This window comes from Schistocerca nitens, chromosome 6, assembly GCF_023898315.1.
Source record: "Schistocerca nitens isolate TAMUIC-IGC-003100 chromosome 6, iqSchNite1.1, whole genome shotgun sequence".
Classification (NCBI taxonomy): domain Eukaryota; kingdom Metazoa; phylum Arthropoda; class Insecta; order Orthoptera; family Acrididae; genus Schistocerca; species Schistocerca nitens.
In genome coordinates this window covers 720,163,684-720,235,772 of record NC_064619.1, presented here as the reverse complement: position 1 = coordinate 720,235,772, position 72,089 = coordinate 720,163,684, and positions in this window count along the sequence as shown.

Below are 72,089 nucleotides of genomic sequence, written 5' to 3'. Positions count from 1 at the left end.
TAAGGACATCACACACATCCATGCCCGAGGCAGTATTCGAACCTGCGACCGTAGCGGTCGCGCAGTTCCGGACTGTAGCGCCTAGAGCCGCTCGGCCACTTCGGCCGGCGTGGAATAAGGCTCATCCGACCAAATGACATTCTTCCATTGCTCCATAGACCAGTTTTAATGGCTTCGGCTCTATGTTTCCTGTTAGGAGCTTTTGCATCAGTGGGATGCGCCGATTCCCAAGTACATCACAGTGGTTTGCGCATTATAGATTCTGGAATTCCATCTGACCCCCCAGTTCCTTGCTTATAGAACTCCTTTAGTGTTGTTACGGTGCTGACAAGCGAGTGCTGCATTCAGTTCTGCTGTGACTTTTGCAGCCGTCGACCTCATTATTCGTCACAATCTTCTTGAATGACCGTCCTTCACGACCATCCAACACAGACTTTCGTCAGAGTTGTGACTTAGCAGATGATGTTTCTCCGCGTTCGCTGCATGTGGTATAAATCTTCGATATGGTGCTTCTTGAAACAACCAGACACTTTGGCTACCTCAGTTACCAAGAATTTGCCCACGTTAGAATTCACTTAGGTCCGAAATAATGCACTCAAAACTGCAGTGAACACTATTCAGATCAAGACTGACTCTTGCAACAAAATGAAGACATTGTAGAGATGCCGTTAGTGATCAAATTCAACAGCGCAACCTGCAGGTTAGGCAGCATCTGCATTTATAATCAGGCACGCATTTCTCGTGTTGTTTCAATACTTTTATTCAACCCCTATATTCCCTCTCATACCGGATGTACATGGCGTTACTCCTACGTACTTTGTAAGGCTGTGATCAAATACTTATGCACTTCTAGCCATGTAGCAGATTTCATGCCAGTCTGACGTTAGGTGCAGGCCAACTTCATGGTGTTCCAAATTTTGTGGCCAGCAGTGTATACGTTCCACCGTTTCTGCGTTCCAGCTGAATCCATTACGAATTCGTTACAGTGTATGGTGGTAGTTGGCAAGGTGTCACACCGTATGTAGCGCGTGCACGGCGCGTGCGGACAGAAATAGCGGCGGCAGGTGCGCCGAGTCCGCCCACGGCCGCATTGTCTAGGCCTACCACCCTCTGGCACCTCATCGTGACCTCCGGGGCACGTGCAGATGCTCGGCGTCTCCAGCATACCCGGTTAACCGGCGAATAAGTCAGGGTTTCCGAGTAGTACCACTCACTCCGGTTATGGTCTGCACTGCCGCAGAAGTCGACGAGCAAACGGGTCTCGGCTGGATCTATCGAAGTGGAGAATCACTTGACCGGAGGACGACTAGTTAGCAGTCGTTGGGTACATCAGAGCTTCCCACTAGTGCTCTGCATCCGGTTATACAGTGTTCCGTCACTGGAGGTGATAAGGAATCTGGTGATGCGCTCATTAGTCGTAAAACAAAATATAAGGTTATAGATAGGGAGATGGTTCATGAAAGACGTTTCGTTTTCAGGACCGCAGTGCATCCAATTTTCACCGACAATTGTAGCCAAATACTGTCAAAGGATCTTTCACAAAACCAAAAGAAATTATGGCCGTATGTGGCTTTCGTACTAGTGTCCAGACGCTCCTGGCCGAGCAGCGACCGAAACTGATGATAACAAAGTAAAAGCAGAAACAATGAACTCCGTCTCCGAACGTTCCTTTACAAAGGAAAATCCAGGAGTGTTGCCCAGTTTTTGTTACCGCAGAGCTGCAAAGATAAGTGGTATAGAGGTAGCGGACAAGTATATGGGAACAACGTGACAAATACAAGCTTGGAAATAAAAGTAGATGCTTAACAAGCGTGCAGGTTGCACTGTGTACACGTATTTGACCACGAAGGGCAACTGAGCAATGACCTCAATACATTGGTGCCAGTCGTGGCCAGAACAGACTTATGTGAAGTTTCCTGTGCTTTATGTTGGATCTTACCGCATTTGAAAGTTGGCAAATTGTTGGTGCTCGTACGGAGTGTGTTTCGTGAACGACGATACCGGAGAGGTTGTCGTTTCCAGGAGCATCGTATCGAAGATTTATAGCGCGTACAGACAAAACGGAAAAACATCATCCGCTATGTAGAAAGTATGTGTGGAGTGATCGTGACGGAAGGTCACTGAAGACGACTGCGACGAAAAATAACAGGACGACAACTCCAAAAATCACTGTGCAAGTGAATGTCGTACTAGCGAACAACACGAAGCACCCTACGTAAGCAGGAAACCGCACCGCACTCAAATTTCAAAAGCCACTCATCAGTGTTGCAAATGACGGTAACAGGAAAGTGTTGCTGTTGTGGTCTTCAGTCCTGAGACTGGTTTGATGCAGCTCTCTCTCCATGCCACTCTATCCTGTGAAAGCTTCTTCATTTCCCAGTACCTACTGCAGCCTACATCCTTCTGAATCTGCTTAGTGTATTCATCTCTTGGTCTCCCTCTACGATTTTTACGCTCCATGCTGCCCTCCAATACTAAATTGGTGATCCCTCGATGTCTCAGAACATGTCCTACCAACCGATCCCTTCTTCTAGTCAAGTTGTGCCACAAGCTCCTCTTCTCCTCAATTCTATTCAGTACCTCCTCATTAGTTATGTGATCTACCCATCTAATCTTCAGCATTCTTCTGTAGCACCACATTTCGAAAGCTTCTATTCTCTTCTTGTCTAAAATATTTATCGTGCATGTTTCACTTCCATACATGGCTACACTCCATACAAATACTTTCAGAAACGACTTCCTGACATTTAAATCTATACTCGATGTTAACAAATTTTTCTTCTTCAGAAACGCTTTCCTTGCCATTGCCAGTCTACATTTTATATCCTCTCTACTTCGACCATCATCAGTTATTTTGCTCCCCAAATAGCAAAAATCCTTTACTACTTTAAGTGTCTCATTTCCTAATCTAATTCCCTCAGCATCACCCGATTTAATTCGACTACATTCCATTATCCACGTTTTGCTTTTGTTGATGTTCATCTTATATCCTCCTTACAAGACACTATCCATTCCGTTCAACTGCTCTTCCAAGTCCTTTGCTGTCTCTGACAGAATTACAATGTCATCGGTGAACGTCAAAGTTTTTATTTCTTATCCATGGATTTTAATACCTACTCCGAACTTTCCTTTTGTTTCCTTTATTGCTTGCTCAATATAGAGATTGAATAACATCGGGGATAGGCTACAACCCTGTCTCACTCCCCAACCACTGCTTCCCTTTCATACCCCTTGACTCTTATGACTGCCATCTGGTTTCTGTACAAATTATAAATAGTCTTTCGCTCCCTGTATTTTACCCCTGCCACCTACAGAATTTGAAAGAGAGTGTTCCAATCAACGTTGTCAAAAGCTTTCTCTAAGTCTACAAATGCTAGAAACGTAGGTTTGCCTTTCCTTAATCTTTCTTCTAAGATAAGTCGTAGTGTCAGTATTGCCTCACGTGTTCCAACATTTCTATGGAATCCAAACCGAACAGGAACGTAGTGCGGAAGTAATACAACCTAGATTATGGAGTAGTGCACGAATGTCATTTGGTCGGATGAGTCTTATTTCACACGGTTTCCAGCTTCTGGCGGAGTTTACGGCCCAATAGTGAAACGTGGCGAGGGTTCGGTGACGATCTGGACAACCATATCGTGGTATTTCAGGGGCCCCGTGGTTTCTCTGCAAGGTAGCATTACTACCTATGTTTATGTGACCGTTTTGGCTGATCAGGTCCATGCTATGGTACAATGTTTGCTCCCAATGGTGATGCTTTGTTCCAAGATGACAGGCATTCTGTCCACATAGCTCACATCATCCAGGATTGGTTTTTGTTAGCACGAGGATGACCAGGTCCTAGTACAGTGACCAGATCCCAATATTATTGAGCCATTATGGTGTACGGTGAGTGATCCCTATCCATGTGCATCATCGTACCCGAACTTGCCACTATTTTACAGCAAGAATGGTAGAAGACTCCCTTGAAAACCAATCATGGCGTGTATTTATCCGTTCCGAGAGTAACCGCATCTTTTTTGAATGTCAATGGTTTTCTTACACCGTATTAGACATGATTACGTGTTGTGGTTTTGGTGCTTCCATGTTTTTGTCCACCCCTGTAGTTATTATTGTTGAGGGGATTCAGAAGCAGTTCAAATCCTTAGAACTGAGCAAAGCTCCAGGGTCCGATAGGGTCCGATGAAGTCCCTATCCGAATCAATACGAATGCAGAACAGGCCACACCCTCCTACCAGAAGGATAGCTGAAATGATCCACAAAACTACCGTCAAATATTCTTGACATCCATTCGTAGCAGAATCCTAGAATATGTTCTAAGCTCAAACCTAATGAACTATCTCAAATGGAATGACCTCCTCAGTGAGAACCATCATGGATCCCGAAAACGTTGATCACATGAAACACAACTAGCACTACCTCACATGATACCCTGAAAATCATGAATCAAAGCAGTCAGGTGGAAGCAGTACCTCTGGATTTCCGAAAAGCATTTGACTCAGTACCACATCTACGCTTATTATCAAAAGTAGAAGCGTGCGGGGATATATAGCGAAATCTTCGTCTGAACTGAGGATATTTTGGTAGCAAGGACACTAAATTTTATCTTGTAGGGGCGCCACCAGTGGATGTAGAAGTAACTTCAGCTGTGTGCGAGGGAAGTGTGCTGGATGTTGTATATTAATGACCTTGCAGACAGTAGTAACAATCACCTCAGGCTTTCCACAGGTGATACAGTTATCTGTAATAAATTAATGTCTAAAAAAATATTCAGCCAGATCTTAATTAAATTTCAAAATGGTGGAGAGAGAGGTAACTTGCTTCGAAATGTCAAAAATGTAAAATCGTGCACTTCACAGTACGACTACAATAAACGTGTCACTCACGTTCTACTCAATACAGCACTGAACAATTACTAGCAGAAGTACAACAATTACACTTCCGGCAGTTACAAATTCAACACAGGTGTCTGCTGGATCCCAACCGCATTTCGCTCCAACACACCACTGGGCCGAAATTATGAATGTTCTGAAATTTTTTGAACAGGCTTCGTACATGCTCTGAAAAATACTGTGAACTGCTTGATAGAAAGTACTTAGTATTGTATCTCATGTTGGCGATTTTCACATTCCCGGAGCGCATGGAGCGCAAGAGGAATGACTGTACTTAGTGTCATCTTGTCTTCGTGATACGAGGGGACCTCAAGTATATTTCTAGAATTGTCAGTTAATACTTCTTCTTGAAAGTTCATAAATAGACATTCGCGAGGTAACTGGTGTCTGACTTCAAGCGTCTGTCATTTAAGTACTTCAGCATCGACATGACGCTGTCCCTTAGTTCAAACAAACTATTGACAATATGTAAGTCTGCAGGCTTTCGTGTCCATTGTAACTTAAGTTAAAATCTTCCGGGCTGTTAGGCCGCGTCGTATTTCCTTTTAAAATAATGGATATTTCGACTCCTCTGAGAATCAAATAGGTAAACTTTCAAATCAGATCGTACGTAAAAAGCGTACTCCTAAGATAATGAAAGATAACGATAAAGGCGATGACGACGATTTAGGGCTAAATGATTTGTTTTATGAATGTGAGACGAAAGAGTGTGTGGATGGTAATACAATGAAGGATTCTCTGTGCCAAAAGGAGGCTTAGGTGGAGCTGAATTTGATGAAGTTAGATGGTATAGAAAATTCTAAAGAGGTACTAGCCAGCGGTAACGACTGTAGTGATGCAGGTATGATGTTCCAGGTGATACTGTGGCGGCGAAAGTTGTTAAGGAGCTTAATAAGGGCTGCGTAGCAGTCTCTTCAGCTGTTTATGAATTTGTGTATCGGCGGATATTGGTGAACAAATTTTGAGGGAAGGTAATAATATGTAATATTACATACACACATAAGTAATATGTGCTGACGTTACGAAAGTTGAAGTTGCTGCTATTGATACTTCAGAGGAAGAAATCTGTGGGTATCTTTCTACTAATGGAGGTGAACGCGAAATTCTGGATAGATCTGTGGTTCTTGAATGTTTTTTTGGGAATGAATGTGGATCTGAATTTGATGTGCTATCTGAAATTAATGTGGCACAGGAGCATGTAGGAGAAGAAAAGGTATTATGCTCAAGTTTAAATCAAAACGCAGCGGAATTTAATGGTACTGTTGATTCTGAAATAGCACCATGCTGTGGCTACAATTTATGTGACGTTATGGCAGAGGATGGTGAAACTATGAACGGTTCTTATATTGGTGATTTGGCGACGGAGGTAAATGAGGTTTTACGTATCCAGTTGTATGATTTATCAGCAACTGTTGACAGTGCTGTTTGTGAAGGTGTTTGTAATGAGATGGAAGTAAAAAATAATGCTTTATTTCATGATAATGATGTTGTAGCTACTAATGTCGATAATTTTAAGGGAGGATAGAGTGAGTTTGATTCTAATAGAGAAAGTGATATTTGGACAGAATGGTATCTTAAGGAGGAATATGATTTTACTGTATCTGATTAGCAAAGGTACGCTGGAACATTACGATCGTTATTGCCTCATTTGTGGACTCGAGAGAAGTTTAAAATAGTGAGAGTTCTAGAACGGAGAAAAAATGAAATTGGGGCAAATTAAACATTTAATGAATTATTTTGGGACATGTACGAAATTTAGGTGTAGAACAGGATATGTGTGATCTAGAGATGGAAGAGAAGTGAAAAGTAGGTTAAGAAATAAGTGCATCTGTATTTAGATTATAAGATTATTTGGAGGGGTAATTTGCAAAGTTTTTTCTGTATTTATTGTAGCTCGTTTGTTGTTTCGTCACATAAGGGTTTATTGGCACAAGGTCTGTGCAATTATAAAGAGATAGTTCAGCCTAACATTTCGGTACGAGGAGGTTGGAGAACTCAGTTATTTGGTGAATGGTATCAAGTCAAACATCAGTGCACAATATGCATATAAATTAAGGTTTTGGGGCTATAGAAGGGACTTATAAATAAGTATGTGTTTAGTGTAAGTTTTTAAATGCTTTATGTTTGTTGCAATTTCCAAATTATAAGTTATGGTCACGCCAATTTGGGTGCAAGGAGGTCAGAGAAATTTGGAAAATGAAAATTAGTCTAGGAAGACAGATATATGTTTATCTACTTATCTGAGAATATTTTGGGGGAATAATTCATTGTTGTATGGAGTATCGATCTGTGTACGCAGCTTCACTGCACGGAATTAAACGAGGGGTGAGAGTTGTTCTTATTTGTCGTTAGTTTTCAATCTAAGGGAGTTATTTCAATATCATCATCATCATCATCATCATTTAAGACTGATTATGCCTTTCAGTGTTCAGTCTGGAGCATAGCCCCCTTATAAAATTTCTCCATGATCCCCTACTCAGTGCTAACATTGGTGCCTCTTCTGATGTTAAACCTACTACTTCAAAATCATTCTTAACCGAATCCAGGTACCTTCACCTTGGTCTGCCCCGACTCCTCCTACCCTCTACTGCTGAGCCCATGAGTCTCTTGGGTAACCTTGCTTCTCCCATGCGTGTAACATGACCCCACCATCTAAGCCTGTTCGCCCTGACTGCTACATCTATAGAGTTCATTCCCAGTTTTTCTTTGATTTCCTCATTTTGGACACCCTTTTGCCATTGTTCCCATCTACTAGTACCTGCAATCATCCTAGCTACTTTCATATCCGTAACCTCAACCTTGTTGATAAGGTAACCTGAATCCACCCAGCTTTCGCTCCCATACAGCAAAGTTGGTCGAAAGATTGGACGGTGCACAGATAACTTAGTCTTGGTACTGACTTCCTTCTTGCAGAAGAAAGTAGATCGTAGCTGAGCGCTCACTGCATTAGCTTTGCTACACCTCGCTTCCAGTTCTTTCTCTATGTTGCCATCCTGTGAGAATATGCATCCTAAGTACTTGAAAACGTCCACCTGTTGTAACTTTGTTCGTCCTATTTGGCACTCAATCCGTTTATATTTCTTTCCCACTGACATTACATTCGTTTTGGAGATGCTAATTTTCATACCATAGTCCTTACATTTCTGATCTAGCTCTGAAATATTACTTTGCAAACTTTCAATCGAATCTGCCATCACAACTAAGTCATCCGCATATGCAAGACTGCTTATTTTGTGTTCACATATCTTAATCTCACCCAGCCAGTCTATTGTTTTCAACATAGGATCCATAAATAATATGAACAACAGTGGAGACAGGTTGCAGCCTTGTCTTACCCCTGAAACTACTCTGAACCATGAACTCAATTTACCGTCAACTGCTGCCTGACTATCCATGTAAAGACCTTTAATTGCTTGCATAAGTTTGCCTCCTATTCCATAATCTCGTAGAACAGACAATAACTTCCTCCTAGGAATCCGGTCATATGCCTTTTCTAGATCTATAAAGCATAGATACAATTCCCTGTTCCACTCATAACACTTCTCCATTATTTGCCGCAAGATAAGATCTGGTCCTGACAACCTCTAAGAGGCCTAAACCCACACTGATTTTCATCCAATTGGTCCTCAGCTAATACTCGCACTTTACTTTCAACAATACCTGAGAAGATTTTACCCACAACGCTGATTAAAGAGATACCTCTGTAGTTGTTACAATCTTTTCTGTTTCCATGTTTAAAGATTGGTGTGATTACTGCTTTTGTCCAGTCTGATGGAACCTGTCCCGACTCCCAGGCCATTTCAATTATCCTGTGTAGCCATTTAAGACCTGCCATTCCACTGTATTTGATGAGTTCCGACTTAATTTCATCCACCCCAGCTGCTTTATTACCTGCAATCTATTGACCATTTTCTCCACTTCCTCAAACGTGATCCTATTTCCATCATCATTCCTATCCCATTCTACCTCGAAATCTGAAACATTACTGATCGTATTTTCACCTACATTGAGCAACTCTTCAAAATATTCCCTCCATCTGCCTAAGGCATCCACAGGATTCACCAGCAGTTTTCCTGACCTGTCTAAAATACTTGTCATTTCCTTCTTACCTCCCTTTCGAAGACTGCTAATTACACTCCAGAATGGTTTTCAAGCGGCTTGACCCATAGTCTCCAACCTGTTTCCAAAGTCTTCCCACGATTTCTTCTTGGATGCTGCAATTATCTGTTTGGCTTTGTTTCTTTCTTCAACATAACTTTCTCTGTCTACCTGGGTTCTAGTATGTAGCCATTTTTGATACGCCTTCTTTTTCCTTTTACAGGCTGCCCTGACTGTATCATTCCACCAAGCTGTTTGCTTCCTCCTACTTTTACACACTACTGTTCCAAGACACTCTTTAGCCACTTCTAGTACTGTGTCCCTGTACCTTGTCCATTCCTTTTCCAATGACTGTAATTGACTACATTCAACTAACTGGTACCTTTCTGAGATCGCTGTTATGTACTTGTGCCTGATTTCCTTATCCTGAAGTTTCTCCACTCTTATCCTCCTACATATGGACCTGACCTCCTGCACTTTCGGCCTCACAGTCCCAATTTCACTGCAGATTAAATAATGATCAGTGTCATCAAAGAATCCCCTGAATACACGTGTGTCCCTCACAGCTGTCCTGAGTTCCTGATCTGTTATTATATAGTCAATGACAGATCTGGTTCCCCTGCCTTCCCAAGTATACCGGTGAATATTCTTATGTTTAAAAAAGGAGTTTGTGATTACTAAGCCCATACTGGCACAGAAATCCAAGAGTTGTTTCCCGTTCCTGTTGGCCTCCATATCCTCTCCAAATTTACCCATAACCTTTTCATACCCTTCTGTTCGATTTCCAATCCTGGCATTAAAATCACCCATGAGCAGAACACTGTCCTTGTCCTTTACTCTAACAACTACATCACTGAGCGCCTCATACAAACTATCCATCTTATCTTGGTCTGTCCCTTCACAATGCGAATATACTGACACAATCCTAATTTTCTTGCTAGACACTGTCAAATCTATCCACATCAGTCGTTCGTTTACATACCTTATTGCAACTACGCTGGGTTCCATTTCTTTCCTGACGTAAAGCCCTACACCCCATTGTGCTATCCCTGCTTTGACTCCTGACAGGTAGACCTTGTATTCTCCCACTTCCTGTTCTTTCTCACCCCTTACCCGAATGTCACTAACAGCTAAAACGTTCAGCCCCATCTTACTTGCAGCCTCTGCCAGCTCTACCTTCTTCCCAGAGTAGCCCCCCTTGATATTAATAGCTCCCCATCTCATTACCATTTGTTTGCCAAGTCGTATCTTAGGAGTCCCTGGTTTGTCAGTTAGAGGTGGGACTCCGTCATCTCCAAAGGTCCGAGGCATTTTGCTCTGATTGTTGCCAGCATCATACACTCCTGGAAATGGAAAAAAGAACACATTGACACCGGTGTGTCAGACCCACCATACTTGCTCCGGACACTGCGAGAGGGCTGTACAAGCAATGATCACACGCACGGCACAGCGGACACACCAGGAACCGCGGTGTTGGCCGTCGAATGGCGCTAGCTGCGCAGCATTTGTGCACCGCCGCCGTCAGTGTCAGCGAGTTTGCCGTGGCATACGGAGCTCCATCGCAGTCTTTAACACTGGTAGCATGCCGCGACAGCGTGGACGTGAACCGTATGTGCAGTTGACGGACTTTGAGCGAGGGCGTATAGTGGGCATGCGGGAGGCCGGGTGGACGTACCGCCGAATTGCTCAACACGTGGGGCGTGAGGTCTCCACAGTACATCGATGTTGTCGCCAGTGGTCGGCGGAAGGTGCACGTGCCCGTCGACCTGGGACCGGACCGCAGCGACGCACGGATGCACGCCAAGACCGTAGGATCCTACGCAGTGCCGTAGGGGACCGCACCGCCACTTCCCAGCAAATTAGGGACACTGTTGCTCCTGGGGTATCGGCGAGGACCATTCGCAACCGTCTCCATGAAGCTGGGATACGGTCCCGCACACCGTTAGGCCGTCTTCCGCTCACGCCCCAACATCGTGCAGCCCGCCTCCAGTGGTGTCGCGACAGGCGTGAATGGAGGGACGAATGGAGACGTGTCGTCTTCAGCGATGAGAGTCGCTTCTGCCTTGGTGCCAATGATGGTCGTATGCGTGTTTGGCGCCGTGCAGGTGAGCGCCACAATCGGGACTGCATACGACCGAGGCACACAGGGCCAACAACCGGCATCATGGTGTGGGGAGCGATCTCCTACACTGGCCGTACACCACTGGTGATCGTCGAGGGGACACTGAATAGTGCACGGTACATCCAAACCGTCATCGAACCCATCGTTGTACCATTCCTAGACCGGCAAGGGAACTTGCTGTTCCAACAGGACAATGCACGTCCGCATGTATCCCGTGCCACCCAACGTGCTCTACAAGGTGTAAGTCAACTACCCTGGCCAGCAAGATCTCCGGATCTGTCCCCCATTGAGCATGTTTGGGACTGGATGAAGCGTCGTCTCACGCGGTCTGCACGTCCAGCACGAACGCTGGTCCAACTGAGGCGCCAGGTGGAAATGGCATGGCAAGCCGTTCCACAGGACTACATCCAGCATCTCTACGATCGTCTCCATGGGAGAATAGCAGCCTGCATTGCTGCGAAAGGTGGATATACACTGTACTAGTGCCGACATTGTGCATGCTCTGCTGCCTGTGTCTATGTGCCTGTGGTTCTGTCAGTGTGATCATGTGATGTATCTGACCCCAGGAATGTGTCAATAAAGTTTCCCCTTCCTGGGACAATGAATTCACGGTGTTCTTATTTCAATTTCCAGGAGTGTATTTAAAGTACCAGGGAAGCAGGTTGCTAGCCTTACTTGCCCCGAGTCCCATTGAGTTTTACCCCTAACGGTTGAGGGACTAACCGGTGGATTTGGTAGTCTTTGCCGTATGAGCACAAAGGTGACCACGACTCAGAATATGTCCGACGTGCCCAGCCTTATTCCAAAGTAACTGGCATCCTGACTGTCGGGACCACTTACTTGGCCACTCATACGTTGCCCGTGGTTCATGAACTAGGACATGACTACAGGAACCCACACCATGGACCACAGTTATTTCAATAAAAAGAAAATATTAATTTGCTGATGAAGTCGATTGGGAATCTGTCACGAGATTCATGTCTCTATTGGGACTTGAATAATGTGCCATAATAATTGAAGAATTTACAAACATCTAGCAAACACTGTCAATCAATTGTTTACTGTATAGTTTAGAACTGTTTGTATCGATTCCACTGGGGGAAGTGTTCAGTGCAGATCCTGGGTGGTTTCGGAAAGTGTTCCTTTCCTAGTATCTACACCTCATTAGAATTTCAACAGATATGTTCTTGCAAAACGATGGCGATGGATGCAGAGCCATACAGAATTTCGGCGGGGTACTTGGATCCGAATCTGTGGAGCTCCGCTGGAGACTTCGTTGTGACGAAAATGTTCTGTGAAAGTGAGCGGAGAGGCGCTGATATTTCTGCGGCATTTCAGTACACAGTCGATTTTCATAAATGTATAGTTTTATTTGGCATTTAATTAATATGCCGCAATTCATAATTTATGTTAGATATAGTTTTCTTTAAATTTAAAACATGCTGCATCAACACCACTACAAATAATTACACTATTGATCTGGCGCTTAGGATGTTATTGTATTATGAATTTGAGTCTTGTAAATTTGGGTGCTAATTGACAACATACATGGCACGCCAGCATGTTATGAAGTGGAGGTGTGTGAGTTAACGAGCATTTCGCTCTCATTTAAGTATATGGCTGAAAGAGTCAGCCTTCAGGAACTGTGAAATGAACCCTGTCGTCCAGGGCCATCTGCCACAAATAGCACAGGTTCGCCACGAGACGGGGAAATTCACATGCATCTATTGTGCTGAATGAGGCCTAAGTGCTGTAGAGTCCCAGTGAGACAGACGAGAACCTAGGTCATAGGGAAACCCCATAGAAGCAGTTTTAGGCCAGGGAGAAGTAGCAGTGTTAAATGTGGCAGACCCAAGATTGGCCATAAAGGGAAACACTTATGAAAACTACTTAATTTTGTAGTAATTCAGGAATTGAAGCCACTGTAATTTGAATCTACCATCCTCCGTAAACTTTCATGGTGATCCCAATAAAACTTGAATATTGATCATATCTATAATGATTTAGGGTATACTGTCAAAGGGAAATTAACAAGTTTTGTATCAAAGACCTGAATGCTAAAATCTGAACGCTTTGGTTGAACCTAACGATCGACATTTCATCTAAAAGCGCGTCATTAAAATGACGTATGTTGTAAATAGTTAGTTTGCTATCTGAATAAACATTATTCTAACCAAATCGCAGCTGTGTGGCCTACATCATTTACGGGTCGTACATTTAGCTCCCGATATTATTATTACTGTTGTCATATGTTATATTAACGTTGTATGTTTCATACAATTTCGTAAACTTGCAATCAGCCAGACAATTTAATCAAAGGGTCACAAGTGTTCAATTTAGGGCGTGTACTGCGACACTTGCGGTTCACTGTGACACTCAGTTCAGTAATGGAACACAGTACGTTGTCCTCGACGGCAAGTGCTCTTCACAGACTAGCGTATAGCATTGCCCCAGGAAAGTGCAATGGGGTGATTCTTAATGTCTATGTGCATAAATGATCTGACGGATAGGAATCTGCCGCTCTTTCCTGATGATGCTGTGCTGAACGTTAAGGTGTCGCCTTCGAGTGCCGGTAGGCTCCAGTTGTCGCCTATGACACGTCTCTAGGGCAACAAGTTACCTATTTAGCTTTCCACGTGTTTTCTTAGTAGTATACATCGCTTAAATTCCGTACGTATTTTTGTATTTAAGAGGTTTAATCTCGCGTTTTGTAAGTGTAAAATGAGGCATTCGGTAGCTGATTTGGCATTTCTTCTGAACAGACAGTTACAGTTTATTGAAGTTGTTGTTGTGGTCTTCAGTCCAGAGACTGGTTTGATGCAACTCTCCATGCTACTCTATCCTGTGCAATGTTCTTAATCTCCCAGTATCTTCTGCAACCTACATCCTTCTGAATCTATTTAGTGAACTCATCTCTTGGTCACCCTCTACGATTTTTACCCTTCACGTTGCCCTCCAATACTAAATTGGTGATCCCTTGATGCCTCAGAATATGCCCTACCAACCGATCCCTACTTCTAGTCAAGTTGTGCCACAAATTTCTCCTCTCTCCAATTCTATTCAATACCTCCTCATTAGTTATGTGATCTACCCATCTAATCTTTAGCATTCTTGTGTAGCACCACATTTCGAAAGCTTCTATTCTCTTCTTGTCTAAACTATTTATCGTCCATGTTTCACTTCCATACATGGCTACACTCCATACAAATACTTTCAGAAACGACTTTCTGACACTTAAATCAATACTCGATGTTAATAAATTTCTTTTCTCCAGAAACGCATTCCTTGCCATTGCCAGTCTATATTTTATATCCTCTCTACTTCGACCATCATTAGTTATTTTGCTCCCCAAATAGCAAAACTCATTTACTACTTTAAGCGTCTTATTTCCTAATCTAAATCCCGCAGCATCACCCGATTTAATTCGACTACTTCCATTATTCTCGTTTTGCTTTTGTTGAGGTTCATCTAATATCCTCCTATCAAGACACAGTCCATTCTGTTCAACTGCTCTTCCAGGTCCTTTGCTGTCTCTGACAGAATTACAATGTCATCGGTGAATCTCAAAGTTTTTATTTCTTCTCCATGGATTTTAATTCCAACTCCGAATTTTTCTTTTGTTTCCTTTAGTGCTCGCTCAATCTTTCTTCTTCTTCTGTAGTGGTCAATCCAAGAATTGGTTTGCAACAGCTACAATGGCAGCTTGTCTCCATTCTGTGCGTCTTTCAGCTTTTCTCTTCATTTCTTTATAGGTGTTACATCCCACATCTTTCACGATTTGATCCATGTACCTCAGTCGTGGTCTTCCTCTTGGTCTTTTTCCCTTGACATATCCCTCTATGATTGTGTTCAGGAGTCCTTTATGTCTTAATAGATGGCCTGTAAATTTCACTCTTCTTTTAACAATGAAACTCCAGAAGCTTCTCTTCTCACCTGCTATTTCCAGAACCACTTCGTTTATTACCTTGTCGATCCATTTTATTTTGAGCATGCGTCTATAGCACCACATTTCAAAAGGATTTAGCTTCTGGTCTTCCTCTGTCCAGAGAGTCCATGTTTCACACCCATAGCATGCCACACTCCACACATATGATTTCAAAAATCTTTTCCTGATTTCAAGGCTGATGCTCTTAGATGTTAATATGTTATTCTTCTTGTTAAAAGCAGCCTTTGCTTGAGCTATTCTACTCCTCACTTCTGCCTTGCTCCTTCCATCCCTGGTAATATTACTGCCGAGATAAGTAAATTTATCAACTTGTTCAAGCAGTTCATTGCCTACATGAACTTGGACTTTCACTTGATCTTCTTTGTCGCATGCCATTACTTTTGTTTTTGCTTTATTAATTCTCATATTATATTCTTCACCCATAACTTTATCCATTCTATTCAGTAGGACTACAAGATCTTCTTCACTTTCAGCCAGGACAGCTATATCATCGGCATATCTTATCATATCTATTCGTTGGCCATGAATTATTACACCTGCATGTGAATTTTCCCTTACTTTTTTCAGCACCTCTTCAATGTATACGTTAAAGATAACAGGGGATAGTGCGCAACCTTGTCGGACACCAATCCGTATCTGCACCTCTTCTTGTTTTGTCCGTCCACGGATAACTGCTGTCTCGTTTTTGTACATGTTCCATATCATTTTTCTATCTTTATGGTCTGTTCCTACTTTTTTGAGTACCTCAAACATCTTATCCCATTTAACATTATCAAAGGCTTTCTCTATATCTACGAAAGCTATGTATGTTTTCAGGTTCTTATCTAGTCGTTTCTATATTAATATAGAGAATATATATAGATACAGATACAATATACAGATTGAATAACGTCGGGGATCGGCTACAACCCTGTCTTACTCACTTCCCAACCACTGCTTCCCTTTCATGCCCCTCGGCTCTTATAACTGCCATCTGGTTTCTGTACAAATTGTAAATAGCCTTTCGCTCCCTGTATTTTACCCGTGCAACCTTCAGAATTTGAAAAATAGTATTCCAGTCAACATTTTCAAAAGCTTTCTCAAAGTCTACAAATGCTAGAAACGTAGGTTTGCCTTTCCTTACTCTATTTTCTAAGATTAGTCGTAGGGTCAGTATTGCCTCACGTGTTCCAACATTACTGAGGAATCCAAACTGATCTTCCCCCAGGTCAGCTTCTACCAGTTTTTCCATTCGTGTGTAAATAATTCGCGTTAGTATTCTGCAGCTGTGACTTATTAAACTGATAGTTCGGTAATTTTCACATCTGTCGACACCTGATTCTTTGGGATTGGAATTATTATATTCTTCTTGAAGTCTGAGGGTATTTTGCCTGTCTCATACATCTTGCTCACTAGATGGTAGAGTTTTGTTAGGCCTGGCTCTCCCAAGGCTGTCAGTAGTTCTAATGGAATGTTGTCTACTCCCGGGGCCTTGTTTCAACTTAGGTCTTTCAGTGCTCTGTCAAACTCTTCGCGCAAGTATCATATCTCCTATTTCATCTTCATCTACATTCTCTTCCATTTCTAAAATATTGTCATCAAGTACATCGCCCGTGTGTAGACTCTCTATATATTCTTTTATTGAAGTATCAGGGATAATTTGTGTCTAATCAGGAGGGTAACAAGTTGCATATCTACGTATCTCCCAGATTTACTTCATTAGTTACGGTTGCTAGGATGGGTAGGATGTGCTGTGCGCGGAGATCTGGCCCCAGTTCTCTAACAGTTGAATGTGGTTTTGGCTACGGTCTCCCGCATTCGGGCTGCTACCTCGGGGTGTAGCGGTGCCAGAGAGTCTGACGTGTCGCATGGGACGTGGCAGGTGCTTCCGAGGCACCTGCTAGTGTCCCCGGCTCGGTGGATCCGCCCTCACATCAGGCTGAGTGGCAGGTTACAAGGTGTTGGCGTCGCTGGAGGCAAAGGACCAGTACGGAGGATTGCGAGTGGAGAGGTTGCCGTTTCTTCAGCAGGGTCCGAGCAGTCGCACTTGGGCAGAGATTTACTAGTTACCGGGAGCTCCAGCGTTAGGCGCGTTATGGAGCTCCCTAGACGGATAGCGTTCAGGGTTGGAAAAAAAAGCTAATGTGCAGTCAGTATGTCTTCTGCTGGGCCTCGTCGGAGACGTGGAGGCGGCCTCGCCTGCTGCTATAAAGCGTGCGGGGTGCAGTCGACTACAAGGTGTAGTTCACGTCGGCACCGACGACTCCCGTCGCATGGATCGTCAGGCCATCCTCAGTTCCTACAGACGGCTGGCGGAAGTGGTGAAAACTCGCACGCAGGGTGTAAGCAGAGCTCGCAATGTGCAGCATCGTTCCGAGAGTTGATCGAGGTCCCTACGTTTGGAGCCGAGTGGAGGGTCTCAACCAAGGGCTTCGTCGACTCTGTGGCAGTCTTGGCTGCAGATTTGCAGACTTGCGTTATCGTGCAGAGTTTTGTAGGACTCCCCTTGACAGACCAGGGGTGCACTACACCAAGGAAGCAGCTAGTCGGGTAGTAGAGTACTTGTGGAGTGCACATGAGGGTTTTTCAGGCTAGTCGGTAGTTTGAGGTACTCTGATGAATGTTCGTCTGTCGATGCACAGATGGGGACATAAGACCGCGTTCAGAGTAAAGACACTTCGATTGTCAAAATTTTACCAGTAGATTGTCGAAGTATTCGCAACAAAGTTCCCCAATTTACTGCCGTCCAGGAGAGTTCTCACGATCATATTATTCTTGGGACCGAGAGCTGGCTAATATCCGAAATAGAGTGTTCTAAGGTATTTAACGAGTCAGGAATGTTTATCGGAAGAACAGATTAGACGCCATAGGACTGGGAAGTGTTCATGGCGGCTGACAAAAATATTGTCTTTATTGAGGTTGGAACTGAATGTGACAGTGAAGTTATCTGGTCGTGTATAACAGGTCTAGGTGAAACCAAGTAATTATTGGATGTTTTTACTGGCCACCGGATTCCACTGTGACAGACTCATTCAAAAGATGTCTACTGTCAGTAGCGCACAAATACCCAGATCATGCAATACCAGTCGCAGGCAGCTTCAGCCTACCCGATATATATTGGGTGATCTATGGATTCGTTACATGGGGTACAGACAGACAGTCTTGTGAAGTACTTTTCAGCACGTTTACCGAAAACTGTTTTCAGCAGATAGTTCGGCAACTCAAGCGCAATGGAAATATCTTTTACATTGTAGCTACAAACAGGTCGGGCCTTATCAATGGAGTCAGTATAGAAACGGGTATTAGTGATCATGGCGTCATTATAGCAACTGTGATTACGAAAGTTAATAAATCAGTCAAGTACCAAAGAGAGTGTTTCCAATAGAGTGAACACAAAAGCAGTTGTTAGTATCTCACTTAAACAATGAACTGCAATCATTTAGTTCTATGGACATAGAAGAATAAACGGCAGAGTTGAAACAAACTGTAAATCGAGCTCTGGACGAGTATGTTCTTAGTAAGTGTATTAAGGACAGAGAAGACTGAGAGTTGTTTAGTAACGAAGTTCGGAAAATGCTGAGGAAGCAAAGGCTGTTGCACCCTCGGTTCAAAAAAGAACTCCCAAATGACGACAGGCGAAATGTGGCAGAAATTCGTGCCTCTGTAGAAAGATCTACGTGCGAAGTATACAACTACCACCGCCATACCTTAGAGAAAGATCTGGCCAAAAACCAGAGAAAATTCTGACGCTATGTAAAACGCTAAGCGATTCTAAGGCTCCCATCCAGTCACTTTTTGACCAATCTGGTTTCGTAGTTGAAGGTAAAAAAAATGAAAATTCCGCGTTTAAGAAATAGTTCTCGCAGGAGAATCGTACAAAGATACCATCGTGTGATCATCTCACAGAGACCTGTATGAACAATGTAGTAATAAGCACCCCGGGCGTAGACAAACGACTGAAAGAGTTAAAAAAAAAGACACCAGATCAGGATGGAATCCCGATTCGATTTTACAAAGAGAGCTTTACAACACTGGCCCCTTACTTATCTCGCATTTATCGCGAATCTCTCGCCCAGGCCAGTAGCAAGTGATCGAAAAGAAGCGTAGGTGACTCCTACGAATCAGAAGGGTGAAAGAATGGATCCACAAAATTACAGACCAATATCTTTAACATCGGTTTGCTGCAGAATTCTTGAACGTATTCTGAGTTCGAATACAAAAAGTTTCCTAGAGACCGAAAAACTTACGTACACGAATCAGCGCGATTTTAGAAAGCCATCGCTCGTGCGAAACTCAGCTTGCCCTTTTCTTACTGATGTACTGCGAAATACGGATGAAAGGCAACCGGCAGCTTCCATATTTCTAGATTTCCGAAAAGCATTTGACACGGTACTGCCGACTGTTAACGAATGTTCGAGCGTACGAGGTAGGTTCCCAGACATGTGAGTAGCTCGATGACTTCTTAAGTAACAGCACCCAGTATGTTGTCCTCGATGGCGAGTTTCAAGTGTCTCTGAGCACTGTGCGACTTAACTTCTGAGGTCATCAGTCGCCTAGAACTTAGAACTAATTAAACCTAACTAACCTAAGGACATCACACACATCCATGCCCGAGGCAGGATTCGAACCTGCGACCGCAGCGGTCGCTCGGCTCCAGACTGTAGCGCCTAGAACCGCACGGCCACTCCGGCCGGCGATGGCGATTTTCCATCAGAGACACAGGTATCGTCAGGAGTGCCCCAGGGAGGCGTGAACTGTTTGCTGATGATGCTGAGGTATACGATAAAGTGTCCAAGATAAGTGACGGGTGATTCAAGATAGAAAAAAATTCTAGTGGGTGTGATGAATGGCAGCTGGCTCTAAATGTAGGTAAACGTAAGTTAATGCAGACGAGTAGGAAAAACATACCCCTTAATGTTCACATACAGCATTGCTACTGCCCTGCACGATACAATCACGTCGATCAAATGTCTGGGGGTAACGCTTCAAAGCGATATGAAACGGAAAATCACGTCAAGACAGTAGTGGGGAAGGCGAATGGTCGATGTCAGTCTATTGGGAGAATTTTAGGACATTGTGGTTTATGTGTAAAGGAGACCGTATATTGAACAATAGTGCGACACATTCGTGAATACTGTCGAGAGTTTGGGATCCCCGCCAGGTCGTACTAAAAGAACACATCGCCGTAATTCAGAGGCGGGCTACTAGATTCGTTACCGGTAGGTTCGAACAACACGCGTGTATTAAGGAGATGCTTCGTGAACTCAAATGGGAATGCCTGGAGTGAAGACGACGCTCTTTTCGCGAGGCACTATAGCTGATATTTAGAGAACCGGCATTTGAGGCCGTCTACAAAACGTTTCTACTCCGTCCGACATACTTTTCGCCTAAGTACCACGAGGATAAGATGAGAGAAATTAGGGCTCTTACGGAGACATATAGATAGTTGTTTTTCCGTCGCTCTGTTTGCTAGTGGAACAGGAAAGAAAATTACCCTACAGTCGCTTGCGAAGTGAGTGTGTAAACGTAGACACACTTGCAGTGGAGCAGCGCCGTCTCGATAAGTGCAGTGTCATTTAGTGCTGTCTAGTATTCTATTTGCAATTATTTCTTGCAACAGGGATCCATAACACTTATGAACTTTATAAATGGCGTCGTTTGTCCTTAATTGGGTTGTAAGTAGTACTCTATAGCGATCAGCTGATTTTAGCCTATATGGAAATTACAAGGTCATCCTTTTTCTTTTGTTTTCCTATTTGGCCTTCGACACTGTTGCACCAGACCGCCATCATATTGTTAAAAAATAAAAAATTAGAAAAATCGCAAAATATACTGAATACGATATGGTGGAGGGTTGTCATTTACTTTCACAATTGGTTGATAAAAATAATAAATAATTTCAAACATATCATGAATATTGTCTAAGGCATCAATAATAACCAGTCTACAAGTACTTCAAAAGACAGTTTCGTTTAACATTGAAATAAAATCAAAAGGAAGGTTTCTCAATCTTCAAGAACGTAAATTTTCAATTCAAATTTTTAACCCCTTTCTGAAATAAATATAATATCTGTAAAGTACACGTTATGTGGGATCAAGGAAGTACACAGTGACGTAAGAGGTCATGTATAGACGATACCGCTACAAACTGCTTATCACCGAAATGAAACACGGCGTTAAACAATGACGGCTGTAATGTTTGTCCTTTGGCACGAAGTATTATTTGATCGTCAAAGTTGGCAGCGAGAAAGATCTACATATTAGCAGATCGAATTCCAGTGACCTCTACCGATTTAGCGCTAGAGAGACGACAAACTGAGAAAACGTGATCGTGAGACTGAGGGTGCAAACTGCACTGGTACAAATACGATCTCACTGTCCCATGTGATTTAATTACACGAAAGGGGCAACAACAATTCCAAATCGCATTTCATGCCATTTTTAAGACACCGATTATATAAAAGGTCAATTAATTTTATTACAAGAATACAGCTTAATATCTCAAGTTCGTCTAAAGTCGTTAGACATTCTGATAAAAATTTAGTATTTCGCACGACATGGGAATGAAAAACGTGTACTTCAAGACGCTACTGTGACGCACTCGACTAGTTGAACAGTGTCTATAGAGTGAACAGAGAGACCACACGGTGCGGTACCTTCGTGGCAGAATGTATAATCTGCAGTATCCTAATTTACAACATTTACAAAATTCATGCTTCTCCGTTACGAATTGCCTGACGCAAACGTTCATAAACAGTCCGGATGCGTGGATTGCAAAATCAAATTACTATTAATATAGCTGCAGTACTAAAGCTCTCCGTATTTATAAAATGTACATGCCTGTAAGAATTTACATTACGTGTCCGCAGAAAAGTTCAGTCGATTTGACGGTTGTGTTTTGGCTGCCACGGATTGGCGGAACTCAGAGGTTTGTTGACGGCTTACCTTCTGACTGCTGCAGTTGCCCCGTGCAGTTACTGCTTTTCACGGTTTTCGTAAGATTCTGCTCACTGCGAAAGGATTCATTCCTGTTGCTCGCCAGTTGTTTCCTCTCAGACTAATGCTAAGCAACGGCATCTGGCGCTATAGAGATTGTTGAGAACGGCGTCCCGCCGCAATGTGTTGCTTGCCCCAAGAGGACTTGCGGAAAATAATAATCGCATAAATGTCGAACCCCCCATGAACCATGGACCTTGCCGTTGGTGGGGAGGCTTGCGTGCCTCAGCGATACAGATAACCGTACCGTAGGTGCAACCACAACGGAGGGGTACCTGTTGAGAGGCCAGAGAAACCTGTGGTTCATTAAGAGGGGCAGCAGCCTTTTCAGTAGTTGCAGGGGCAACAGTCTGGATCATTGACTCATCTGGCCTTATAACACTAACCAAAACGGTCTTGCTGTGCTGGTACTGCGAACGGTTGAAAGCAAGGGGAAACTACAGCCGCAATTTTTTCCCGAGGGCATGCAGCTTTACTGTATGGTTAATGATGACGGCGTACTCTTGGGTAAAACATTCCAGAGGTAAAATAGTCCCCCATTCGGATCTCCGGGCGGGGACTGCTCAAGAGGACGTCGTTATCAGGAGAAAGAAATCTGGCATTCTACGGATGGGAGCGTGGAAAGTCAGATCCCTTAATCGGGCATGTAGGCTAGAAAATTTGCAAAGGGAAATGGATAGGTTAAATTTAGATATAGTGGGAATTAGTGAAGTTCGGTGGCAGGAGGAACAACACTTTTGGTCGGGTGAATACAGGGTTATAAATACAAAATCAAATAGGGGTAATGCAGGAGTAGGTTTAATGATGAATAAAAAATAGGAATGCGGGTAAGCTACTACAAACATCATAGTGAACGCATTATTGTGGCCAAGAGAGACACGAAGCCCACGCCTACTACAGTAGCACAAGTTTATATGCCAACTAGCTCAGCAGATGACGAAGAAATTGAAGAAATGTATGATGAAATAAAAGAAATTATTCAGGCAGTGAAGGGAGACGAAAATTTAATAGTCATGGGTGACTGGAATTCGACAGTAGGAAAAGGGAGAGAAGGAAACGTAGTAGGTGAATAAGGATTGGAGGTAAGAAATGAAAGAGGTAGCCGCCTCGTAGAATTTTGCACACAGCACAACTTAATCATAGCTAACACTTGGTTCAAGAATCATAAAAGAAGGATATATATATGGAAGAAGCCTGGAGAGACTGACAGGTTTCAGATAGATTATATAATGGTAAGACAGAGATTTAGGAACCAGGTTTTAAATTGTAAGACATTTCCAGGGGCAGATGTGGACTCTGACCACAATCTATTGGTTATGAACTATGGATTAAAACTGAAGAAATTGCAAAAAGGTGGGAATTTAAGGAGATGGAACCTGGATAAACTGACTAAACCAGAGGTTGTACAGAGTTTCAGGAAGAGCATAAGGGAACAATTGACAGGAATGGGGGAAAGAAATACACTAGAAGAAGAATGGGTAGCTTTGAGGGATGAAGTAGTGAAGGCAGCAGAGGATCAAGTAGGTAAAACGACGAGGGCTAGTAGAAATCCTTGGGTAACAGAAGAAATATTGAATTTGATTGATGAAAGGAGAAAATATAAAAATGCAGTAAATGAAGCAGGCAAAAAGGAATACAAACGTCTCAAGAATGAGATCGACAGGAAGTGCAAAATGGCTAAGCAGGGATGGCTAGAGGACAAATGTAAGGATGTAGAGGCTTATCTCACTAGGGGTAAGATAGATACTGACTACAGGAAAAATAAAGAGACCTTTGGAGAAAAGAGAACCACTCGTATGAATATCAAGAGCTCAGATAGAAACCCAGTTCTAAGCAAAGAAGGGAAAGCAGAAAGCTGAAAGGAATATTTAGAGGGTCTATACAAGGGCGATGTACTTGAGGGGAATATTATGGAAATCGAAGAGGATGTAGATGAAGATGAAATGGGAGATATGATACTGCGTGAAGAGTTTGACAGAGCACTGAAACAAGGCCCCGGGAGTAGATAACATTCCACTAGAACTACTGACAGCCTTGGGAGAGCCAGTCCTGACAAAACTCTACCGTCTGATGAGCAAGATGTATGAGACAGGCGAAATAAAAAAAAATGGTTCAAATGGCTCTGAGCACTATGGGACTCAACTGCTGAGGTCATAAGTCCCATAGAACTTAGAACTTCTTAAACCTAAATAACCTAAGGACATCACACACATCCATGCCCGAGGCAGGATTCGAACCTGCGACCGTAGCAGTCGCGCGGCTCCGGACTGAGCGCCTAGAACCGCTAGACCACCGCGGCCGGCACAGGCGAAATACCCTCAGACTTCAAGAAGATTATAATAATTCCAATCCCAAACAAAGCAGGTGTTGATAGATGTGAAAATTACCGAACTATCAGTTTAATAAGTCACGGCTGCAAAATACTAACGCGAATTCTTTACAGACGAATGGAAAAACTAGTAGAAGCCGACCTCGGGGAAGATCAGTTTGGATTCCGTAGAAACACTGGAACACGTGAGGCAATACTCACCTTACGACTAATCTTAGAAGAAAGATTAAGGAAAGGCAAACCTACATTTCTAGCATTTGTAGACTTAGAGAAAGCTTTTGACAATGTTGTCTGAAACACTCTCTTTCAAATTCTAAAGGTGGCAGGGGTAAAATACAGGGAGCGAAAGGCTATTTACAATTTGTACAGAAAGCAGATGGCAGTTATAAGAGCCGTGGGACATGAAAGGGAAGTAGTGGTTGGGAAGGGAGTGAGACAGGGTTGTAGCCTCTCCCCGATGTTGTTCAATCTGTATATTGAGCAAGCAGTAAAGGAAACGAAAGAAAACTTCGGAGTAGGTATTAAAATCAATGGAGAAGAAATAAAAACCTTGAGGCTCGCCGATGACATTGTAATTCCGTCAGGAACAGCAAAGGACTTGGAAGAGCAGTTGAACGGAATGGATAGCGTCTTGAAAGGTGAATATAAGATGAACATCAACAAAAGCAAAACGAGGATAATGGAATGTAGTTGAACTAAGTCGGGAGATGCTGAGGGTATTATATTAGGAAAAGAGACACTTAAAGTAGTAAAGGAGTTTTGCTATTTGGGGAGCAAAATAACTGATGATGGGCGAAGTAGAGAGGATATAAAATGTAGACTGGCAATAGCAAGGGAAGCGTCTCTGAAGAAGAGATATTTGTTAACATCGAGTATAGATTTAAGTGTCAGGAAGTCATTTCTGAAAGTATTTGTATGGAGTGTAGTCATGTATGGAAGTGAAACATGGACGATAAATAGTTTGGACAAGAAGAGAATAGAAGCTTTCGAAATGTGGTGCTACAGAAGAATGCTGAAGATTAGACGGGTAGATCACATAACTAATGAGGAGGTATTGAATAGAATTGGGGAGAAGAGGAGTTTGTGGCACAACTTGACTAGAAGAAGGGATCGGTTGGTAGGACATGTTTTGAGGCATCAAGGGATTTAGCATTGGAGGGCAGCGTGGGGGGGGGGGGGGGGGAAATCGTAGAGGGAGACCAAGAGATGAATACTCCAATCAGATTCAGAAGGATGTAGGTTGCAGTAGGTACTGGGAGATGAAGAAGCTTGCACAGGATAGAGTAGCATGGAGAGCTGCATCAAACCAGTCTCAGGACTGAAGACCACAACAATAACAACAAATATCGAAATCATCCAGCTATAATACTAGGTTGAGAAGACTGAGGTAATAGTAGTGAGGATAAGGTGCCTCTGGAGTGTAAAACAAAAAATAGGAAAAATGAGGAAATATTAAAATGGAAGGGAGAAGTAGAAGAATTAGTAAAATCCATTAGACAAGACAAGAGGTATTTAAAAATAGCGACGGTATGTTTGGGAAATTATTCTGTCGTAAAAATACGCGAACCATTTACCGCCTTTACCCCAGCCAGAGATCAATCTGCATTACGATACGAACATCATCAGTTAGCTGATTATACAGAATGATAGCGATGAAATGTGAGCAGGTGTTTCGGCCGAAGCCTTGACGGAGCATCCATCACGACTATCGTATACGGAGATATGCAAAAAACGAATCAAGTCCCAATTTAAATTCAGTCCTCAAAGGGGTGGAAGAGGCTGCTGACAAACAAACAGTCCTGTATTTCGAAACAGTTGAGCAGATATTGTTCACAGTCGGCTATGGTGGTAGAAGTTAAGTATTTCCATCCTGAGTATTTCCAAGATAACGATACAGACACCAAATCCAAAATTTTGGACTGGTAGGTGAGAAACAGTCTATACACTTAAAGGGACACTTATCGACAGTCTTACGGCTCTGAGTAACATAATTCGTAAGAGTAAGAAAGGAAATGAATGAAGTTTAGCAGTTTGTCTTTAAAAAGAAAGAATTAATGCCCGCCTAGGACCGTGCAGACTGTGAGTACGGACGTTAACTGCTACACGTGACCTCTTAGGAACGGCGCTGTCAGAAATAAAGACGGAAGATTAGGGTTTAGCCTCGCATCGTCGACAAGGTCATTGGAACCGACCGCTTGCTTGTATCGAGGAGGGACAGCTATGTATATCAAGCGTATCCTCTTCAAAGGAACCAGTCCTGCATTTTTCATAAGCGAGTGCGACTCCACGATCTATCTGAGCAATTCCACCTCTCCTTCGGTTGCCCTCACAAATTTTCAACATATGGGAAAGATGGGCCTTCGATTGTAAGTCGCCCAAAGAAACGCCAAAGCAGTATAGAAGCTCTATGACGTTCTTTCCGAGGGCGAGATGCTGAGAGAAGCACTAGCACTTTTTTATCCAGTGAGTTACAATATTTATTCGCAATTAAACACGTGGTTTTATGGAATGATGTGTGTTACAGACGCATATGTAGCAAAACAACATTTGTTTTTGTATCTACTTCCTGTGACGAAGATCTTAAAAATTAAACAGCTAAGTTCTTCAAATACATATTTTTCATGAAATTTCTCTTCTGCTTCCAGCACAGCTAGCATTGATATGAAATGTACGTAAAGAACAAATATGAAAAAACTTGGTAGAACTAATGCCATTTTACCCTGACGTACATACGGGTAGCCTGCTGTACCTAGCAAAAACTACGGCTGTTGCAAAAACTGAACGTTCTTTTTAAGAGCTAAAAATATTTTAAGAAAATATGTACGTTCTACAATGAGTAAGGTATGGTTATCCGGTTTGGCAGCGATATCAATAGCAGATGGATGGCGCGGACTGGTTGATGAGAGTGTGTAAAGTTGAAGAAATAAAGGTACAAACTTAGAAAAAGAGAACTGGAATAGCAAAAAATACCGATTTTTCTGAAATAACTAAACATTTTGCACATACAAGAACATGGAAAATCATACCAAAGGAATTTTGGTTCAAGGCATATTTTGTGCATAGCTTTTCGTCTTTTAATTCTGGAGATATTATCAGAGGCTATGAAGACTCAGACAGCAGTTTCAGACTTAAAGTAGCTCAGTAATTCGGACTCTTCAAGCTCGCAGAGTCGTGCTGATGTGTGTTACGGAGCTTGTGGTGGAAAATAGCTGGCACTGTTCATTTTATTTAGCACTGAGGCCCATAAATATCTAATTTCAATTGTTCAAAACCACAAAAACAACTTTAAAAGAAAAGAAGCACTGATAGGCGATAAGTTAAGTGTTAAAAAAACGCAAACAGTCCCAGCCCTTCCCCATTGCAACCTTCAAGTAACACGTCATCGCGACTCTCACGATCTTAGGCAGCAGTCTGATGAAGTCAAGACCAGACCGTTTCACAGAGACGTCTAAAAAGTTCTGCATGTTCGAGATCGTTTAACTCTGAAACTGCCCTCAGAGCCTTTAAAGCCTCTGATGGCGTCTCCTGCGGTAGAAAACAACACATTTGGCATTTAAATATAATGTGGACCACTGTCCAATGCCCACAACACAAAAAAATGTTCGTGAAAGCTGCATTGTGCGATCAGCTAAGTAAAATAAGACTTCATATCACTAATCACATTGCAAGACGTCGTGGTCTCCTGACCTTCATTGCTTACATATTTCGCCTTCACAATCATATTCCGCACATCAAGACGCTTCACTCTAATCCAAACTCGATAAGATAAAGACAATGTTGTATGAATTCCTGTAAACGATATGCAAATAACTACACTCCTGGAAATGGAAAAAAGAACACATTGACACCGGTGTGTCAGACCCACCATACTTGCTCCGGACACTGCGAGAGGGCTGTACAAGGAATGATCACACGCACGGCACAGCGGACACACCAGGAACCGCGGTGTTGGCTGTCGAATGGCGCTAGCTGCGCAGCATTTGTGCACCGCCGCCGTCAGTGTCAGCCAGTTTGCCGTGGCATACGGAGCTCCATCGCAGTCTTTAACACTGGTAGCATGCCGCGACAGCGTGGACGTGAACCGTATGTGCAGTTGACGGACTTTGAGCGAGGGCGTATAGTGGGCATGCGGGAGGCCGGCTGGACGTACCGCCGAATTGCTCAACACGTGGGGCGTGAGGTCTCCACAGTACATCGATGTTGTCGCCAGTGGTCGGCGGAAGGTGCACGTGCCCGTCGACCTGGGACCGGACCGCAGCGACGCACGGATGCACGCCAACACCGTAGGATCCTACGCAGTGCCGTAGGGGACCGCACCGCCACTTCCCAGCAAATTAGGGACACTGTTGCTCCTGGGGTATCGGCGAGGACCATTCGCAACCGTCTCCATGAAGCTGGGCTACGGTCCCGCACACCATTAGGCCGTCTTCCGCTCACGCCCCAACATCGTGCAGCCCGCCTCCAGTGGTGTCGCGACAGGCGTGAATGGAGGGACGAATGGAGACGTGTCGTCTTCAGCGATGAGAGTCGCTTCTGCCTTGGTGCCAATGATGGTCGTATGCGTGTTTGGCGCCGTGCAGGTGAGCGCCACAATCAGGACTGCATACGACCGAGGCACACAGGGCCAACACCCGGCATCATGGTGTGGGGAGCGATCTCCTACACTGGCCGTACACCACTGGTGATCGTCGAGGGAACACTGAATAGTGCACGGTACATCCAAACCGTCATCGAACCCATCGTTCTACCATTCCTAGACCGGCATGGGAACTTGCTGTTCCAACAGGACAATGCACGTCCGCATGTATCCTGTGCCACCCAACGTGCTCTAGAAGGTGTAAGTCAACTACCCTGGCCAGCAAGATCTCCGGATCTGTCCCCCATTGAGCATGTTTGGGACTGGATGAAGCGTCGTCTCACGCGGTCTGCACGTCCAGCACGAACGCTGGTCCAACTGAGGCGCCAGGTGGAAATGGCATGGCAAGCCGTTCCACAGGACTACATCCAGCATCTCTACGATCGTCTCCATGGGAGAATAGCAGCCTGCATTGCTGCGAAAGGTGGATATACACTGTACTAGTGCCGACATTGTGCATGCTCTGTTGCCTGTGTCTATGTGCCTGTGGTTCTGTCAGTGTGATCATGTGATGTATCTGACCCCAGGAATGTGTCAATAAAGTTTCCCCTTCCTGGGACAATAAATTCACGGTGTTCTTATTTTAATTTCCAGGAGTGTAGTAAATCGCAAATGCGCTCCGAGATTGAAATACTCGAGGCTGGCGTACACACAAACACATTCCACACACGACGGTCGCAGGGGATTTTAGTTCGGGAGACGCAAACCGCACGCCGCGGCGCCGGGCCCTTCGGAGGACGAGTCAACGCCAAATGCCGAGGTGACCGCTCATGGAGTGGACAGCGTTTGCCCGAGTGAAAGGAAGAACGACCCCATGTTCGGCTTAAAAGCAGTTTCCGCTACATTATGTGGGAGCGCCCAGCCTACGCATTCTTTACAACATAGCACGCAGTTTCAGAGATTTTCACAGGGAGACAGCAAACGCCAAACGCCGATGCCAAGATTTCCGGATTGGTCGCCTTAAACGAAACGTCATTCTCCTGTTTTAGAAGAGCAATGCTGATTGTCCTACGATATTTCTGACGCCTTGAGCTGAAGGAGTAATGGAAGAGACCGAAAGATATACCCCTTCACGTGTGGTGTGGAGAGGGGCCATTCTGTTGTCATCACTCTTGGAGCAAGAACATATAACAAGAGCGTGCGTACTCGTACGTGTACTCAAAGAGCGAGGAACAAGTCTCTCCTCAGTACTTTACTGGGAGAGCACCGGAGTGCAGCTCTGTATTGAGTCCTTGCGATTAAGCGTTGTTCACTGTGTTGGCCGCCACACTTATTGTGCAGTGTGAATGGACAGGGTTATAGTTAAACACCTGCGAGCGAATTTTGAGTGGCATCGCGGTGGACTGGTTATCTGACCGGTGTACCATGCCAATAGTTAGACTAGGGGCGAATAGGAGTCCTTGACTTCATCAAGGCATAGGGAGAGTTTGATTGGCGAAGGTCAATCCAGACAGAACGAGAGTTATCTTATTTGTCAGCAGCGAGCGGCGCAGACAGCAGTCATTGCAGCTTACGGTATTGTGCGCTACAGCTCTTGCGAGCCCCATATTTCCTCCACAACAGTACACTTCACTGCATTTCACACGTGACAGCCTCGGCCGTACCTAGCAACATTCTAGCGGATCATTATTCAAGTTGAGTAGGCGCAGCTCTCAACCATTGTGCCAAGTCAATAACAATCTTAAACTTTGTATAGTAATTTCATTAGCGAATCCTATCCTTGAGAGGTAACGTCCGAAGAGAACCCGGAAATCATTTGTTCAGTTCATAACTAAAGGTGCCATTGTGATTTTTGCAAAATAAATTATAATTTTCGTTAGTTTCATGTTTTTCTTACAATAACTAGCACTACTCCAGTACCCAACTATCACACTAGTTATGTAAGAAATTTTGTGAATTTTTGTGTCATTTCCTCACAGCAGACGACTCCAGAAGATATTTATCGCTGAAAGTTTTCAGGCATTTCTGTTTAGAACGTTAGGAGCGTCTGTCTGACTTCTGTAGTAGTGTGGGGGTGGAAATTGCATCTTGCAAGGGCCACAGGGTAAAGGGTGCATCTCAGATTAATCCGTTGTGCAGAATGACAGAATAGCACCCACACGCTCACAACGTACTATACATTGGCAAATAACATTTTTATACCAATATTAAAACTTACATGCGAGTGCCATTTTTTTAAAGGTCCGAAAAGTCGGGAAATTAAAACCACTGTGAAATCCGATGAAGTTTTGCGCATATGTGTCGCGTAGAGTCTCCAATTTTCTCGTCGATCGCGTCACGTCGCAATTCTCAGTTCTGAGTGCACAGTGAGCACCTAAAGATGTCTAGAACAATAGAGTCTTCTGCCAAGTGTGAAGTGCGTGCTGTAATTCGATTTTTTCATGCGCTGGGGCTCCGCCTGATTTCAAGCAACCCACATAACGTAACTAGGTGGCGGCAAAGCGCGCCAGTTGTGCAGAAACATTGAAGCAGGGCGCACGGACACTCACGATGCAGGCAGTGAGGGAAGGAAGCAACTGTCAACGGCTGATCTTGCCCAGACAGAACGTCAGGCGATTCGAGAAAACCGTCTACAAAGGGCAACTCAGAACAAGCCAAGAGGAGTGTTGTCATCAGGCACTGTTCTTCTTCATAACAATGCTCGGACACATACGTGCTGCAGCTGCAACAAAGACTTGCCTGCAGCGTTTTCGGTGGGAAGTGTTTGATCACCAACTATACAGACTGGACTTGGCTCGCTCTGAGTTTTACTTCTTTTCTCACACGAGAGCAGCATTTTAGCAAACACAGCGAACTGCAGAGCAGCGGAGAGAATTGATAGACAGGGAGGCCGCTGCCTTCTACGACGAGGGTATTGAAAAGTCAGAACAAGGCCACTACAAATGTTTAAGTCGGAGTGACGATTATGCACAAAAGTTTGTGGAGTGTGTATCTCCCAAATATACCTTCAAAAATTAAGTAACCTTAGTATTTCTTTGAAATTATCTATTCGTTCTTGTTTTGTCTTGTAGTGCATTATTAATTACGTGCGACTTTGCTTAGGTATCAGTAGTTTTGTCATAATGAGTTCAAATGGTTCAAATGGTTCAGAGCACTATGGGACTTAACATCTGAGGTCATCAGTCCCCTAGAACATAGAACTACTTAAACCTAACTAACCTAAGGACATCACACATATCCATGCCCGAGGCAGGATTCGAACCTGCGACCGTCGCGGTCGTGCGGTTCCAGACTGAAGCGCCTAGAACCGCTCGGCCACAACAGCTGGGTCATAATGAGTGATCGTGAGTAAGTAATCTACTTTATGTGCAATGATGTCAGCGACCCTCATTCGCCCGCCTTCTTGGGACGCATAGATATTGATATGTGTCCTTCGCCAACTGCACGACGTACTGCACGACGATGCAGCAAAGGCAGTTCAGCTGTCGAGCAGTGCTTGCGGAGTGGTGTGGGTATCTATACTAATACAATGTGCACACTATGCAACAAATCTGAAAAAAAATAATCTTAGCATGGTTCATATTCTGTAATGTACAAAAATATGTTGTTTCCTTACTTCACCCTCTTAAAGATAGATTTTTTTTAATTTTATAAAATAGCCTGATCTCTCTATGCATAAATCAACTATTCTTCCTTCATCATTGCACAGGGCAAATACTCCACACCACACATAGAACATTTTACTTAAATATAAATCTGAGAACGTACATGAAGATGATATGGGAGATATAATACTGCTTGAAGAATTTGACAGAGCACTGAAAGACCTAAGTAGAAATAACATTCCGTTAGGACTACTGATAGACTTGGAAGAGCCAGCCATGACCAAACTCTTCCATCTCGTAGACAAGGGGAGTGAAACAGCGGAAAATCCTCAGACTTCAAGAAGAATACAACAATACCAACTCCAAAAAAAGCGGTGGTGACAGGTGTGAAAATTGTTGAACTATCAGTTTAATAAGTCACCGTTGCAAAATACTATCACGAAGTCCTTACAGACGAATGAAAAAACTGGTAGAGGCCGATCTCGGGGAAGATCAGCTTGGATTACGTAGAAGTATACGTACACGCGAGGTAATACTGACCTTACGACCTATCTCAGTAGCCAACCACCGATGGAAGCATAAGCGGCCAAGGACACTACTAGCTAGGGCATAACCACCTATGGCAAGCTAACATACACCAACAAGTGACAAACGTCGGCAAGCCCCTGCATATCAGCAACGTTGAGTGGATATACCAGCTGCTGTTAAAGCCGACCAACAGGCTACAGCACGGAAACCGACGAGCTCGCCCACTGTCGCACAAACATATCGCCAACATCACCCTACACTGTGCATCTGATATATTGACCTATCGGCCCCAAAACGATGATGAACCTAACTGTTACAGGTATGCTGACGCTGACCGAGAGATCAACACCGGCACCCAGCATCAGCCGTCGAGCAACAGCACCGCACACTAACAAAGCCTACCCTTGCACGACCTATCGCAGGCAGCAAGACATCCGCTACTGCTCTTACTACCCGACCAAACTATTGCAGAGGTTTTTTCCCTTGGCTCTCGCCTTGGCACTTTTTTCCCTCTGCCCTTCAAACCGCTACCCTTCGTTCGACTTTCGACCCAATCTATCTCCAGATGAGATCCTATTAATGGTTAATCTTAACCAGACGTACGCAAACATCGCAATACCCATATCCTGCGACACCTGACTTTAGTGAAAACTAACCCTTATGCAGAAATGGCAGTGGACCTTTTGAGTTGGCCATCATGCCGGCGTGGGTGTGGTGGGGCAACACCTCTTGAAAAAAAAAAAAAAAAAAAAAAAGAAAAAGAAAAAAAAGAAAACCACGTTTATAGCATTTGACTGAAATATTCTCCTTCAAATTACGAAGGTGGTAGAAGTAAAATACATGGAGCGAAAGGCTATTTACAATCTGTACAGAAACCAGATCGCAGTTATAAGATTCGAGGGCCACGAAAGGAAAGCAATGGTTGAGAAGGGAGTGAGACATGGTTGTAGGCTACCCCCGATGTTATTCAATCTGTGCATTGAACCAGCAGTAGAGGAAACCAAAGAAAAATTTAGAGTAAGAATTAAAATCCAAGGAGAAGAAACAAAAATCTTGAGATTTGTCGATGATATTGTAAGTCTGTCACAGTCAGCAAAGGACTTCGAAGAACAGTTGAACGGAATGGACAGTGTCTTGAAAGGAGGACATAAGACGAAAATCAACGAAAGAAAAACAAGGATAGTGGAATGTAGTCGAATTAAATCAGGTGACGCTAATGGAATTAGATTAAGAAAGGAGACCCTTAAAGTAGTAGATGCATTTTGCTATTTGGGCAGCAAAATAACTGATGATGATCGAAGTAGTGAGGACATAAAATGTAGACTGACAATCGCAAGGGAAGCGGTTTTAAGAAGAGAAATTTGTTAACTTTGAGTATAGATTTAAGAGTACTGAAGTCTTTTCTGAAAGTATTTTATAGAGTGTAGCCATGTATAGATGTGAAAAATGGACGATAAACAGTTTAGGCAGGAAGAGAGTAGAGGCTTACGAAATGTGGTGCTACAGAAGAATGCTGAAGATTAGATGGGGAGATCACGTAACTAATGAGGAGGTACTGAATAAAATTGGGAAGAAGAGCAATTTGAGCACAACTTGACTAGAGGAAGGAATCGGTTGGTAGGAGATGTTCTGAGGCATCAAGGGATCACCAGTTTTGTGTTGGATGGAAGCGTGGAGGGTAAAAATCGTATAGGGGGACCAAGAGATGAATACACTAAGCAGATTCAGAAGGATGGAGGTTGCAGAAGTTAACACAGAGATGAGCTTGCACAGGGTAGAGTAGCATGGACAGCTACATCAAACCAGTCTTTGGACCGAACACCACAGCACCACATCTGAGACTCTGAATTTGATTAAGAAGACAATCCAGTTACATTGAGAATAAAAAATGATAAAAACTGATTAATTACAGCACTGAAGAAGACACAAAAAAGGAAATGATCCATACTTAATAACATCAGAAATTCCAAAGTCTCTGAGTTTGTTACGCTTTCGTGGCTAAACTGCTGAACCGATTTTGATGAAATTTGATGTGGAAGTAACTTAAAGGGTACTTTTGAAGGTGTATAGTACATATATTGATTAGAGGAAAGTAACGCGAAGTAAGGTACAATAATTACCCTTTGAAAAAGCTATTTACTCTTTGACTTTTGTACTTTATCATATTTGCGGAAATTCTTTTATTGTTTGACATGTTCTTCATAAGACGATTCAAGACAATGAGTACAGTGCCCATACGACCGTCAGCATGTTTAACCCACACTAATATCAGTCACAAGAGAGTCACATTTTAGCCACTGAGCATCAAGCGACTGTTACAGCGTCTGAGACGCTCAGAGACTCGCAGCGACGTTGACATTTAAATGCTGCATGACAAACAGGGAGTCGTCGTTCCTTTACATGCAGAACGTGAGAGGCTTTTACATTAGTTTTATTTTGTTTTAGGGGGCAAAAACAATTAGTGTCATACGCGCCGATGTCAGAACCGCAGAACACGCAGACGAAAAAGGCGTTAAAAGCGACTACACGTTAAGCCCAATCGACGGAAAGCAAGGCAGGCACTTGGAGAACGATCCATAAAATACGCCATAGGGATAACGGAGGTCCTGAACTAAGGATTAAATGTGCTTTGCCGCATTGCTACGACAGATGAAAAGTAAAACGTTGTCGAGAGCCCGCGTGTCCTTCGCTAAAACGGCCGACAACTCAGAAGGCAAAAAATGAGAACGTAAGTGGTTAAAGAAAGGGCATTCCGTCAGGAAATGGAGAACCGTTAAAGGTTGAGGACAATGAGCACAAAGTGTTGGGAGATCACAATTTAACAAATGGAGATGGCTAAAAAGATCTTCTCGCAGAGATAATCTGTTCTTTTAAACTTCCGTCTTGGATTCAAATGGGAGGAAGGGAGTAGGGGAGCGGTGTAATGTTGTGTGTGTGTGTGTGTGTGTGTGTGCAGGGCGAGAAAAGGGGGGATAGCCGGCTGAGAGAGAGGATGCTTGGGTGACGTTCTGTTGAGTTGAAAAGGGGTTGGATGAGGTAGGCATGTAGGTTGGGGAGGGGGGCCACTTAATTAATTCAGAAACTTTCCTTTTGCTTTATAACTAACTCCTCTGAGCTAAGCAGTTACCTTGTTCGTTTCAGAGTACTCGTTTTTTCTTTGAGCTGTTGAAGTTTGCTGATGAGTGGCGAGCGAAGTTCGTTCAGGGCCACTTACATGTTAGTCAGCTTGTTAAGCTCGATGTTGAGTCCATACTCTAGTGATCCTACAAACTGATATCTCTTGGTACTAGGTTTTCTTTTATTTCCAGAATTCAATTTCTGAACAACCACTTCTTTTCAGTCGTTTTAGTCGTTGCTCCTCTTGCAAATCTGACTCTACTGCTACTGAATCATTTACAACTGGCGGCAAAATGGAACAGCCTTACCACAACATTAAACATCTTCAACTCACTGATCTAGTTAAAGAAAGAAATGTTAACACTTTTACATAATTAATTTTCTGTTCTCATTTGAAATTCAGGAAGAGTCTCATTGCTTTTGAAATGAGCGAATGTTCAGTGTCAAGGTCTTTCTTATTAACGCCAAACACACTCAGCGCAAAATCAGAAGCAAGTTTCCACCCCATTGTAACCAGCTGTTTAGAGCTTTGGTTCGCCAAAAATTAGAAAAAACTCTGTCTATAACATTTGTAAGTAGGCTGTTTAAGTTTTCTTATTGGTAACGCCACGTAGCGCTCTGAATGAAAATCATTGGCTGTGCTGTGTGCAGTCTGCGGCTAGTTTGCATTGTTGTCTGCCATTGTAGTGTTGGGCAGTTGGCTGTTAACAGAGGGTAGCATTGCGCAGTTGGAGGTGAGCCGCCAGCAGTGGTGGATGTGGGGAGAGAGATGGCGGAGTTTTGAAATTTGTAAGTCTGGATGTCATGAACTGCTATATATATTATGACTATTAAGGTAAATACATTGTTTGTTCTCTATTAAAACCTTTCATTTGCTAACTATGCCTATCAGTAGTTAGTGCCTTCCGTAGTTTGAATCTTTTATTTAGCTGGCAGTAGTGGCACTCGCTGTATTGCTGTAGTTCGAGTAACAAAGATTTTTGTGAGGTGAGTGTTTTGTGAAAGGTATAGGTTAATGTTAGTCAGGGCCATTCTTTTGTAAGGATTATTGAAAGTCAGATTGCGTTGCGCTAAAAATATTGTGTGTCAGTTTAAGCACAGACATGTATAAATTTTTCGAAGGGGACGTTTCATATGGCGACCCTGCCAGGATACCTCACTGGAATCTTCTGATTTTTTCTTGTAGTTTGTGTAATTAGTGTAGATTTTGTTTATTGCTAGTGCGTAATTCTAGAGAGAATCTCCTTTGTAGTTGCAGGCTTTCATTGTTGTACAGTAAAACACTTGTGGCATGCATGTAAATTTGCACCAAGTATTTCGTAGCTGCGCTTGCAGTTAACTATATATTTTTTCAGTGCTATGTTAATGTGTTCTCTTCTTTTTGCTCTTCAAATTGTGCTTTTCTGTGTTATCTTGTGAAATATTGTGACAATAATGGCGTGTGAAAAACGTAATACTAGGCTCCAAAGTAAACTGAGAAATGACAGTTAAGACGAAAGCTGTGTGTTAGCGCCACCATGTAATGAATTAACTAATGTTCAAAGTAGTAATTTGGTAATTGTGCATAGGGAAATGGAGCGAGCTGCAAATAATGGTGTAGGCAGTGAAACAATTAGTGAACAGGGAAGCATTATCGATCGATCGGTCGGCAACAGCTCGCCTCAGGATTCCGAAATGACAGGACACAATCTTGCAAATACTGTAGATTCAGGTTTTGCATCCTCACCGTTTTCTCACATCAATCAAGACCCATTTTCTGCTTTTCAAAATGCGATTATTGCCGGTTCAAATGCACTGCCAAATAGCACTGAGCCGGCCGAGGTGGTCTGGCGGTTTTAGGCGCGCAGTCCGGAACCGTGCGACTGCTACGGTCGCAGGTTCGAATCCTGCCTCGGGCATGGATGTGTGTGATGTCCTTAGGTTAGTTAGGTTTAAGTAGTTCTAGGTTCTAGGGGACTGATAACCACAGCAGTTGAGTCCCATAGTGCTCAGAGCCATTTGAACAATTTGAAATAGCACTGAGGTACATGTTTCAGACACCAGTGCACTGTTATTACAGTTAATGCAACAAATGGGACAAAGGCTACAAAAGGTAGACACAACGCTTGAACAAAATCGGAAACAAATGGGACAAAATCTTCAAAAGTTAGACACAATGGAACAAAATCTTCACACCACGCTTGAACAAACACATGAAGATTTAACTACTGAGTTACATAAAATCGAATCGAAATTTCAAAAAGTCTGTAACGACGTAAAAACACAAATTTGTGAGTATTTCCAACCTATTTTTTCGCGTCATGAAAATGCATTACAGAATCACGAAGCAGCCATAAAAGAACTGCAAACTATTGTTCACGAAAATCACGACACCTTGCAAGCTAAAATTGACTCAGTTGCATCTACCGATTCGTTTACGCAACTTGCAAAAACTCAGGAAAACCTAAAGGACACAGTAGATACGATTTCAACACAAATGGACACTCTGAAACTTGGTTCAGAAAAACACACAGAGGAAATAAGTTCACTAACAGAGAAAGTAGCCGAACTTTCAGATCAGTTCACTAACTACAAAGATAGATGATGATCTGAATGACACTAGACCTGTAGCCTTCACGGACACTGAAGAGTATGAACAAATTAGAAAATTCAAACAAAATCAAATCAATACACAGTACAAAAGGGAAATCCGGGAAGTACAAGATCAGTTGGCACAAGTAATACAAAAATTACAAATTTCATAGGACACTCGCGCTCCAGTACAGGAAGAAGGACACAGAAATACGGAACAGCCACAAAATAATAACACAGGACATTTCGGAAATTATGCAAGAAATTGGCAAGGTGCATTGAATTTTGAGATGGAACCGCCGAAACGAAGTAACAATGAGCGATATGCTACTCGCCGACACCATGATTTCGACTATAAGCTGTTCATTACTACACGTAAATTCAAAACATTTAAGAATTCTGGCAATGACATTCATCCACGAGCATGGCTTCATCAATTCTCTCATTGTTTTCCTCCCAACTGGTCATTGTAGCACAGGTTAGAATTTATGTGTGGCTACTTGGAGAATGAACTAGCTGTAAGAATGTGATCGGTCATTCACGATTGTCACAGTGAAGGAGAATTTTATCATGCCTTCCTCTCAGCGTATTGGTCTCAAGCTACACAAGACCGAGTAAAACATAGCATCATAATGATGAAACGTTTCGAACAATCTGAATTTTCCAGTCTTGTGAAATATTTTGAAGACATGTTACACAAGAATCAGTACCTGCTTAATCAAACTACCTGAACATTTACGACATATTATTATGGCAGGACGTTGCAAAGATGACATTAAAGCTTTTCAGGGACTGTTACAAGAATTGGAAATTGACACTGACAATCGCGGAACGCGAAAACAGGAGCACAACAATTACAGGTCACATCCGTCACAATTCCGCGATGATAGAAATGATAAATGGACACGACAAGGCTATTCTCACAACACAAATCGTGACCAAAACAGACACCACCCATATGACAACCGTTGGCAGAGTAGTAATAATTACAGGGAAAGATCACGTCTGCGTGGTAGTGACTTTCACAGAGACAATCATAGAAACAGACAATATGGTTACCAGAACTATTATTATCAAGGGAGACAGAATAATTTCAGACGCAACAGTTCAGCGCGCAGTTACGATTCAGGGAGAAATTCTTCACCACGTGACCGACAAGAAAGAAACTATGGAATCTACCGACATGACGACAGACGATATGATCGTAACGACAGACCTGAATTGCATCAGAACTGGCGGGATTCAAACAGAGCAGGGCCTTCTCGGCAAGATGAATTTGTAGAAGTTGGGTCTCCTAATCCCAATAACGACGCGCGCCAACAAGAGACAGACAATGACTCGCACCGCAGGCAGCCGCGTGCGCCGGCTGGCTCAGAGAAAAATAACATAGACGCTAACCTTAAGAAAAATTCCAGTATTCTTTACCGACGTATACCGCATGGTAATTGCATTCAAGTTGAAACTCTTGAGTACTATGAAGAGTAAAGGTTTACACCACATTTCACATGTAAAACTGTTTATTGAAAGATAATCTGCTTTTTAACTTAGTCTTTGCTATAAAATTTTCACTTCACGCTATTAGTACGCGTTGTCAAACTTAGAAACTGTTACCATGCAACAATGTTTGAAGTTAAATATCCAATCTAGAATCTAGGGAACATATTTAGAGAGTAATTAACACTGCATTGTGATAGTGAACAGAGGACACAGTGTTACTGTGTGTGCACATTCTTGCTTGTTAGTTGCACGATTACGTAACGATTATAAGGCTTACATACCTAGAACATATACTGCTAATGAGATTTTAATGCAACATTTTGGTTTTCTTGAAAAGACATTCTTTATTTGAAGTACTTTCTGTGAGATTAAAGATGACTTAGTATTTGGTTTATTTGACAGCTACACGATTATATCACGACGCTACTAATGAGTGACAATTTACAATGTTGCTTTTTCAATATTTCTGTTTTATATCTGCACAGTTTTTCTGTATTATTCTGGAAAGTAAAACATGTTTTAGTAGTAACTTTTGTGGTATAGCTACAATGAGACAGCCTTTTCCGTAGCACAACAATACGTTACATTATAGTGCTTTCTTGATCACGGTAAGGTACGTAATAACTACGATATCTATACGCAAAGCATTTCACTTTTGTGTATCATGAGGTAAGTACATTGACTTCTGCAGAACTTAGCTTTCCGAGGACGATAACTACAACACTTCCACAGAGATTATCTTACAACAAGAGCACAGTTTAGCGCTACAGGACACGTATTTGAGTGATTAATTTTGTACTTAAAACATTTATTTTTAAAGATTTTTGAATTACAAAGAAAGTTTTCCGTGATACATTTCATTTCATTGCTGTAATCTGTAACACCTGAGGGTATAATTACATTAATCCTTAGGGGTGTACACGCTTACTTTGTGTACCATGTGTTTGGCATGCACAAGGAGCCCTAGCTAATATGGTATTTGCTTATACAATTTTACACTTCGGTACCATATTTCTCTAACACAGAATTACACAGCTATATGATTATTTAACAGAGAAAGAAACATTTTTTTTACTACTTCAGTGACAGATGTTTACGTAATTACACAGATGGATAACTTCACACTTATGAAATTGTATTTTGTCTGTACTATGTGAACTGTTCATATTTTTTCAGAACCATTGTGATACTATGAGGGCTTTGAATGATATATTTGGTATGGGATCATGATTTTTAAAGTACGTTTGAGGTAGATGACACTATTGAAATGAGCAGAGAATTTTGTTTTAGGTTTTGAGATTATTGGAGGAAGCTACGACGATTTTAAGAATTGACTGAGATGTTATGATATTTTTACAACGACGATATGTATTATGCTGTTGAGGTACGTTTATGATCAATAAGCTGAGAATCATACTTTAAAGAGTTATGAAATGTGTCTAAATGTGTGAATGTATCACAATGCCGCAAAAAATTTTTTGGACTCTGTTATATCGATAGGATTTTGTTTCTACACATTTGCAATGCAAATTCTCGACCTGTGAAATTTTTTATATGAGACTGTCACTGTAGTGCAAACTGCTGTCGTAAATATTTCGGTAAGAAAGTTGAGTGACCTGCACGTAATGCATCGTGGCCGCCCAGCTGTGCCCCCTGCCTGGAGAAAAAGCCATTAGTGTGTGCGTTTCAGCGGCACAGGTAGAAAAAAAGGGAGGCCATTATCCTCGCTATTGACATTTCTTTGTAGAAAGCATCGCAAATACGACACACTCAAACTTGAAAACATATGATTATACTGTGGAGCTCTTAATTTATGATATTTACTAAAATGCATACTGAAATGATGAGAAACATTTTACATCTATTGTCTTTCTAGTTGAGAGTTTGCTCATTTCGTTTAATATCTAGTTTCTAGCTGCACTGAAGCATTGGTTAAAATAAAATTTTATGGATGTACTAATATAGATATTTTATGCCTACATATCAAGTAAATAATAACTTAAAAAAACGAATGAGCACAAAAAGACGTCCCTTCACAGGACTTGCATACATAATTTTCTTTTCAATTACTTGGTAATACACTCCTGGAAATTGAAATAAGAACACCGTGAATTCATTGTCCCAGGAAGGGGAAACTTTATTGACACATTCCTGGGGTCAGATACATCACATGATCACATTGACAGAACCACAGGCACATAGACACAGGCAACAGAGCATGCACAATGTCGGCACTAGTACAGTGTATATCCACCTTTCGCAGCAATGCAGGCTGCTATTCTCCCATGGAGACGATCGTAGAGATGCTGGATGTAGTCCTGTGGAATGGCTTGCCATGCCATTTCCACCTGGCGCCTCAGTTGGACCAGCATTCGTGCTGGACGTGCAGACCGCGTGAGACGACGCTTCATCCAGTCCCAAACATGCTCCATGGGGGACAGATCCGGAGATCTTGCTGGCCAGGGTAGTTGACTTACACCTTCTAGAGCACGTTGGGTGGCACGGGATACATGCGGACGTGCATTGTCCTGTTGGAACAGCAAGTTCCCTTGCCGGTCTAGGAATGGTAGAACGATGGGTTCGATGACGGTTTGGATGTACCGTGCACTATTCAGTGTCCCCTCGAAGATCACCAGTGGTGTACGGCCAGTGTAGGAGATCGCTCCCCACACCATGATGCCAGGTGTTGGCCCTGTGTGCCTCGGTCGTATGCAGTCCTGATTGTGGCGCTCACCTGCACGGTGCCAAACACGCATACGACCATCATTGGCACCAAGGCAGAAGCGACTCTCATCGCTGAAGACGACACGTCTCCTTTCGTCCCTCCATTCACGCCTGTCGCGACACCACTGGAGGCGGGCTGCACGATGTTGGGGCGTGAGCGGAAGACGGCCTAACGGTGTGCGGGACCGTAGCCCAGCTTCATGGAGATGGCTGCGAATGGTCCTCGCCGATACCCCAGGAGCAGCAGTGTCCCTAATTTGCTGGGAAGTGGCGGTGCGGTCCCCTACGGCACTGCGTAGGATCCTACGGTGTTGGCGTGCATCCGTGCGTCGCTGCGGTCCGGTCCCAGGTCGATGGGCACGTGCACCTTCCGCCGACCACTGGCGACAACATCGATGTACTGTGGAGACCTCACGCCCCACGTGTTGAGCAATTCGGCGGTACGTCCAGCCGGCCTCCCGCATGCCCACTATACGCCCTCGCTCAAAGTCCGTCAACTGCACATACGGTTCACGTCCACGCTGTCGCGGCATGCTACCAGTGTTAAAGACTGCGATGGAGCTCCGTATGCCACGGCAAACTGGCTGACACTGACGGCGGCGGTGCACAAATGCTGCGCAGCTAGCGCCATTCGACGGCCAACACCGCGGTTCCTGGTGTGTCCGCAGTGCCGTGCGTGTCATCATTGCTTGTACAGCCCTCTCGCAGTGTCCGGAGCAAGTATGGTGGGTCTGACACACCGGTGTCAATGTGTTCTTTTTTCCATTTCCAGGAGTGTATTTTTCGTAGAATAAGTTGTGGTGCACCACTTTAATTACATAGACATTAAGATGCGTATATACATTTCCTTTATCTGCATTGTTGTCTTTAGTGTACTATTTTTTCTGCTTGAGCTTTGTCATACTTAGGTATAAGTTATAGCATTTACTGCTGCTATTTGCCAGGCATAGTGCTACTAAATTTCACTTTGTATTACTCTGTTAAGCCAGTTTTACTATGGATTTATTTTTCTTGTTTGCTGCGCATTGCCTTATATTAGTTGTAATATTGCATTCTTCCCCCATGAACCATGGACCTTGCGTGCCTCAGCGATACAGATGGCCGTACCGTAGGTGCAACCACAGCGGAGGGGTATCTGTTGAGAGGCCAGACAAACATGTGGTTCCTGAAGAGGGGCAGCAGCCTTTTCAGTAGTTGCAGGGGCAACAGTCTGGATGTTTGACTGATCTGGCCTTGTAACATTAACCAAAACGGCCTTGCTGTGCTGGTACTGCGAACGGCTGAAAGCAAGGGGAAACTACAGCCGTAATTTTTCCCGAGGACATGCAGCTTTACTGTATGATTAAATGATGATGGCGTCCTCTTGGGAAAAATATTCCGGAGGTAAAATAGTCCCCCATTCGGATCTCCGGGCGGGGACTACTCAAGAGGATGTCGTTATCAGGAGAAAGAAAACTGGCGTTCTACGGATCGGAGCGTGGAATGTCAGATCCCTTAATCGGGCAGGTAGGTTAGAAAATTTAAAAAGGGAAATGGATAGGTTAAAGTTAGATATAGTGGGAATTAGTGAAGTTCGGTGGCAGGAGGAACAAGACTTTTGGTCAGGTGATTACAGGGTTATAAATACAAAATCAAATAGGGGTAATGCAGGAGTAGGTTTAATAATGAATCAAAAAGTAGGAGTGCGGGTTAGCTACTACAAACAGCATAGTGAACGCATTATTGTGGCCAAGATAGACACAAAGCCAATGCCTACTACAGTAGTACAAGTTTATATGCCAACTAGCTCTGCAGATGATGAAGAAATTGATGAAATGTATGACGAGATAAAAGAAATTATTCAGGTAGTGAAGGGAGACGAAAATTTAATAGTCATGGGTGACTGGAATTCGTCAGTAGGAAAAGGGAGAGAAGGAAACATAGTAGGTGAATATGGATTGGGGGGAAGAAATGAAAGAGGAAGCCGCCTTGTAGAATTTTGCACAGAGCATAACTTAATCATAGCTAACACTTGGTTCAAGAATCATAAAAGAAGGTTGTATACGTGGAAGAATCCTGGAGATACAAATAGGTATCAGATAGATTATATAATGGTAAGACAGAGACTTAGGAACCAGGTTTTAAATTGTAAGACATTTCCAGGGGCAGATGTGGATTCTGACCACAATCTATTGGTTATGAACTGCAGATTTAAACTGAAGAAACTGCAAAAAGGTGGGAATTTAAGGAGATGGGACCTGGATAAACTGAAAGAACCAGAGGTTGTAGAGAGTTTCAGGGAGGGCATAAGGGAACAATTGACAGGAATGGGGGAAAGAAATACAGTAGAAGAAGAATGGGTAGCTCTGAGGGATGAAGTAGTGAAGGCAGCAGAGGATCAAGTAGGTAAAAAGACGAGGGCTAATAGAAATCCTTGGGTAACAGAAGAAATATTGAATTTAATTGATTAAAGGAGGATATATAAAAATGCAGTAAATGAAGCAGGGAAAAGGGAATACAAACGTCTCAAAAATGAGATCGACAGAAAGTGCAAAATGGCTAAGCAGGGATGGCTAGAGGACAAATGTAAGGATGTAGAGGCTTGTCTCACTAGGGGTAAGATAGATACTGCCTACAGGAAAATTAAAGAGACCTTTGGAGAGAAGAGAACCACTTGTATGAATATCAAGAGCTCAGATGGCAACCCAGTTCTAAGCAAAGAAGGCAAAGCAGAAAGGTGGAAGGAGTATATAGAGGATTTATACAAGGGCGATGTACTTGAGGACAGTAATATGGAAATGGAAGAGGATGTAGATGAAGATGAAATGGGAGATAAGATACTGCGTGAAGAGTTTGACAGAGCACTGAAAGACCTGAGTCGAAACAAGGCCCCGGGAGTAGACAACATTCCATTAGAACTACTGATGGCCTTGGGAGAGCCAGTCATGACAAAAGTCTACCATCTGGTGAGCAAGATGTATGAGACAGGCGAAATACCCACAGACTTCAAGAAGAATATAATAATTCCAATCCCAAAGAAAGCAGGTGTTGACAGATGTGAAAATTACCGAACTATCAGTTTAATAAGTCACAGCTGCAAAATACTAACGCGAATTCTTTACAGACGAATGGAAAAACTGGTAGAAGCGGACCTCGGGGAAGATCAGTTTGGATTCCGTAGAAATGTTGGAACACGTGAGGCAATACTAACCTTACGACTTATCTTAGAAGAAAGATTAAGAAAAGGCAAACCTACGTTTCTAGCATTTGTAGACTTAGAGAAAGCTTTTGACAACGTTAACTGGAATACTCTCTTTCAAATTCTAAAGGTGGCAGGGGTAAAATACAGGGAGCGAAAGGCTATTTACAATTTGTACAGAAACCAGATGGCAGTTATAAGAGTCGAGGGACACGAAAGGGAAGCAGCGGTTGGGAAGGGAGTAAGACAGGGTTGTAGCCTCTCCCCGATGTTATTCAATCTGTATATTGAGCAAGCAGTAAAGGAAACAAAAGAAAAATTCGGAGTAGGTATTAAAATTCATGGAGAAGAAGTAAAAACTTTGAGGTTCGCGGATGACATTGTAATTCTGTCAGAGACAGCAAAGGACTTGGAAGAGCAGTTGAACGGAATGGACAGTGTCTTGAAAGGAGGATATAAGATGAACATCAACAAAAGCAAAACGAGGATAATGGAATGTAGTCGAATTAAATCGGGTGATGCTGAGGGGATTAGATTAGGAAATGAGACACTTAAAGTAGTAAAGGAGTTTTGCTATTTAGGGAGTAAAATAACTGATGATGGTCGAAGTAGAGAGGATATAAAATGTAGACTGGCAATGGCAAGGAAATCGTTTCTGAAGAAGAGAAATTTGTTAACATCGAGTATAGATTTAAGTGTCAGGAAGTCGTTTCTGAAGGTATTTGTATGGAGTGTAGCCATGTATGGAAGTGAAACATGGACGATAACCAGTTTGGACAAGAAGAGAATAGAAGCTTTCGAAATGTGGTGCTACAGAAGAATGCTGAAGATAAGGTGGGTAGATCACATAACTAATGAGGAGGTATTGAATAGGATTGGGGAGAAGAGAAGTTTGTGGCACAACTTGACTAGAAGAAGGGATCGGTTGGTAGGACATGTTTTGAGGCATCAAGGGATCACAAATTTAGCATTGGAGGGCAGCGTGGAGGGTAAAAATCGTAGAGGGAGACCAAGAGATCAATACACTAAGCAGATTCAGAAGGATGTAGGTTGCAGTAGGTACTGGGAGATGAAGAAGCTTGCACAGGATAGAGTAGCATGGAGAGCTGCATCAAACCAGTCTCAGGACTGAAGACCACAACAACAACAACAACAATATTGCATTTGCTTTGCTAATTTATGCTGCTTGCTTTGCCATTTGTATTTTTTATCATTGCTGTTTGTGTTAATTTTTTTGTGCTGCTACATTGCCTCGTTCCTTAGTTTAGCATCTGAGCTCAGTATATTTAAGTTAGCTTAAGATGGGGTAGGCTAAATAAGAGAACGAGTTGTGATGAATTGGAAGAAATGCATTGAGAAACTATAAGAAAATGGTTTGGCCAAAAGAGTATTTTGAGAGAGGATATGAACAAAAAAGTAGGGTTTAGGGACAACAGGTGTAGGTAGGATTTTCTTGGAAATAAATGATGAGGTAAGATAATGAAAAATAAATAATGAGGTAAGACATATGTGAACATATAAATACAGAAAGCATGCTTGGATAGGATTTTTTTTTTTTTTTTGTGGAAACAAATGTTGAAATAAGAGGAAAGGTCTACAGAACGAAGTTTTGGGTTGGACTGCAGTACCAAATGTCACACTGAAAACAAACCCTGTCCTTTCCCCCTGTGTTATTCTGCTATGTGTTTGTGTACTCTTGTGTATTTGTGTTTTTCCTGTCTTTATGTGTTTAGCTAATAGGAGTTATGTTGTAGAATTTTTCTGATAATATGTTATTTACTTTGTAAAGATGTTTAGACATTACTTATTCTGTTTTGTTTTAATGCTCATGTGTGAAGTTGATGTTTCAAAAGTTATTCTGATCTTTTATGTATGAACTTATGTCATAATTCCTGTAACACTGATGTATATATTTATTTCTATTCTTTTGTAAAGCCCCTATTACTACAAATGTTATCTGTATTGTTATGTTCTTTAATGATGTATTTAGTACCTTTGTTATAGTATTTTTTTGTTATCAAATTGTAGTTGTTACCAGTTCTTCAAATTAAGTATCATTTCACTGCACACGTTTCTGTTGGTCATAATATATGCACAGTATGTGAGAAGTTGGGACTGTTAGTGCTTGCACGTGTGTTGATAATTCAGCAAGGGACTGGATAACAGCATTGCTGGTTCTGAGGACAATTCCAAAAACTTTGTGAGTGTACAAGTGGTGGTTTATGGACTTGCTATATTGTCTGCAAGACTCTTGGATGGTGATTGTGCACCTGCACAGTCGCAACGGATGGTTGCTGGCCGTCTCTACAAGGACTGCAGTGGGTCTACACCTTTGATGGCTCACCAACACCATTATTTCTACAAGGACTGCAGTGGATCTGCACCTCTGGTGGCCCACCAATACCGTAATCTCTAACAAGACTACAGTGGTCTGCTCTGTGATGACCTACATACCAATATTCTTCAAAACTTCAACTGACTCTGTGGTGAGTTTGCTCTGTCGTGGCCCATTACCTGTCTGCATGTCAAGAGTCAACACTGTCTTTCCGTTGGAAGGACAGCACTACTTCTTCAAGACTGCATGGAAATCCACTGCTTCCGTGTGCATTTTCTTTTACTGCTCAGACTTTGACAACAAAAAAACACTGCAATTTTACTGTGATGAATGATCAGGACTGTCTTTATGGACTGTGAGAAAATTTTAGCTTTTGACCAACATTGTATCAATAAGTGTGTGCATTTGATTTCTTTGTTATTGTAATTATGAAAAATTTTACCAAATAATTATTGGGCACTGCCCAAAACAATTTGTAAAATTTTTTGTGGGGAGCATGGGGGCTATGTAAGTAGGCTGTTTAGGTTTTCTTATTGGTAACGCCACGTAGCGCTCTGTATGAAAATCACTGGCTGTGCTGTGTGCAGTCTCTGGCTAGTTTGCATTGTTGTCTGCCATTGTAGTGTTGGGCAGCTGGATGTTAAGAGCGCATAGCGTTGCGCAGTTGGAGGTGAGCCGCCAGCAGTGGTGGATGTGGGGAGAGAAATGGCGCAGTTTTGAAATTTGTAAGACTGGATGTCATGAACTGCTATGTATATTATGATTTTTCAACACTATTAAGGTAAATACATTGTTTGTTCTCTATTAAAATCTTTCATTTGCTAACTATGCCTATCAGTAGTTAGTGCCTTCCGTAGTTTGAATCTTTCATTTAGCTGGCAGTAGTGGCGCTCGCTGTATTGCTGTAGTTCGAGTAACGAAGATTTTTGTGAGGTGAATGATTTGTGAAAGGTATAGGTTAATGTTAGGCAGGGCCATTCTTTTGTAGGGATTATTGAAAGTCAGATTACGTTGCGCTAAAAATATTGTGTGTCAGTTTATGCACAGTCATGTATAAATTTTTCTAAGGGGACGTTTCACATTAACTAGCAACAGTCATCTCACTTAGCAATACGGGGAGTAATTTCCTATTGCGACACGTTTTAAGACTGCCTACCGTTTAGATACTGAAAATATGTGCCTTGTTCAGCTTATAAAACCAATTCCTTTGTTATACAGTACTCAAAAGACGACGAGATCCACTTTAGATTGAGAAAAGAGATGCAACAGTTTCGCAAGCCACATTATGGCCACCCGTGCTGTACACCACCTGATCAAAATTAGACACCCCTGTTTAATGTGGAAATGGCCAGTAGACGTCATGAGACTCGGATCTGTGTGAAAAAGGCGCAGAGGAGTTTTGTCTTGTCAGTAGGGAAACTCTAACAGCAGAATGGGTCGATCAGAAGAGCCCAGTGACTTCGGACGTGGCTTAGTCGTTGTATGTTATCTGGGTAACGTATCCGTCAAGGATATTTCAATCTTTCTGATGTGCCAAGTCGACTGTTAGTAACGTGATTGTGCTGTCCAAACGTACGGAAACCAATACCAAGAAGACCTCACGAGCTGACGGACGGCGGACAGAGCGAGATGTCGCGTTGTTTGGCACACTGGACTCGCATTCGGCAGGACGAGGGTTCAAATCCGCGTTTTGCCCTCTCCATTTAGGTTTCCCGGGATTTAACTAGATCGCTCCAGGCAAATGCCGGCATGGTTCTTTTGAAAGGGGCACGGCCAATTTCATTCCTCATTCCTTTCTCTATTCGAGCTTGTACTCCACATCTAGCTATAGCGCCATCGAAAGAACGTTAAACTCCAATTTTTCTTTTGCAGGCAATGACTGCCGCGCATTCCAGAGAGAGATTGTAAAAATTGCATGAAATCACCGGTAGCAGTCAATGTTGAGTGCCGAAGTGCTACCAGCACCCCACCTAGTACAATGACTGTGCGTAGAGAGCTAAAAATAGTCGTGGTCAATGGTTGAGTAAACCGCACACCTATGAGTGAACCACATATAACCCTACCACTACTATCGTATTTTAGTATGCTTTTACTTAGATAACTGATAACTCTGTCTCTGTCTTGCCACGTATAACCCTCTTACTAAAATTTAGTTTAGTTTCCAAATAACGTACACTATGCGAGGATAGTCCTGTTTTTTTTTCTTTTTTCTTTTTTTTTCAGTCGTGTGACTAGGGCCTAGCGCCGGGTAGACCGTTCGCCGGGTGCAAGTCTTTCTATCCGACGCCACTTCGGCCACTTGCGTGGCGATGGGGATGAAATGATGATTATTAGGACAACATAACACCTAGTCCCTGAGCGGAGCAGATCTCCGATCCAGCTGAGAATCAAACCCGGACCCTTAGAATTGACAATCTGTCGCGCTGACCACTCAGCTAGCGGGGGCGGACATAGTCCTGTTAATAGGAAAAGCTAATCAATTTTCGTAAGATCTTACCCAGCGGTCAAAAGGAACGCAGTACAAGTAATATCATATTGAAGCTACGACAACTCAGTTTCAAGTTCATTTATTGGTTTAAAAAGGGTCGCCAGCCTACACAGGCTATATAACAGTGAAGTTTGGAAAAGTAAAAGTATGAATTTTGCCTATTTTCTTGCTACTGTTTAAGTTGCTTCTTCAATTAAATATTACTTTACGTAAACAGTTTTTAAAAGAGAAAAAGCCCAGTAGATAACTTCAAGAAAGCTAAAGGAATTTGGCCAGGGGGGAGGGGGGGGGGACCTTTAGAAAAGCACTTTCCATAATCAACAAACTTAAATTATAAAATAGTCTCTTTCTTACTGGAATTTTCTTTCAAAACCTATTATTCTTTGAACTAACCCTGTATAGTCATTTAACAGATTCTAGTAACTTTTACTACAACACTTTGCAATAGTTAAGAATGTTTTTTATTATTTACAGAAAAACAATTGAAACGGTGACTCTTTACATTAACTTGGCACTTTATAAGTATGTAACAGGATACTCGGATTAATCAAACACCAGGAAGGAACCCTATATAGGTGTATGATTAGGATGAAATAACAGGGTGAACCAGTTTCTTTGAAGTCCAAGAATGATTATAAGAAGACAGTTTAAATTCTTGGTTCACGATGTACAAAAATAAAACTACAAAAAAATGGGTGTGGCGAACAGTTATGACGGCTACACTACCCACAGTACGGCCTGCAAGTATCTTGCTGTATTGGATGAATTTCTCTTCTTGGCGTCGTTCACTTTTACACACAGTGACCGAACTGACACCTATGCCGTAAGCCGTTTGCAGTCTTTATCCGAGGCATTTTTGCGCAAATTTGCAGGCAAAGCTTCTGCTGCTGCACAAAGGCATTGCCTCAATCACAGCTGCCTACAGGCCGCTGTGACTTCCTTCCCGCGCCTGCTCTAGGTAGCTCGCCAATTCGCCCTTGCCACCTTTTACACTCCCCAGGGCCACTTTCGTTTCAAACAAAACCACACTGGGTTTTACATAATACCTATTTCGTATATTGTTACTAAGCGTGACCATTTCCTAAATTGTCAAATTTAGATCAACATGAACAATTTATACACACAAATATTTTTAAATGCAAAAGTCATGAGAAAATTATTTAACGTAATAAACAATTTACATAGTTATTTACATACATTACTCACATAGAATGCAAAGAATTTCAAACTCTAGTATAGCACATTTTACTTTACATTTACAGAAAATATAGTACCAATATGCGAAAATTTCAAAGCAAAAAATATTTTAAAAATTAAAATGAGCCCTAAACAAATAATATTTTACACTCTTGTATGTAATCAGTGCTAATCGACGCTTAAGAGCGACGTCACTGCACAGTGGGTGACTAAAACAGGCACCCATTGCCAATCACTTACGTGTCAACTGCAAAGTAAGCATGTAGATTTAGAAGAATCGCTGTATAGCCTGTGGTAATCCGATGGAGAGGTCTGGGTTTGGCGAATATCTGGAGAACGTTACCTGACATCGTGGCCGCGCGGGGTAGCCGCGCGGTGTGAGGCGCCTTGTCACGGTTTTCGCGTCCCCGTCAAGAGGTTCGCGTCCTCCCTCAGGCATGGGTGTATGTATTGTCCGTAGTGTCAGTTAGATTAATTAGTGTGTAAGCACAGGGACAGATGACCTCAGCACTTCGGTCCCATAAGACATTACCACAACCTTCCAACTGTCATCGTGTGTAGTGCCAACAGTGAAGTATGGAGGAGGTGGTATTTCCGTTCGTGGTTGCGTTCCGTGTCAGGGCATGCTCCCGTCATTGCACTAAATAAGACGCCAATGTGGAAGGAGATGAACTCATTATATCGTACTGTTTTCTGCTTACAGTGAAGGAACAGATCGGAGACGATGACTGAATCAGCATGACAATGCCATCTACTATAAAGCAGCATCAGTGAGTTAGTGGTTGCGGGCAGTAACATTCATGAAATGAAATGGCCTAGCCTGTCCAGAGTCCAAACCTCCACCCACTGGAATACGTTTGAGACGAATTAGAACGTCGACTTCGCACCCCAGCGCCCAACATCGCTACCTTCTCTGGCTCATCTGAGGAAGAATGGACTGCCAAAATGGTTGAAATGGCTCTGAGCAGTATGGGGCTTAACATCTCAGGTCATCAGTCCCCTAGACTGAGAACCACTTAAATCTAACCTAAGGACATCACACACACACAAACCCGAGGCAGAATTCGAATCTGCAATCGTTGCAGCAGCGAGGTTCCAGACCGAAGCGCCTAGAACCGCTCGGCCACAGCGGCCGGCAATGGACTGTCACTCCTCCACAGATGATCAGCCACTTCATTGAAACTAAAGTGTCCTCAGCAGAATTCATTCCATCCGAAACGTGAAGAGTGGATAGGTCACATATTAATGTCCACTAACAGGTGTCATAAATTTAGCATTGGAGGGCAGCGTGGAGGGTACAAATCGTAGAGGGAGACCAAAAGATGAATACACTAAGCAGATTCAGAAGGATGTAGGTTGCAGTAGGTACTGGGAGATGAAGAAACTTCCACAGGATAGGGTAGCATGGAGAGCGGCATCAAACCAGTCTCAGGACTGAAGACCACAACAACAACAACAACAGGTGTCATGGTACTTTTGATCAGATAAAAAAGTAAAGTCGTACGTCATTAATGGCTGGGACACACCGAAGGGCAGTTTCAGCTGCGCCCACAGGCAGTTTTCCTTCGCCAAGTATGAGGTCTGCGTGTGGAAGTGTAGCAGATAAGGTAGATGATTGTAACGATGTGTGTAGTGTAGTGTCGAGTTCGTAGTGGAGATGCTGTGAGGACGGTGCCGGCACATAGCCTACTTATCTCTACGAAAATCGAAGGACAAAACAGATTCGCATGCCCTCAGTTCCTGAGAAGCTGCAAAGAGCCGTAGAATTTATTGCTGGATATTCGCCCAGGGATTCTACGTCACCACCCCTCCTGTTGGCACAGCCGTAAAGGCAAAGGGAAAGTTGCTGGTTCGAGGCATGCTGCCAAGGGATGGTAGGTCCGCAACCGTTCAAGGCTGAGGAAAATTAATCATTTCTGTCTTTTGTCCGTCTCAGTTGCACGAATATACAGTTTTTGCTGGAGTGGTTACCAGTTTTGGCCTGACACTAGGGATGGCGGTTATCACTGTAAGAATGGGTCCTCGAGTATGTCGGTTTTTTCTTTTCATGCCGCTTTGACCTATTAAAACCGCTCAAAATAGTCGGTTTCTTAAATAACCGATTTTAGGTTTTTTATTCTTATTATTTCTTGTGATCAACGTAGAAATCGAACAAAAATTGAAACATTTTGATTATCTCAGTTTGAAGACAGCTAGAATCAAAATATAAAATTAAATAGACAAATAAAAGAAAATAGTCTCTCCATCGTTCGCGGTTTTTCTCGAAAAGTGATAAGTGGTTGAATACTGCAAGAAATCACCAGTACTCACCCACTGATTCTGATCATACCACTATTTAGGCATTACGAATAGTCAGTGCTTAAGGATGAGATGTCAGATTCAAGAAGCCTGTTTTTAATTTAATTTGTCCGTTTTCAAGAAGCATATAAAGCCTTTTTGTGTCAACACAGGCAGCAGATGAGCTATTTTCTACTTTTTGATATAATATGACTGTACTGTTGTTAAGTTATTGGCTTATTACTGTTACCATAACGTCCTTCTTCCTTTCTTATTTCATAGAAATGACAGCCATATTTTAAATTTTTTTTAAGAAAATGAACCATTGAACTTTATTGCCACATTACTTCGTAAAATTGCTTCCAGACTAATGTAGGTGCCATTCTGCAGTCCAACATGAGCAGCGACAACGGCGAGAAACAACCGTGTAGACCAGGTTGGGGCAAGACTTGCACACACCGCGTGCACGCGAACCTCGAGCCATGACACACGCCAACAGCGACATTACTGTCTCAGCAATGCTGTACCAAGTCTTACGTCATGTGTTTGCTCCTCGTTTCTGTTGGCATTGTTATTAAAACAGTACTGACAGCTTTTCCCATTTTCCGTACAAACGCTATATTTAAAACCAATGTCGATTTTAAGAACAAAAATTACTACTCTTTTAAAAACGTTTTATTTAAAAACGAAAAATTTTAGCACTGCTGCTATGGAAAATCGATATTTTGGTTTTTTACTCCGTTATTGCTAAAAAATAAGAAACACCTGTTGTAACGGAGATCAAATACCGAGAAATGCCGGTTATTCAGAACCAAAATACCGGAATAGGTTTTAACAGGTCAGTTTTTCCCACCCCTACGTGACACGTCTATTCTCGAACTACACACCTTGTTATTAACCGGAACTAGTCATAGAATCTGGTGTCAAAAGGCACGAGTAGCTACTCTATGGGAGGTCAAACTGTGGGCAAGAAGTACTCCCACAGATCGTAACTTCTGTGCCCACTGTTGCACCTGACAGACACAACTGAAATGGGAAAGTTGTCAACAGCGTGCGGCGTACCCGCACGGTTGCCTGTCCAAGTCTTTGTTCAGACGCTGTATAATGATCTCAGAAAGACGAATGACTTCACGTCCAGTATTTTTACTTTCAATCGTTTTTCGCTTACTCTTTACCGATGTCGTTTCCTTAGGGAACATATATTAAGTTCTTCCGGTGTCGGCAAAGCGATAAACACAGTCGAGTGCTTGCCATTTCTTGACCGACCGTCACTTGTGTACGTACGGATTAACGTTTCTTCGAACAGAATAGTAAAGAATGCTGACAGAATAGGAAAGAATGCTGCCATGCCCTCGCTCACATCGGCGCTGTATATGTGGCAAGAAATACGACCTCAGGCAAGGAGTAGGAAAGATTGAAGGGTAAGCATTTCAGATGATAAACCGGGATCATCTCGCCAGAAAACAAATGTAACTGATAAATCCGACTGTGTTTTAAGTCCGAAGAGATTAATGTAGCGTTGGCAGGGATTCTATTTAAGGAGTATTCAAATTACCCATTCATATTAAGTAGATTAGCTGTATAATTTCTGTGGGCGTCATTTAGGTGTTACATATTCATAACTCACGAGCACCTTTCATACGACTGGTTCAGCAGGTATTAACGTGATGGAAGAATCTGAGTCACGTTTTCAAAAGGTGGTCTATTCGGCCTGTTTCACAGCCACCGCGCGAATAAAGATTAGACGACCAAAAGCGACTTTTGCAGCAGAATTTCATACGAAGTTTTAAGAACGTCAAGAAGGTTGAAATATGATGCGGGTTTAGCTATGATAGTTTATTTCCAAATGCAGTGGATCTATGCGGGGTGTGTCACAATTAATGGCGTAAACGCATACAGTTGAAATTGCATGATACTAGAAGCAAAAATGTCTTAGTATGGTGGGCTCTAAGATACATGCGTTAATAGCTATGGTACTTCTTCATCTTCCATACTATAAAACAAATCTCTTCTACAGCAAGCTCTTTGCTTTCCATAATTTGAGTGGTGGTAATATGGGCCAAAACAAGAAAAATCTGTTCAGTAAAAGCCAGCCGCTGTGGCCGAGTGGTACTAGGCACTTCAGTCCGCTGCTTCTACGGTCGCAGGTTCAAATCCTGCCTCGGGCATGAAAGTGTGTGATGTCCTTAGGTTAGTTAGGTTTAAGTAGTTCTAAGTCTAGAGGACTGATGACCTCAGATGTTAAGTCCCATAGTGCTTAGAGCCATTTGAACCATTTTTTTTTTCAGTAAATGTGAGCTCTGAAGTGCATCCCTTAAGAGCTGTGAGTTCTTACGTTATCAGCCGTGCGGGGCAGTCGTCCGGTCTGGGGTGCCTTGTCACGGTCCGCACGACCCCCCGTCGGAGGTTCGAGTCCTCCCTCGGGCATGGGTATGTGTGTCGTCCTTATCGTAAGTTAGTTTAAGTTATATTAAGTAGTGTGTAAGCTTAGGGACCGATGACCTCAGCAGTTTGGTCTCATCAGACCTTACCACAAATTTCCAAATTTTTTATTACATCTTCACAGCGTTGAAACATATTTCTTCTACTGAACAAGTGCTCATGCGTCTTAAGACATGTACATCAAAGATCATGTTTGCTTGACAATATTTCCTTGTTTTGGTGCATTATAATGACTCCCTAAATATGTAAAGCAAAGATCCTGCTGTACAAGAGATTTGATTCACAGTATCGAAATTGAAGAAGTGCCCGTAGCTCTTAAGGTACGTATTATAGAGTCCACGTTTACATCTACATCTACATGGATACTCTGCAAATCACATTTAAACGCCTGGCAGAGGGTTCATCGAACCACTTTTACAATAATTCACCATTATTCGAATCTCGTACAGCGCGCGGAACAAACGAACACCTATACATTTCCGTGCAGCCCTGATTTCCCTTATTTTATTATGATGATCGGTTCTCCCTACGTAGGTCGTCGTCAACAAAATAATTTCGCATTCGGAGGAGGATGTTCGTGAGAACATCCCACCGCAACGAGAAACGCCTATGTTTTAATAATGTCCACCACAAATCCCGTATCATTACACTAACGCTCTCTCCCCTATTTCGCGATAATACCAAACGTGCTGCCCTTCCTTGAACTTTTTCGATGTACTCCGTCACTCCTACCTGGTAAGGATCTCACACCGCGCAGCAGTATTCTAAAAGAGGACGAACAAGCCTAGTGTAGGCAATCTCTTTAGTAGATCTATCACATTTTCTAAGTGTCCTCCCAATAAAACGTAGTCTTTGTATAGCTTTCCCCACAACATTTTCTACGTGTTATTTCTAATTTAAGTTGTTCGTAATTGTAATTCCTAGGCATTCAGTTGAATTGACAGCCTTTAGATTTGACTGATTTATAGTGTAACTGAAGTTTAACGGATTCCTTTTAGCACTCGTGTGGATGCCCTCACACTTTTCGTTATTTATGGTCTAGTGTCAATATTTGCTCCATACAGATATTTTTTCTAAATCGTTTGTAATTTGCTTTGATCTTTTGATGACTTTACTGGACGACAAACGACAGCATCATCTACAAACAACCTAAGACGGAGGCTCAGATTGTCTCCTAAATCATTTAGATAGATAAGGAACAACAAAGGGCCTATATCACTACCTTGGGGAACGCCAGAAATGATTTCTGTTTTACTCGATCAGTTTCCGTCAGTTACTACCAACTGTGACTTCTCTGACAGGAAATCACGAATCCAGTCACATAACTGAGACGATATTCCCCACGCGCGCAATTTCACTACAAGTCTTCTGGAAATCTAATCTAAATGTAGATTTTTTTCTTTTCTAGTATCGTGCGCTTTCAGCTGCATGATACACCCTGTAGATGTCACTGGTATAAAAATATATCTTAAAGGAATCGCCACCTTAATTTAACGGAATCACACCCATGCGTAGAACGTTTGTCGACGTCAACACATATAGGAACCACGGCAACAACAAACGGCAAGCTTAGAAACAAATTTCTGCATGATCAGGTTACATACTTTTCTTTGTAGTACTTATGGGTCTTTTGTAAAATTCATTTGATTTAATTTTCCGGTGGCAGCATCGCTTACATCGCTACAACGAGGTGACGATTTCAACATTTTCTTCACAAATGACACAGTGCACTCATGTACCCACAATTTTTACCGGTGCCTAGCCCCATCCGCATCCTACTGCCGTGCTTTTCGGTTCACATCATCCTTCATCTAGTCTCTCCATCTCGCTCGTGGTCTTCCAACTCGTCTCCTTCCAGTATCCATCCATCTAGGACTCTTCTTGGAAGCCTTTCTTGTCTTATTCTTTTCGTGTGCCCAAAATATTTCGGCGCAGTTTCTTTTAGGAGACTGATCTGATGGGTGTTTCGTTTTGTTTCATCCCTCATCCTGTCCTTTCTCTTATAGTAACATTTTCAGCTGCAACCACCCACATCTGATAATTAGTTTTCGTCACAACTATTTATCGTCTTCAAATCTGATTAATCACGCGCTGTGAAAGGCCATTTAAAAAAAAAGTCAAAAGATGTAAAAATAGAAGGATCAGCCGTACAGTATCCAACATGATCTTTAAAATTTCTTTACAACTTCGACCGCATATTTTACAGAAATGAGAATAGGTAAAAAAGTGCGGTTTGGGCCGTAATGTTCTCACACACCGAAAGTCGTAGCACCCATTTCTACATTTACATCTACATCTACATGATTACTCTGCAATTCACATTTAAGTGCTTGGCACAGGGTTCATCGAACCACAATCATACTATCTCTCTACCATTCCACTCCCGAACAGTGCGCGGGAAAAACGAACACCTAAACCTTTCTGTTCGAACTCTGATTTCTCTTGTTTTATTTTGTTGATCATTCCTACCTATGTAGGTTGGGCTCAACAAAATATTTTCGCATTCGGAAGAGAAAGTTCGTGACTGAAATTTCGTAAATAGATCTCGCCGCGACGACAAACGTCTTTGCTGTAATGACTTCCATCCCAATTCGCGCATCATATCTGCCACACTCTCTCCCCTACTACGTGATAATACAAAACGAGCTGCCCTTTTTTGCATCCTTTCGATGTCCTCAGTCAATCCCACCTGGTAAGGATCCCACACCGCGCAGCAATATTCTAACAGAGGACGAACGAGTGTAGTGTAAGCTGTCTCTTTAGTGGACTTGTTGCATCTTCTAAGTGTCCTGCCAATGAAACGCAACCTTTGGCTCGCCTTCCCCACAATATTATCTATGTGGTCTTTCCAACTGAAGTTGTTCGTAATTTTAACACCCAGGTACTTGGTTGAATTGACAGCCTCGAAATTGTACTATTTATCGAGTAATCGAATTCCAACGGATTTCTTTTGGAACTCCTGTGGATCACCTCACACTTTTCGTTATTTAGCGTAAACTGCCACCTGCCACACCATACAGCAATCTTTTCTAAATCGCTTTGCAACTGATACTGGTCTTCGGATGACCTTACTAGACGCTAAATTACAGCATCATCTGCGAACAACCTAAGAGGACTTCTCAGATTGTCACCCAGGTCATTTATATAGATCAGGAACAGAAGAGGTCCCAGGACGCTTCTCTGGGGAACACCTGATATCACTTCAGTTTTACTCGATGATTTGCCGTCTATTACTACGAACTGCGACCTTCCTGACAGGAAATCACGAATCCAGTCGCACAACTGAGACGATACCCCATAGGCCCACAGCTTGATTAGAAGTCGCTTGTGAGGAACGGTGTCAAAAGCTTTCCGGAAATCTAGAAATACGGAATCAACTTGAGATCCCCTGTCGATAGCGGCCATTACCTCGTGCGAATAAAGAGCTAGCTGCGTTGCACAAGAACGATGTTTTCTGAAACCATGCTGATTGCGTATCAATAGATCGTTCCCTTCGAGGTGATTCATAATGTTTGAATACAGTATATGCTCCAAAACCCTACTGCAAACCGACGTCAATGATATAGGTCTGTAGTTCGATGGATTACTCCTACTACCCTTCTTAAACACAGATGCGACCTGCGCAATTTTCCAATCTGTAGGTACAGATCTATCGGTGAGCGAGCGGTTGTATATGATTGCTAAGTAGGGAGCTATTGTACCAGCGTAATCTGAAAGGAACCTAATCGGTATACAATCTGGACCTGAAGACTTGCCCGTATCAAGCGATTTGAGTTTCTTCGCAACCCCTAAGGTATCTACTTTTAAGAATCTCATGCTAGCAGCTGTTCGTATTTCAAATTCTGGAATATTCCATTCGTCTTCCCTGGTGAAGGAATTTCGGAAAACTGCGTTCAATAACTCCGCTTTAGCGGCACAGTCGTCGGTAACAGTACCATCGGCACTGCGCAGCGAAGGTATTGACTGCGTCTTGCCGCTTGTGTACTTTACATACGACCAGAATTTCTTCGGATTTTCTACCAAATTTCGAGACAATGTTTCGTTGTGGAACTTATTAAGGGCATCTCGCATTGAAGTCCGTGCCAAATTTCGCGCGTCTGTAAAGTTTAGCCAATCTTCGGGATTTCGCGTTCTTCTGAACTTCGCATGCTTTTTCCGTTGCCTCTGCAACAGCGTTCGGACCTGTTTTGTGTACCATGGGGGATCAGTTCCATCTCATACCAATTTATGAGGTATGAATCTCTCAATTGCTGTTGCTACTATATCTTTGAATTTGAGCCACATCTCGTCTACATTTGCATAGTCAGTTCGGAAGGAATGGAGATTGTCTCTTAGGAAGGCTTCTAGTGACACTTTATCCGCTTTTTTAAATAAAATTATTTTGCGTTTCTTTCTGATGGATTTGGAAGAAACGGTATTGAGCCTAGCTACAACGACCTTGTGATCACTAATCCCTGTATCAGTCATGATGCACTCTATTAGCTCTGGATTGTTTGTAGCTAAGAGGTCAAGTGTGTTTTCGCAAACATTGACAATTCGCGTGTGTTCGTGGACTAACTGCTCGAAATAATTTTCCAAGAAAGCATTTAGGACAATCTCAGAAGATGTTTTCTGCCTACCACCAGTTTTGAACAAGTATTTTTGCCAACATATCCAGGGAAGGTTGAAGTCCCCACCAACTATAACCGTATGAGTGGGGTATTTATTTGTTACGAGACTCAAATTTTCTCTGAACTGTTCCGCAACTATATCATCGGAGTCTTGGGGTCGGTAAAAGGAGCCAATTATTAACTTAGTTCGGCTGTTAAGTATAACCTCCATTCGCGTGTGTTCGTGGACTAACTGCTCGAAATAATTTTCCAAGAAAGCATTTAGGACAATCTCAGAAGATGTTTTCTGCCTACCACCAGTTTTGAACAAGTATTTTTGCCAACATATCCAGGGAAGGTTGAAGTCCCCACCAACTATAACCGTATGAGTGGGGTATTTATTTGTTACGAGACTCAAATTTTCTCTGAACTGTTCCGCAACTATATCATCGGAGTCTGGGGGTCGGTAAAAGGAGCCAATTATTAACTTAGTTCGGCTGTTAAGTATAACCTCCACCCATACCAATTCGCACGGAGTATCTACTTCGACTTCACTACAAGATAAACCACTACTGACATACACAAACACTCCACCACCAATTCTGCCTAATCTATCTTTCCTGAACCCCGCCTGAGACTTCGTAAAAGATTCTGCAGAACTTATTTCAGGCTTTAGCCAGCTTTCTGTACCTATAACTATTTCAGCTTCTGCGCTTTCTATTAGCGCTTGAAGCTCAGGGAACTACAACAATTTACAACTACAATTCCGACCAAGCACGTCCTGTATTTGCCATGCAGCCCTTTGAGATTGCAGCCCACCCCGTACTTTCCCGAGGCCTTCTAACCTAAAAAACCGCCCAGTCCTCGCCACACAGCCTCCGCTACCCGTGTAACCGCCAGCTGACTGTAGTGAACTCCTGACCTATTCAGCGGAACACGAAACCCCATTTAAAATGTTAGTTGGGAAGCGGATAAATGGGGTAAACGCCCGTCCCACCCGTTGCGCGATTGCATCACTCGTGCTCGAACGCCCAGAACTCGTCTTCTTCATGACAATTCCTGTTTCCTTGACCCTCGTGTACCACTGTCTGACAGTCGGACGTGGAGGCGGTGTGATTCTGTAACGTGTCCGGAAGTTCCACTGGATCTAGGTGTTAAATTTGGTCTCTGTCAGCTATTCCACACGCTGTACCATCAGCTGAGGGATAGCCTTTTCGCCGGTGACTATCCTGAAAGAAAAAGGATATATAGGCATATGTGGTCATATTATGTTCCAAACCACAAGCTTCTACTATCGCCATTTCTGAAACATACATGATCAACGTTGTAAAGAAGTTGTAAAGATCATTTTGGAATACTACGTGTTGCAGAAGAGAAAAGAAACTCAGTTAGACTCTTAGGCACAGAATGAACATGGGTGTTTAGGGAAGGAAACTAATGTTCGAGCACATTCTAAATTTTAATTCTGTGTATGGCGACATCAACGTGTACAGCGTGTCTAGTGATTTCTGTTGTACGATTAACAAACTCACTGTGACAAAAACTGCAGGAGTAGTTTGTCTGGACCAGCAGAAAAATGGCCTTCTCTAATACTTACGAACACCAGATCGCGAGAGAAATTGAAGGAAAGCGTATAGTCCGTAACAGCAGCTAGGCAGACGGACGGCATCTCTCCCTTAGTATTTCGATATGCATTGATGAATATGTAACTGTGCGTTGGGTAATGTTATCAGAGAATAATGAAAGCACCTTAAAGAGAAACAGTTTCCACTAAGACTCACGTACGTCCTAAAGGAGACTCACTGTGGACTGTCTGACATCTGCTGAAGACTTAGCGCACCTTGTGAGTCCGATGGATAGCTCATTTCAGTAACTCAATATTCTTTTAGGTATTCATCATTTTTTGTATCCCGACGCCCAGAGTCGTGCTGTTGATGTTATTAGAGAAGACGAAACATGAAGGTCTAGTGAACAGCAGCTGAAGTAGGGCGAAATTGTGATAGCCTACAGGTTCAGGTATCTCGTAGAGAATGCTCTTACAGATTTCCCAAGGTTCCGGTTCGTGTCCATAGTTTTAATCTACCAGCAAGTTTCAACCAGATAATTACACTACTGGCCATTATAATTGCTACACCACGAAGATAACGTGCTACAGGCACGAAATTTAACCGACAGGAAGAAGATGCTGTGATATGCAAATGATTAGCTTTTCAGAGCATTCACACAAGGTTGGCGCAGGTGGCTACACCTACAACGTCCTGACATGAGAACAGTTTCCAACCGATTTCTCATACTCAAACATCAGTTGACCGGTGTTGCCTGGTGAAATGCTGTTGTGATGCCTTGTGTAAGGAGAAGAAATGCGTACCATCACGTTTCCGACTTTAATAAAGGTCGGATTGTAGCATCTCGCGATTGCGGTTTATCGTATCGCGACATTGCTGCTCGCGTTGGTCGAGATCCAATAACTGTTAGCAGAATATGGAATGAGTGGGGTCAGGAGGGTGGTACGGAACGCCGTGCTGGATCCCAACGGCCTCGTATCACTAGCAGTCGAGATGACAGGCATGTTATCCGCATGGCTGTAACGGATCGTGCAGCCACGTCTCGATCCCTGAGTCAACAGATGGGGACGTTTGCAAGACAAAAACCATCTCCACGAACAGTTCGACGACGTTTGCAGCACCATGGACTATCAGCTCGGAGACCATGGATGCGGTTACCCTTGACGCTGCATCACAGACAGGAGCGCCTGCGATGGTGTACTCGACGACTAACCTGGGTGTACCAATGGCAAAACGTCATTTTTTCGGATGAACCCAGGTTCTGTTTACAGCATCATGATGGTCGCATCCGTGTTTTGCGACATCGCGGTGAACGCACATTGGAAGCGTGTATTCGTCATCGCGGTACCGACGTATCACCCGGCGTGATGGTATGGGTCGCCATTGGTTACACGTCTCGGTCACCTCTTGTTCGCATTGATGGCACTTTGAACAGTGGACGTTACATTTCAGATGTGTTACGACACGTGGCTCTACCCTTCATTCGATCCCTGCGAAACCCTACATTTCAGCAGGATAATGCACGACCGCATGTTGCAGGTCCTGTACGGGTCTTTCTGGATACAAAAAATGTTCGACTGATGTCCTGGCCAGCACATTCTCCAGATCTCTCACCAACTGAAAACGTCTGGTCAATGGTGGCCGAGCAACTGGTTTGTCACCATGCGCCAGTCTTGATGAACTGTGGTATCGTGTTGAAGCTGCATGGGCAGCTGTTCCTGTACACACCATCCAAGCTCTGTTTGACTCAATGCCTACGCGTATCATGGCCGTTATTACGGCCAGAGGCGATTGTTCTGGGTACTTATTTCTCAGGATCTACACACCCAAATTGCGTGAAAATTAAATCACATGTCAGCTCTAGTATAATATATTTGTCCAATGAATACCCGTTTATCATCCGCATTTGTTCTTGGTGTAGCAATTTTAATGGCCGGTAGTGTAGGTGTCAAATTTGGTCTCTATCAGCTATTCCACACGCTGCACCATGAGCTGAGGGATAGCCTTTTTCGCCAGTGACTATCCTGAAAGAAAAAGGATATTTAGGCAATTGTGGTCATATTATGCTCCAAACCACACGTTTCTACTATCGCCATTTCTGAAACATACGTGAGCAACGTTGTAAAGAAGTTGTAAAGATTATTTTCGATTACTGCGTGTTGCTGACGGTCTCGAAAACTGACATACGGCCGGGAGAGCGGTGTGCTGACTCCATGTCCCGCCATATCCGTATCCACTGACGCCCTTAGGCTGAGGATGACATGGCGGCCGGTCAGTACCGTTGCGCCTTCATGGCCTGTTAGGGAGGAGTTTAGTTTTTCGTGTTGCTGAAGAGAACAGAAACTCAGTTAGACTCTTATACAGGGAACGAATAGGAGTGTTTAGGGAAGGAAACTAACATTCGAGCCCATTCTAAATCTTAATTGTCTGTAAGCCGCATCTAGTGATTTCGGTTGTGCGACTGACAAACTCACTGTGACAAGAATTGGAGTAGTTGATGTGCACCAGCCGAAAAAGGGCCTTTTCTAATACTTACGATCACGAGATCACTAGAGAAATTGAAGGAAATCGTATAGTTCGCAACAGCAGCTAGGCAGACGGATGGCATCTCTCCCTTAGTATTTCATTATGTACTGATGAATATGTAACTGTGCGATGGGGAATGTTATCAGAGAATAATGAAAGCACCTTAGTGAGAGTTTCCAGGAGAGACACAAGTACGTCCTAAAGGACTCACTGTGGACTGTCTGACATCTGCTGAAGACTTAGCGCACCTTCTTGTAGGTATTCATCATTTTTTGTATCGGGACGCCAATTCTGTTGACATTACTAGAGAACACATCTACATCTACATCCATACTCCGCAAGCCACCTGACGGTGTGTGGCGGAGGGTACTTTGAGTACCTCTATCGGTTCCTTCTATTCCAGTCTCGTAATGTTCGAGGAAAGAAGGATTATCGGTATGCCTTTGTGTGGGCTCTACTCTCTCTGATTTTATCCTCATGGTCTCTTCGCGAGATATACGTAGGAGGGAGCAATATACTGCTCGACTCCTCGCTGAAGGTGTGCTCTCGAAACTTCAACAAAAGCCCGTACCGAGCTACTGAGCGTCTCTCCTGCAGAGTCTTCCACTGGAGTTTATCTGTCATCTCCGTAACGCTTTCGCGATTACTAAATGATCATGTATGTAATGATTGGTATCTCTGAACACTTCTTAAATAAGGAGATAATTCTGAGGCTTCCTTTACCAGGATACAGGTTGGCTGGCAGCTTTTCGAGGAGCTCTTTGCGGTGTGGGGGAGTAGCCATGTATGTGAAAAACGGCATCCCATTTGAGTCAATTGATGTTTCGAAGTACTGCACTGAAAAGGTGTTTGAATGTTGTGCACGTGTGGTTAAATTTAACGGAGCTAAAATTGTAACTGTTGTTATTTATAGATCCCCAGACTCCGATTTCACAACATTTTTGCTAAAGCTAGAGGGGTTTCTTGGTTCACTTTATAGGAAATACAAAAAGTTAGTTATATGTGGTGCCTTCAATATTAATTGTATAAGTGATTGTGCAAGGAAGAGGATGCTGGTAAACCTCTTTAATTCATATAATCTTATGCAAACCGTATTCTTTCCAACGAGAGTGCAAGGGAACAGTAGAACAACCATAGACAACATTTTTGTTCATTCCTCATTACTAGAAGGGCATTCTGTTAGCAAAAAGGTGAATGGCCTTTCAGATCATGATGCTCAAATTTTAACTCTAAAAGGTTTTTGTGCTGCTACACGTGTTAAAAATAGTCATCAGCTGTTTAGGAAAGCTGATCCAGTTGCTGTAGAGACCTTTGTAAACCTTTTCAAGGAACAAGAGTGGCAAGATGTTTATAGCGCTGATACAGTAGACGATAAATATAATGCTTCTCTCAAGACTTTTCTCATGCTCTTTGAAAGTTGCATTCCGTTAGAACGTTCAAAACAGGGTACGAGCACAAACAGGCAGCCTGGGTGGCTGACTAGAGGGATAAGAATATCTTGTAGAACAAAGTGGCAATTATATCAAAACGTTAGAAACAGTCAAAATCTAAATGCAGCAGCCCATTACAAACAGTATTTTAAGGTGCTTAGGAAGGCAAAAAGTATGTGGTATGCAGATAGAATAGCTAAGGATAAAATTAAAACCGTATGGTCAGTCGTAAAGGAAGTGGCTGGTCTGCAGAGACAGGTCGAGGATATAGAATCAGTGCGTAGTGGGAATATCCGTGTTACTGATAAGTCGCATATATGTACACTATTTAATAATCACTTTCTGAATATAGCAGGTGAACTAAATAGAAACCTAGTCCCAACAGGGAATCATATAGCGCTCTTAGAAAAAAGTGTTCCGAGACTTACCTGAAATGCTCCTCCATGATACTGACAACAGGGAGATTGAGTTAATAATTAAATCACTAAAGACCAAGAACTCTCATGGATATGACGGGGTATCTAGCAGAATACTGAAGTATTGTTCTATGTATGTTAGCCCAGTACTTAGCCATATCTGTACCTTTTCCTTTAGGAGTGGTCGGTTTCCTGACCGATTAAAGTACTCGGTAGTGAAGCCACTTTATAAAAAGGGAGACATTGATAATGTTGACAATTTTAGACCTATTTCTATGCCACCGGTGTTTGCTAAAGTTATCGAGAAGGTTGTATATACAAGGTTACTGGAGCATTTAAATTCACATAATTTGCTGTCAAATGTTCAGTTTTGTTTTAGAAATGGTTTAACAACTGAAAATGCTATATTCTCTTTTCTCTGTGAGGTTTTGGACGGATTAAATAAAAGGCTGCGAACACTAGGTGTTTTCTTTGATTTAACGAAGGCTTTTGACTGTGTTGACCACAAAATATTACTGCATAAGTTGGACCATTATGTAGTAAGGGGAGTAGCTTACAATTGGTTCGCCTCTTACTTTAAGAACAGAAAGCAGAAGGTAATTCTCCGCAATATTGAGAGTGGTAGTTATGTTCAGTCCCAATGGGGCACTGTTAAGTGGGGCGCTCCCCAAGGGTCGGTGCTGGGGCCACTGCTGTTTCTTATTTATGTAAATGGTATGCCTTCTAGTATTACAGGTGATTCAAAAATATTTCTGTTTGCTGATGACACCAGCTTGATAGTGAAGGATCTTGTGTGTAATATTGAAACAGTAACAAATAATGTAGTTCATGAAATAAGTTCGTGGCTTGTGGAAAATAATTTGATGCTAAATCACAGTAAGACTCAGTTTTTACAGTTTCTAACTCACAATTCAACAAGAACCGATATTTTGATCAGACAGAATGGGCATATTATAAGCGAGACAGAACAGTTCAAGTTCCTAGGCGTTCGGATAGATAGTAAGCTGTGGAAAGCCCATGTCCAGGATCTTGTTCAGAAACTAAATGCTGCTTTATTTACCATTAGAACAGTATCTGAAATAAGTGACACTTCAACACGAAAAGTAGTCTACTTCGCATATTTTCATACGCTTATGTCGTATGGTATTATTTTTTAGGGTAATTCTTCTGATTCAAAGAGGATATTTTTGGCTCAAAAACGGGCTGTTCGAGCTATGTGTTGTGTTAGTTCGAGAACCTCTTGTCGACCCCTATTCAATAGTCTGGGAATTCTTACATTGCGCTCACAGTATGTATTTTCTTTAATGTCGTTTGTTGTTAGCAATATTAGCCTATTCCCAAGAGTTAGCAGCTTTCACTCAGTTAATACTAGGCAGAAATCAAATCTGCATGTGGAATGCACTTCCTTGACTCTTGTGCAGAAAGGAGTGCAGTATTCTGCTGCATACATTTTCAATAAGCTACCACAAGAACTCAAAAATCTTAGCAGTAGCCCAAACTCTTTTAAGTCTAAACTGAAGAGTTTTCTCATGTCTCACTCCTTCTATTCTGTCGAGGAGCTCCTGGAAGAGCTAAAAGATTAAGCAAATTCCAGTGTTACATTGTTGATTTTCTTTATTTAATCTTACGACTTGTCACCTGAATATGTATTTTTATATTTCATTTTATCTGTTTCTAATATCGTGTTATAATTTCATGTATTGACTCGTTCCATGACCATGGAGACTTCTCCTTATTTTGGTCCCACGGAACAATAAATAAATAAATAAATAAACGAAGTGCGCTGCTCTCCGTTGGATGTTATATTCTCTATCTCTTCTATCAACCCGATCTGCAACGGATCCCACACCGCTGCGCAGTATTCAAGCAGTGGGCGAACAAACGTACTGTAACCTACTTCCTTTTGTATTCGGATTGCATTTACTTAGGATTCTTCCAATGAATCTCAGTCTGGCATCTGCTTTACCGACGATCAACTTTATATGATCATTCCATTTTAAATCACTCCTAATGCGTACTCCCAGATAAATTATGGAATTAACTGCTTCCAGTTGCTGACCTGCTATATTGTAGCTAAATGATTTGGGATGTTTCTTTCTATGTATTCGCAGCACATTACACTTGTCTACATTGAGATTCAATTGCCATTCCCTGCACCATGGGTCAATTCGCTGCAGTTCCTCCTGCATACGAAACATCTCATCAACTATAATGAAGGTCTAGTGAACAACAGCTGAAATATGGCGAAATTGTGAGAGCCTACAGGTTCAAGTATCTCGTAGAGAATCCTCTTACCCATTTAGTGAGGTTCCGGTCCGTGTCCATAGTTTTAATCTGCCAGCAAGTTTGAACCAGATAATTACTCCTGCGAACCTTCGTCTCAACAGGCTCCTGCAGCGTCCTATCTCTCGAGCGCATCAGCTCGTATTAGTATACGAGTGCTACGCATGAAGGGGGCATTCTAGGGTATGTGAGGCCGTTTGTGGTCCGGTAGTGACTACACGTCCCATGTTGACGACGCAGTGGTTATTTTCTTCTTCACAGATGAGAAGGGTGTGGCAACTGGCGGCACGTTTCTGACGGCAGTCTGAAGAGGAGGGGGGAGCTGTGCCCTTATCTGGCAGAGAAGAGGACACGGCGTCACGAGCAGATGAGCAGAGCAGCCGCGCGTCTCCCCTCAAGAATGTGGAGCTCGCTTCGCCTCGCCTCAACCCTTTATCTCCAAAGCGACTCCTGGGCAGAAAGGTGTGCGCCAGCTGTGCGGCGTAGCACGCGCCCCTCTGCGCCGCGAACCGAGTTTGCGACATAAGTCGCTCACGACTCCACGGGGCCTGAAAGTGAACGTGCAGCTGAAGGAGTTTCACAGTGTGGAATATCACGCTGCAGAGCATTCACTAGCCTGGAAGGCAGTATCAGACGCGTCAGATTTTTACAGCGTGCAGACGAACGTGATGAATGACATGCAAGCTCGCTTTCTACGCCACAAACAGGACTTGCCATACTTGATAACGGCTTTAGCAGTTGAAGACCGTATTTGGTGGATTTTATATTGTGCCTTACATGCTGTGACTACACTCTGCTTCAAAGCACTAATACACTGAGGACCTCTCAGAAACGTCTCGTTTTGGTACGATTTGTGATAATAAACGACGGGAAATGACACATCGGTGGTGAAAGGCTTGTTGTATTTGGTGATTTTCGTATTACAGCTAGCATATCATTGAAACATGCTATTTAAGGGTTGTTTTTGTTGTGGCCTTCAGTCCAGAGACTGGTTTGATGCAGCTCTCCATGCTACTCTATCCTGTGCAAGCTTCTTCATCTCCCAGTACCTACTGCAACCTACATCCTTCTGAATTTATTTAGTGTATTCATCTCTTGGTCTGCCTCTACGATTTTTACCCTCCGCGCTGTCCTCCAATACTAAATTGGTGATCCCTTGACGCCTCAGAATATGTCCTACCAATCGATCCCTTCTTCTAGTCAAGTTGTGCCACAAATTTCTCTTCTCCTCAATTCTATTCACTACCTCCTCATTAGTTATGTGATCTACCCATCTAATCTTCACCATTCTTCTGTAGCACCACATTTCGAAAGCTTCTGTTCTCTTTTTGTCTAAACTATTTATCGTCCACGTTTCACTTCCATACATGGCTACAGTCCATACAAATACTTTGAGAAACGACTTCCTGACACTTAAATCTATACTCGACGTTAACAAATTTCTCTTCTTGAGAAACACTTTCCTTGCCATTGCCAGTCTACATTTTATATCCTCTCTACTTCGACCATCATTAATTATTTCGCTCCCCAAATAGCAAAACTGATTTACTACTTTAAGCGTCTCATTTCCTAATCTAATACCCTCAGCATCACCCGATTTAATTCGACTACATTCCATTATCCTCGTTTTGATTTTGTTGATGTTCATCTTATATCCTCCTTTCAAGACACTGTCTATTCCGTTCAGCTGCTGTTCCAGGTCCTTTGCCGTCTCTGACAGAATTACAATGTCATCGGCGAACCTCAAAGATTCAATTTCTTCCCCACTTCAGGGTAGCAACGTAAGATTATCACAAAAGCGGCATTGAATGTCGTCTGCTATAGGCGTCTTTCACGCTATATATTGTTACATGTATCGATAAGCACTTCCTTGTCTCAAATAACACATAGTCAGCCTTCTGTCTGCTAGAGTAGCGCCATCTTTGGTTGAGAAACTAAAAGGCATGTCTTGAGTACGTTACTCGAACTTTGAGCCTAGTGAGCTAGCGGTATTGCTTGGTGTGAAGACCGATTACAGTGGCCCAGAATGACCTGTGGAACAAAGGGACGTTTCTTATTCCCGCCTGCCCTCGAGACCACGCTGTGCTTTCTTGATTTTTTTGCAACTGCAGAACTATTTAGTTTAATCTCGTGATACTAAGATGGGCATACAGGAGCGAAATCGCCCACAATTTGGGTGAGATGATTGATCGCTTGCGCTTCCTTTATGTAATTATCCATTACGTTGTTTTCTGATTTATTGAGTCGAGAAACTTTTGAATTACATTTCATGTGGGTAGTGTTAGTTTCACTGTTCGGCTTTGCCACTCGGTTGTGGCAAATCGATATCCACTTGCTATTCATTCGTCCTAGCTTATACGGAATTCATCCATCCCTGAAAATA